The sequence below is a fragment of the Heptranchias perlo genome, chromosome 22 (assembly GCF_035084215.1).
Source record: "Heptranchias perlo isolate sHepPer1 chromosome 22, sHepPer1.hap1, whole genome shotgun sequence".
Classification (NCBI taxonomy): domain Eukaryota; kingdom Metazoa; phylum Chordata; class Chondrichthyes; order Hexanchiformes; family Hexanchidae; genus Heptranchias; species Heptranchias perlo.
Genome location: NC_090346.1, coordinates 32,299,471 through 32,371,559, shown reverse-complemented (window position 1 = coordinate 32,371,559; position 72,089 = coordinate 32,299,471). Strand labels below are relative to the sequence as shown.

General features: G+C 43.1%; 1 protein-coding gene across 1 annotated transcript; it reads right to left on the bottom strand.

Moving 5' to 3' along the window:
• Positions 1–23,329: 23,329 nt before the first annotated feature.
• clec19a (C-type lectin domain containing 19A) lies at positions 23,330–71,131 on the bottom strand. Its single transcript, XM_068003061.1, has 5 exons — positions 71,125–71,131; positions 61,939–62,116; positions 58,547–58,640; positions 40,447–40,579; positions 23,330–23,908 (listed from the first exon to the last, which is right to left on the bottom strand). Exons 1-5 carry the CDS (start codon positions 71,129–71,131, stop codon positions 23,829–23,831), a joined length of 492 nt encoding a protein of 163 aa, XP_067859162.1. The 3' UTR covers positions 23,330–23,828.
• Positions 71,132–72,089: the final 958 nt, after the last annotated feature.

Here is a 72,089-nt window from a genome sequence, read left to right as displayed (position 1 = left end):
TCCTTGAAGAGGTCACGGAGGCCGAATTTCAAAGGATGAATGCATCGTGACAACTTCCGATATATCTATCATTGACATATAGGATCCTCCTCATGTTATCACATGCAATGTATACAATCAGAAAGTGGAAGCCCTTCCCGTTGAAGGGGTTTTCTGTAAAAGATCACAAAGCAATGAGGGTGCATCGATTGCACCCTGGACCTTCCCTATAAAACTGGATGGCCCTATCTCTCTGCTGCCTTATTGTGGTGCCAAAGGTACTGGGGGTGAAATTGGGCCGATTGGCGCCCATTTTGTAGGTGCTGCGCAGACACCTAAGTCCTGCAAACGGTGCCCAAGATGCGCACGCACGCTTCTGACGGGAAGTGCGCAGGACGCCATCTAAAGGGGTTTGCGCGTGCACCTAACAACCGCCAGCAGCATGCAGAGTAGGGAGATAATGACGCGAATCAGTGTGCAATGCTGATGTGAAGCAACTGGTGAAATTTTGGAACTTCAAGCTCCAGCCAATGCCCTGTCTTAACCTCGCACAACTGAACAGGACTTAAACAGAATGAAGGACCCTCCACAGCGCATCATGCAGGTCAATGCCCGCTATCTTAGCAGCACTCATGATTCCTTCATCTGCGACAGTTCTCTGTTCCACCTGTATTTCAACCAGCACGGCAAGTCAAAGGCTGATTATTGGGTGACAAGGGTTATCCCCTTATGAAATGGCTCATGACTCCGGTTAGGAATACACACAGACGTGCACAGCAGGCCTACAATGAGAGCCATGCTGCCACATGGAACATCATCGAGTACACCATAGGTGTCCTCAAATAAAGCTTCCGCTGCCTGGACTGCTGTGGAGGAACCCTGCAGTATTCAGCTGAGCAGGTGTCAAGATTTGTCGTTGTACGCTGTATGCTGCACAACCTCGCCATTATAAGGGAACAGCCCTTGGCATCGCCCATCAGGCGAGAACCTGCGCAAGAGGAAGAGGCAGAGGAAGAGGTGGAGGAGGAGGAGGAGGAAGAGATGGAGGAGGAAGTGGAGAAGGAGGATGAGCAAGTGCAGCAGGAAGCGGAGGAAGAGGTAGGAAGGCTACAAGGTCGACAGGCCCTGTCTGCCAAGGCTCCATGTGATCAGATTATTAATGAGCGATACCAGTAACCTCACCGACACCTCCCCATTCGCCAATAGTCCCACACTCCTTACCTTTTTTCTCTCACATGACCATCAAATCATCCTTCTTGTGATTATGCATTGCTTCCTCCCGCAGCTCATCGCAGAAATAAAAACCATCACAAAATGCAAATTCAAATCCACATTAAATTATTACATGAAATTATGCAAACAAAATGAGACTATTCACCCTTGTGCATCTCATTAGTGGCTGTCTTTTGTGTGCCTTTCCCTTTCCTAGTGTTCCTACGAGGAGCATCACCAGTGGCTGGAGCATGGGTGGTGGAAGGCTGCTGACCTTCAATTGAGGAGCATGCAGATGGCTGTGGTGGACAACCTCGAGCAACTCTGGGCCAAGAGGGCCCGGCTTCAGACTGCACCATCTCGGCACGGGCTGCAGCAGTCTGACCTGGCCGGCTGACAGGCAACAGCAAGGGCACTGGCGGAGTGGCAGGGGTGGGAGCAGAAATGCTGCCATCCTGAGAGAGGACAGCAGGTTTGTCTTCCATGGTGCCACTGTCACTCTCCTGGGTGATCTGTTGGAGAACAGATTGCTGGACTGCTGTGACGCCCTGGAAGCCCCTTTCATTAGTGGTACCAGAGCTACCAGAGCCATGATAGCAGCAGTCTGAGCTTCCAAGGCAATAATCTGAGCTCCCAATGCAGCAGTCAGACCTTTGATGGAAGATGTTTGTGCTGCAATGGTATGTTGTATCATGGTGGGTTCCATAGGTGTGCTGATGGAGGTTCCATGTGGGGAAGAATGGGCTCCAAGCTCTGCGCAAAGCCCTGTGCCAAGTTGGAGCTGGACTCCTCCATGCCCCTTGACATTGTGCACAGGCTTTCTGGCTGGCTTTCCAGTGCACCAAACATTTGGTGGTGTATGCCCATCAGCCGTCTTCTGTAGCCTGGCCCATCGAAATCATCATCTGACTCCTTTGCAGCAGAACTAATGTGCGACCTCGCCCTCGGGTATCTTTTCCCCCGCCTTGGCTCCTGCGCACTTGTGCCAGGTGTCTCACCACGTGAAGATCCCCCCTCTATCCTAGCCTCTAAATTACGCGCAGTGTCATTCTCTGAGCTGGTGGCTGCGAGTGTAAGATTGAGTGACGGTGTGTCTTCATCATCACTGTCGTCTGCCTCTGCCTCCTCTGACTGGGCAGGTTCCAGTTCTTGGGTATCTGAAACGACAAAGGGATACGGGTTGAGTTGTGGTGAGGGGGGAGGAGAAAATAAGAAGTTTGTGCTTACACCATCTGCAGCACGTGAGTCAGAAAAGATTGTGGGATGAGGGGGAAGTGGGAAGTGAGAAGGATCCCTGTATGCAGAGACCCTCATCATTGATCCCTCCAACACTGCCAGTGGCCACGGCTTCAGCGATGGCCCTTCCAATGATGGCCAGCACTATCTCATCCATGGGAGTTAAGACGTGTAGGCGCTTGTCCTCCTCCAGTTCTTTCTTGCTGCCTCCTGTTATGCGACACTTTCTTCTGCAAGAAAGAGGCATGTATGTCAGTGAGAGTCCTGCAAGATGTTTGGGTGGTGTGGTTGTCATGGTTGAATAGCTGCCAGTGTGTGTGACCTGTGAGTCATGGGTGTGAGGCTTGCAACAGTGGATTGTGTGAGGGTGAGATGAAGCATCTAATTTGAACGGTTGAGTACTGATTGAAAAAGATTGTTAGTAGGTGGATGTAGTGCATTGAGCAGTGGATGCGGCTAGTGGTGCAGTTGGTAGGATATGCCACTTGAAACTTGAACTCACTCAGCTTGACAACTCGTGTTAAATCATTGAACTTCTTCCTGCACTGCATCCATGTTTTTTGAGCTATGCTCCTGGCATTTACCTCATCCGCTACTCCCTCCCACTGCCTCCTGAGCAGGTTTCTGGAGGGCCTCTTGCCCCCCTCCCCCCACCGTGGATACAGGATTCCCCTCCTTCTCTCCACCTCTTGCATCAAGACCTTTATTGCATCATCAGAGAGCCTTGATGCACGCTCTCTCGCAGGCGCAGCCATTCTTCCAAGTATCACAGCCCAGGAATCACTTCTCAAACGACTCCCACCACCTGTTGCAGCCACAGTGCACCTCCCCTTTAAGAGGTGCAGGCTGCCTTTAAGAATCATGAGCCACTTGCGATATCGGGGCCCTCTGCTGATGCGTGCAGCCAATCAAAATTGTAGGTAGCGCTGGCTGCATGCAGCAATCATTTAAAACAGCAGGCAGCCTGAATGTTACGTGCTGCCTGCATAGCAACCAACGGACATGGGTTCATTATGTACAGCGATCTTAGCGCCCGTTTTCAGGAGTTTTCCATTTTAACCCCCAATGAATTCCCTAGCTATCCTGTAATGTCTATCAGTCACCTGATGCCTGACTATAACTGTACCCTAGCTGATATTACAGTGATCCCTGTGGCTGCCTGAAATGACCCAGTGTCATTAAAGTTGAGTACTGTGGTCACCTTCATAGTCACAGATAGAGCAATGCAGGCCATTGGCTACAGGTTCGTATGCAGGAGGTGGCTGAGCTGCACTAATGTCTCTTTGGTGAAGTGCATTCTTTTATACACATGTCCCCACAAAGGTCCTCATATGACCTGCGTTATCATCAATGCTGGGATTACTTTGTTCAGTCGCTTTTTACACCATTGCAGCCTTTGTAGACCGGAGGTCACCAGTTACGGTTATTGGCTTAGTACAAAGAGGAGAAGAGTCAATTCTCTCTTAATTCTCAATTCGCTTTATTAACGTTGTTAGATCATGTACATATAGCTTATACGTCTGGTTAGATATAGGCATGCAGTTTACAGCAGGTTATACAGTTTTATACCCAAACTAGGATTTAAACGCACACCCACTAGGTTTCTCTGACACTCCTGAGTGGTCACAGAATAGAAAGGATATTATATTACCCGGAAAGGAGAGCTGACGCTGGCCAGGCGTTCCGTTCTCTCTCTCTTGACGTCGTCTCCACGTCCCTGACGTAGGGTCTTCCACTTCCGCGATGGTTAGTCTCCGGAGTTTCGCACACTGGCACCAAGCCTGCAATTCTTCATTCTTATTCCCAAGTCTTATCTCTTCGAGTGGTGTTGTCTTTCTCCTGTTGGCTTAGATTTGCTCGAGTGATCGGTGTCATCCCCTGATTGGCTCTGTTCCAAGGGGTTAGGTAGCATCACCTCATTACTCCTTTTCTAAATAAGGACTGGTCTCTCATCACAGCCCCTTTGTCTCTTAACACTGTTTGATATCTGCAGCATACAGCCCAGATCTAGGGACATTGTATTCCGGAACATCTGGCTTGTAAACCAGGATATTTGATGTAAGCAAATAATCATCACTTCAGGGTTCAGTGTGGTGGCAAAATGCAAATCTGTGATATTTTTAATGGAACCTTATGAAGAATCTTGAGCCACTCGTGATATTGGGACCCTCTGTTGATGCGTGCAGCCAATCAACATTGCAGGTTGCACAGCCTGTTGTGACATCAGTAATCTAACTGGTCTTACTGTGGGTTGGCTACACCAATATGTACAGGGATTGAAGTTAAGGAGGAGGAGTGTGAAATATTGGATGGGATAAACATAATGAGAGAGGAAGTATTAAGGGGATTAGCATCTTTGAAAGTGGATAAATCACCAGGGCTGGATGAAATGTATCCCAGGCTGTTAAAAGAAGCCAGGGAGGAAATAGCGGAGGCTTTAACAATCATTTTCCAAACTTCACTAGATATAGGCATAGTGCCGGAGGATTGGAGGACTGCTAACATTGTACTGTTGTTTAAAAAGGGAGCGAAGGATAGACTGAGTAATTACAGGCCAGTCAGCCTAACCTCGGTGGTGGGCAAATTATTGGAATTAATTCTGAGGGACAGGATAAACTATCATTTAGAAAGGCACGGACTAATCAAGGACAGTCAGCACAGATTTGTTAAAGGGAGGTCGTGTCTGACTAACTTGATTGAATTTTTCGAGGTGGTGACAAGGAGGATCGATGAGGGTAGCACAATTGATGTAGTCTACATGGATTTTAGCAAGACTTTTGACAAGGTCCCACATGGCAGATTGGTCAAAAAAAGCAAAGGCCCATGGGATCCAAGGGAATGTGGCAAATTGGATCCAAAATTGGCTCAGTGGCAGGAAGCAAAGGGTAATGGTCGACGGGTGTTTTTGCGACTGGAAGGCTGTTTCCAGTGGGGTGCCGCAGGGCTCGGTACTAGGTCCTTTGCTTTTTGTGGTATACATTAATGATTTGGACTTAAACGTAGGGGGCATGATTAAAAAATTTGCAGATGACACAAAGATAGGCCGTGTGGTTGATAGTGAGGAGGAAAGCTGTAGACTGCAGGAAGATATCAATGGTCTGGTCAGATGGGCAGAAAAGTGGCAAATGGAGTTCAATCCGGAGAAGTGTGAGGTAATGCATTTGGGGAGAGCAAACAAGGCAAGGGAATACATAATAAATGGGAGGATACTGAGAGGTGTAGAGGAAGTGAGGGACCTTGGAGTGCATGTCCACAGATCCCTGAAGGTAGCAGGACAGGTAAATAAGGTGGTTAAAAAGGCATATGGAATACTTTCCTTTATTAGCTGAGACATAGAATATAAGTGCAGGGATGTTATGCTGGAACTGTATAAAAAACTAGTTAGGCCACAGCTTGAGTACTGCGCACAGTTCTGGTCACCACATTACAGGAAGGATGTAATTGCACTAGAGAGAGTGCAGAGGAGGTTTACGAGGATGTTGCCATGACTGGAGAATTTTAGCTATGATGACAGATTGGATAGGCTGAGGTTGTTTTCCTTGGAACAGAAGAGGCTGAGGGGTGATTTGTTTGAGGTGTACAAAATTATGAGGGGCCTAGATAGAGTGGACAGGAAGGACCTATTTCCCTTAGCAGAGGGGTCGATCACCAGGGAGGATAGATTTAAAGTGATTGGTAGAAGGATTAGAGCGGAAATGAGGGGTTCTGGAACTCACTGCCTGAGAGGGTGGTAGAGGCAGAATCCATCAACTCATTTAAAAAATACCTGGATGTGCACCTGAAGAGCCGTGACCTGCAGGGCTACGGACCAAATGCGGGAAAGTGGGATTAGACTGGGTGGCTCGTTTCTCAGCCGGCGCAGACACGGTGGGCCTTCTGTGCCGTAAATTTACTATGATTCTATTAAAAATTTGGTTGCTCTTAATGTGGATTTGAGTTTTCCACTAACTTCAATCTTACTGTTGCTTTAATGCAAATATAAATATTAAAAGTGGCTTTTACTGTGAGCTACAAAAACGCACAGCCTGTTGTGACGTCAGTAATCTAACTGGTCTTATTGTGGGTTGGCTACACCACTATGTACAGTTCTATAAATTGGTTGCTACTAGGCAGCATTAAGTATTTCAAAGAACATAATGTTGACTTAAATCTCAATTTGTATTTTAGTGGAACTATCAATCCATGCTGAAAAGGGCTTAAAGTCTAAAGTCATGTTTTGTATCTATGGATACAAACAGATCCTATAATGAAATTGATGCATATTCATGTTACAATTAACTGGTCAGAATTGAATGACATTTTGTATTTCTTTAGACCTGTGTCGCCCTTTCTGAAATGTAGGTCTGTTGTGTGCTGTTTTGCCAGTTTGACCTGGGATGCCCTGCAGTCTACTGCTATGAAAACAAGCAACCCTTCAGATCACAATTTACTAGTTTCTGCATCAACAGAAATATAATCACCCTCAGCATGCTGCTTCTGAGCAATTCTGCTAGAAGTCATTGGCCCATAAATTGCTCCGAGTGGCGAACGAACGTCACTCGCCGCTCCATAGATTTATATGCACCCACTAACTTAACGCGGTCTTTACTGCGGGAACTTCCTCTAATAGGAAGCTGAGAGGAGCCCAGCGTTAGCTCCAGCGAAGCTAGGACCCATGGAAGATGCAAGAGGATCGATCCCTCCCCTCAGCCAATCTGAACACCGCATCTTTAAAAAGCTGCGAAGAGTCTTGATGTACAAACTGCAACATACAGACCAGGGCGTGAAAACAATAAAACCATTTGTAAAAACAGTTATAGATACCGAAAAAAAGAGAGGGTAAGAAATATCGAATTAAATAAAAGAGACAGAAAAGAAAAGTTTAAAAAAATCTTTTAAATTTTTTATTTTAAAAAAATGTTTTAATGACCAAATTAAGACTCAATGCGCTGTTAAAACTTATTTTAGACCTGGTACATTTAAGCAGACCTGTTTTGTGGTGATATCAGTTTTTTTTTATTCGTTCATGGGATGTGGGCATCACTGGCGAGGCTGGCATTTATTGCCCATCCCTGATTGCCCTTGAGAAGGTGGTGGTGAGCCGCCTTCTTTAACCGCTGCAGTCCGTGTGGAAAAGGTTCTCCCACAGAGCTGTTAGGAAGGGAGTTCCAGGATTTTGACCCAGCGACAATGAAGGAACGGCGATATATTTCCAAGTCAGGATGGTGTGTGACTTGGAAGGAAACGTGCAGGTGTTGTTGTTCCCATGTGCCTGCTGCTCTTGTCCTTCTAGGTGGTAGATGTCGTGGGTTTGGGAGGTGCTGTCGAAGAAGCCTTGGCGAGTTGCTGCAGTACATCCTGTGGATGGTACACACTGCAGCCACTGTGCGCCGGTGGTGAAGGGAGTGAATGTTTAAGGTGGTGGATGGGGTGCCAATCAAGAGGGCTGCTTTGTCCGGGTGGTGTCGAGCTTCATGAGTGTTGTTGGAGCTGCACTCATCCAGGCAAGTGGAGAGTATTCTATCACACTTCTGACTTGTGCCTTGTAGATGGTGGAAAGGCTTAAAAGTTAATTTCCAGCTGGGCAGATGAGCAAGTTGACGCTGGCACATTGATTCTGTTGGTTGCAGCCAGCGCTCACCTTTCAACATGAACCTGTCAGATCGCCAGTGAACCCGGAAGAGCAAGTTCCGGATTTCCGCGTTTGACTGCACATGTGCGGACGCTGGAACTTGCTCATTCATTTGGCCACTAACAACGGTGAATGCTGTTGAGCTCACCGTTCTTTTTAAAGCAATTTCCGGCCCATTATCTCTCTTTGTGAGACTCTGTTTTCTGAAGTATTTGTTGCTATATCGTTTCATTGTTTCCAAATTTCACATTCTAGTACTAAGCATGAATATACTCATGTGCTTCAGATGACTTAGTTCTAACAGTGTGGAACTGAGCCAAATAGAGAAGGAAGATTTCTGATCTGTGCGGAGTTAGCTGACTTAATCTGTAGGGCACTGCAATTGGTTTCAGCACCCCTGGGATGGAGCTCTGGTATTGGTAACTGTGAAAATCACTAAGAGACAGAAATACCATACTGGGATAAAGATCAAATCACCTTCTGATTTGATCTTTTTCCCATTACTGGTGGTACTACCATATTGAGGGTAAAACTAAAAGGTGCTATCACTGACTTGTCACTTTCTCGATTAGTTCCTCATCTTTCTCTAACACTGTTCTCACCTTTCTCACTTTTTCTTAACTCTGTATTAGCAATGCTACAGACAGACTGGAAATTGGATGTCTAGTGTTGATTTGTTTTCATTACAGCCACTTGCCACTGACAACAACACTGCTCCCCATTACTGCTAGCTAGAAAATCCAGAGCATGGAGTTGATAATGTTTAACAATTATCTTCATTTATGACATTTTAAAGCAACTAGATTCAATCTAAGACTTTTCTGTGGCTAATTTAATTGGGAACAGAGTGAGAAGATGAGATGGGGTTAGGGTTGCCAACCCTTCAGGGTTGCCCTGGAGTTTCCAGGAATTAAAGATTAATCACTGCTGTGAACAAGCCAGCAGAAAAATCATAGGGGAATTTTAAAAATTGTCTTTTTTTCATTTTCTTTGAACACCTTTGTTTATTATTTATTAAAAAATATTGGTGATGGGGAGAAAGAAGCTGTTTGACTGACAGTCAAGGATCATCCAATCAGGTAACGAAGAGTCTGTTCACTTTCCAATTGGCTGGGAAGGCGGTGCATCGCGACAATGGATGTGTCGGGCGACCAATAGTGGGAGCGTGAGGGTGGGGCAGTTGGAGGTGGGAGGTCATATGCTGAAACCTCCAGGAATACATCCAACCAGAGTTGGCAACCCTAGGTGGGGTCATGTGCCTTCTCTTGGTATGCAGCAGAAAGATATGCAAGGGGATGACTGTTGATATTATGTTCTTTCAACATTTTAAAGTGCATGCTTTTATAAATTGTTTAATACAACAAGACTGTAAAGGAGTATTGCTTCATATCAAACTGTCCAGTTATGTTTTGTTCTCCCTTAGAAAAGATGCTTATGGAAAACATTACTGGGAATACATTCTTTTTCTAATTACATTTCAGAAATGTATCTGTAACAAGTCAACTGTTCAGTATTGAGATGAAAACCAATTAAAAAAAACAGCATGTAAGTGAACTAGTTTGGTGTGTGCGACCAGGTCAGAACTGAAATTATTGTGCCTGACAGAATATAACCCGTGGGATAACAGGTCATTTAACATTGTCAACCTGATTGCTTCAGACTCTGTGACTGATGTGTTTAGTTTCAGGGGTGGGGTGAAACAGCTTCTGTGAAATTGCAGAAGATACTCAAGAAATGATTGAAATCAGAATCACTGAATTCCTTTCTGTTACATTGGAGATTGCATTTTTTGTTGACCACGTTGATCAATACTCATCTTTCTGTCCATTGTTTACACTCCAGCTTAGTTTGGTGTGAACCAAATCAGAGTATAGCTGAATTCTAATAGTGCATAACTCATTTGCTTGAGTAGAGCTTTCTGTAGCTTGATACAGTGGGAATAGCTTATTAGAATACTATGCTTGGATCAGTTAAGTAACCATTCAGACTCAATTGTTAGAACAAATTACAGTCTCCATGGGGAAATGCAAACATTAAAATAGCAGAGGGAGGGAATTTATACAAATGGATTAATCATTCATATGCCATTATTTCACATCATAATTTCAGGGTCCATTGCAATATATTTTATTTACAAAATGTCAGAATATTTTTAAATCTATTATATTTTCTCTGTCAAAATTTACAGCATGAACACAAACATTAAATATTACATCAATTCATGTTAGGTTGTTAATCACTGCCACTCAAATATTGCAAAAAAAATCATAACTGTTGTCGGGGCCTAAATTCATGGGATAACAAGGCTTGGAGGGGTAGATTAGCATTCAGATAGAATGTCTAAACTCACATGCAACAGTCAATGAAAGATAGTTTAACATTCTAATGATCGTTCACACTTATTGCTGCTGTGACCACTCTATTCTTTCAAAATCAGCAGACGTCTTTGCCAAGTTAGCCTGGTGGATTCTGGTCTTGGATGGAGGAGTAGTCAGTTTGACAGAATGTTGACACTGGAATCAAGCAGACTGGAGAAAACACAGAGACTGCATGGAGAGGAGGTTCTGCCCCGGGCTTAAAGCCAAAGTACAGGGGTTCGGTTTCAAATGGCCAGTAGTTGTACAAAAAAAGGATAATTCTGAAAATACGAATAATACAGTCCACCTATATGGAATAGCACAGCGAGTTCATTATTTTCTTTATGTATGGGAAGTGAAGTAAAACTGTGTGGAGTAAGTAAGCTACAATTAGAACTGGCACCCTGTATGTTTATGTGCTGTGAAACAAAACAGCTTAATGATTCATATCTGACCTCAACTCATCAAGTGTTCACTCGGACTGCCTTTGGAGAAATTGAAGATATACATATGCAAAAGACTAATATCCAGTTCAGATCACAAATGACAGGTCATACAATCTTGCAAGTGGATATAGGGCAGATATAGAGGATATAGAGTCAACTCCCACAATAGTAAGATATTCGGAATGCTTGCAGAACCGACTGTGCCATTGAACCTGAGAAGGTATCTACGGCAGACACAAGTTCATAACAGTGCAATTATAAACCAATTTTAAAAAAAAATTTATCTCCTTTCAGGATATCCATAACTGCTCACTTCCCAGTCAGAAAGATTGACAGGAACAGGCAATACCAATACTGATCTGTAACCAGCTGATGGGCATGGAAAAAAAATTGGACGGGATATATAATGGGCGGCCGATTCACTACAGCCCATTTTGTGCTCCCTTCAAAGTTGAATTTCACCCCCAATCAACTCTAGTGCCTAGTCTCCAATTGGCACTATCCTCTCACAGTCTGCCCAAGATCAGAAACTCGCTGTGCAGAGAATCACAAACTATTACTTTTAACGTAATTCCACACTACAGTGCATTGTGCCAATCCAAGTTTAGGCAAGAACACAAAAGGGGAAGATTTTCCCTGGCCACCATTTCCAGTAAAATCTTAAACGCATTCTTTTAGAATTACATTTGCATTTTTACTTTAATGAACATAGGAAATTTTTCTACTCCAGTTTCAATGTCCCATAGCAACCAGATGAAATCTTTCCCCCAGGTCTTTAGTGGGATCTGGCCATAAATCCTAAGCATGTGTAATATGTAAATAATTCTTAAAAATCAAAGGCCTAGAAATTATATATGCAATATTTGCATATGAACACTTATTGCATTAATATGACATTTTGCAGTTACAACTGAGACATTACCTCCATTTACAATATACTAGTTAACGACTTGGAAATATATCGCCGTTCCTTCATTGTCGCTGGGTCAAAATCCTGGAACTCCCATCCTAACAGCACTGTGGGAGAACCTTCACCACACAGACTGCAGCGGTTCAAGAAGGCGGCTCACCACCACCTTCTCAAGGGCAATTAGGGATGGGCAATAAATGTCGACCTCGCCAGCAACGCCCACATCCCATGAACGAATAAAAAAAAAATCACACACTATAATTTCTAGGCTCAAATGAAAATTTAACTCTAGCATTCATTCTTATTTCCCAAGTGTTTTAATTAAAACCAAATGTCATTGGGCGATTAACAGTAATAATATTTAGAATCATAGAATGGTTAATGCACAGAAGGAGGCTATTTGGCCCATCGAGCCCGTGACGGCTCTTTGTAAGAGCAATTCATTTAAATGATGTTCATCCTGTAAAGTGAGATAAAGGGTTATTGAATAGTTTTGCAGTTAAATTAATTGACTCATAAAAGTTTTAATATGCAGGGATAAGTGTTGTTACAGGCAACTGGAATAGAGATGTGTTAACAGGATTCCTGGTACATTTTGAAAACTGTTGTATATAATTTTAAGGGGAGTTTTTTCAGTGAAAAACACCAGCTTCAAACAATTTATATATACTCTTCTAATATTTAATTCTTAACACAAATTTGTTTTTCTTATTTCATTTAAGTAGATATTTTTACTTAGTGCAGCCAGTAACTTCTTTCTTGACTGGGCTGAATTTCTGACTTCCTGTATATTTCAGGCAGCAGTAGAAGCAATATGCTAATATTAGCTGTTGACAAGAGGCTGCTAATGATTTGTCCAAAACAGTTAATGGAAGGCCAACATATAAAACGCACAATGAAGTAAACTTAATGAAAGAAACTTGTTTAGATAGCTGACAGTGACCGATCATTAGGCTGCATTAAGACTAAGGAAAATCTTGTGTGAAAGCAGAGAGCCTGTTTTCAATAGGAAATTAGTAGATCAGAAACTATTCCAAAGTGCAATAACATCAACCCTTTCCTGTATTATTCTGTGCCATTCCAAAGAGTGTGAGCAAATGACGTCCTCCAATGATTCTGCTAATAACGCTTAGGTGATCATGGAAGCGGCCTGGTGTTTGGGGTTCCATTTTCTTTGATGGATTATGCATACCTCTACCCTGTACCTCCACCAATAACAGAGCTGAGGTAAAGAATGCATCCCACACGTGTAAATTCACATTCTAGCAATTTGGGGCACAGCGGATTGCGACTGTAATGTGCAGTGCCACCAAGGCACCTTGAAGGGCCAGCTACAACTATATATTTTAAAGTCAAAGGAAGCATTGAAAAGAGTGCAAAACTTTGCTGGCTTTAAGAAAAAAGTTTTAAAAGTACTTTTTAATTTTTTTGTGATTAAGCTTACATCTCTTTGCATTTCTCTTTATCTCCATGGTTATTTGTTCAAAAATGATTTCTTTTAAATTACAGCTCAAAAGCAATACAGCTATTCATTTTTGAAACTACTTTGGGCATTGGGTGGTGCGGTAACTTAGCACATTGCCGTTTCATTTTGAAGGCCTGAGTTTGAATCCAACCCATACTGATGGCATGAAATCTTTTCTCATTGCTAGCTACAAGGGCCTATTTGGATGACTTTGGGTAATCTCAATTCAGCTCCACAAGAAGAGCCCACAACATAAATCAATGCCTCTAATTCTATATCAATTGGCAATCTCACTCAGAGGCTGCAAAGTTAGCTGGTGTGAAAATTGTCATACTGTTGCGGTCCGAGGGATTGGTTTTGCTATTGGGACAGAAGCACATTGTTTAGAGCAGCTTTATTTAACTGACTGTACTATACTTGACCTGTGAACGTTCAATTCTGACAATGGTGCCTAAAATAGAGAAGTGTTCCATTCTCAATCACTAGCGCATCTTGTGTGATGAACTCAAAAATCCACGGAAAAGAGCCTGGAGGAAATGGCAGAGAAACAGAATCACAACCTGGAACAGAGATAGATCAGGTGAAAGAAAGAGTGAAGTGAGGAGGGTTACAGAGAACAAGAGAGAGCATGGCATCTGACACCAATAAATAAACACCTGTTGGAAAAAAAATACTTGGAAGAGGTATAAAGGTATATGTATCTTCAGCAGCATAAGGGGAAACTAAGAAAGCACGTTGCTTGTTCCACCACCCACCCCGATGCTCAGTGACTCAATTCTTACACTGAGTGCCAATGGCACCTCTCTACCATCAGTTTTGAACGCAGAAGAAAAATAGCAAGGCTTATGCCTCTGCTTAGCACTAATGCAAATTCCTGGAATCCTCTGGGGGGAAATTTGGGGCCATATTCCTAAAGAGGAACAGCTGCTTAGTAACTCTTGGACTGAGATTCTAAAGAGGTAGCCAGTTGTTGCAAAATGTTTTGATAGCGATTTTATGAGACCATAGCCCAGATTTTCGATATGCATGTAATTTATACCCAAATAGTTTGAAATGGGTCTGACCCTGATCTGAATGGAAATATGTTGTTTGCACCCAGTTTTCTGTGGTCAGCTCATTATCAATAGCTTCAGATGCAGATTTGAGTGTGTGCAGGAAGCATATGAGGAGAAGAAGTAGGAGCAGAAAATTGCAAGAAAGTGAAATTTAAAGAGGTGCAGTCAATTAAAGAGAAGTGTCAGAATAGGGATCCTTACCCCACTAACAAAGGCTCAAAGAGCATTTCAACCCATTGGTAGCCATTGCCAAGCCTTAAGAGAGAGAGAGAGAGAGAGAGCTAAGATGTGAGAGAATAAAATGAAGGAAAAGGTGCAAGTATGAACTTGCAAGCAAGTGACAGGGCAGTCAAGCATCTGACTTATGTTTGATGGTTGCAGAAGTGGAGGTGGTGCTGCATGAAGTAGTTGTGAGGAAGGTTGCCCTCTGTGCTACTCCACAACAACGTTCCCATAGATCAGCATTACAGCATGGTTGCAACAAGGTGGAGCCAAGTTTCAGGCTGCAGCTGATCGTTAATGTCACTGCATGTGCCGACGTATGTTGCATGGTAGCTGCAGGCATCCTTGCACCACATGGCACAGTTCCGTGTCTGGCTCTTTAATGATCCAGACCCTGTGAGTACATTTCCTTGCAGCCATTGTCGGGTAGGCTTGCAATGATGTGCCAAGAGGCAAGCAAACTAGACTAACAAATTTGAGGCAAAGAAACAAGAATACACAGTGCATACTTAATTAAACGGTTAATGCGTTTGTGTTAATTAAGGAATCTTGGGTATTTAGTGTATAGATTGCAAGAATTGAACTATCATAGATTTTGCCACAATCAACTCCAACAGTTTCTCCAGGGGGAAGTATGATGAGATATTAACATTCCTGTTCCATTTTTTAAATTTCATCAATAAGCACATGTAATTAACCCTCTGAATACAGAGTGCTCTCTACAGCTTTCAAAATACAGCACACTCGTGCTTTTTAATGTATGTTTGTGTTGAAACATTTTCCCGCAAAAATCTAATGATCACATTATCATATTGCCGTTTGTGGGACCTTGCTGTGCGCAAATTGGCCTCTGCATTTCCTACATTACAACAGTGACTATAATTCAAAAATTCTTCATTGGCTGTAAAGAGCTTTAGCACATCCTGAGGTCATGAAAGGCGCTATATAAATCCAAGTTCTTTCTTTCTTCAATTATGAATATTACAAAGTAGAATTTAGGCTGATGTAAGAAACCACAATATGTTTCAATTACACAGGTTTAATTTAGTGTCTTGCCAAAAACTCAGCAAAGACTCAGCATTTCCCCATTGGCATATAAATGGGCCAACCAAAATGATAGCAACGGCTGCTGGTGGGCACGCTCTATGTGGACATCCCATGCTTCCCTTTGGCTGATCATAGGAGTGGAACAGTCACGAAATGTGGATTTCCCAAACTACAGAAGTATTTTGTTTCCAAAAACTTGCCATTGCAGTCACCATTATTTAAAAAATAATTAAGAAATAATGAGTTTCCACTCATAGATACTAGTGCCCTTGGATGTGGCACGGCGTGATTCACAGAGCACGGGGGAGCTGGAGGAACGGGGAGTGAATAAGGATGTGTCATCTTCCCAGGAGAGGCCGAGCAGAAAGGCTGCCCATGGCTGTGAAGTTATGGAGCCCAGAACTTATGTGTACTTGCCCAAAAAAAAAGAGTAGTGCTGAACGGTTGTTTTTTGGACTGAAGGGAGGTGTACAGCGGTGTTCCCCAGGGGTCAGTGCTGGGACCACTGCTTTTCTTGATATATATTAATGACTTGGATTTGGGTGTACAAGGCACAATTTCAAAATTTGCAGATGACACAAAACTTGGAAGGGTAGTAAACAGTGAGGAGGATAGTGTTAGACTTCAAGAGGATATAGACAGGCTAGTGGCATGGGTGGACATGTGGCAGATGAAATTTAACACAGAAAAATGTGAAGTGATACATTTCGGTAGGAAGAATGAGGAGAGGCAATATAAACTAGAGGGCACAACTCTAAAAGGGGTACAGGAACAGAGATCAGAGGGTATATATACACAAATCGTTGAAGGTGGTAGGGCAGGTTGAGAAAGTGGTTAAAAAAGCATATGGGATCCTGGGCTTTATAAATAGAGGCATAAAGTACAAAAGTATGGAAGTCATGATGAACCTTTTTAAAACACTGGTTCGGTCTCAACTGTAGTATTGTGTCCGGTTCTGGTCACCGCACTTCAGGAAAGGTGTGAAGGCCTTAGAGAGGGTGCAGAGAGATTTACTAGAATGATTCCAGGGATGAGGGACTTTAGTTATTTGGATAGACTGGAGAAGCTAGGGTTGTTCTCCTTGGAACAGAGACAGTTGCGAGGAGATTTGATAGAGGTATTCAAAATCATGAAGGGTCTAGATAGAGTAGGTAGAGAGAAACTGTTCCCATTGGCGGAAGGGTCAAGGACCAGAGGACATAGATTTAAGGTTATTGGCAAAAGAACCAAAGGTGACATGAGGAAAAACCTTTTTACACAACGAGTGGTTAGGATCTGGAATGCACTGCCTGAGGGGATGGTGGAGGCAGATTCAATCATGGCCTTCAAAAGGGAACTGGATAAGTACTTGAAAGGAAAAAATTTGCAGGACTATGAGGAAAGGGCGGGTGAGTGGGACTAGCTGGATTGCTCTTGCATAGAGTCGGCGCAGATTCGATGGGCCAAATGGCCTCCTTCCGTGCTGTAACCTTTCCATGATTCTATGATTCTTGGTTCGAGGAACAGCATACCTACATGCAATCTCTGAGGTCAGTTTCCGAGGATGTTAGGCAACTGACAGGTGTGACTCCTGGGTCTACAGCCATTGTGACACCATTAATGGAGCTTGTGGCAGCTTCATTGGAATCTGCAGCAGACCCCCACCCAAGAAATGGTCAGGGACTGTTTGATGCCACCACCTTCATGGGGACAGAATAGACAGTTTCCTGTGTACTGGCTTCCAGATTCTGGCAGGTGGATGCATGCTGCTGTCTCTCAGGGCTTTCAGGATCTGATAGGAGCCATTAGATCAGTTATCCCACTGATCAGTGGGGCCATAGGTCCAGGGTCCAGTGGGATGGCAACAGCCTGAGTCTCCTATCTCTCAGGACTGCAGCGTATGCCAGAGAACCACACCAGTGGCACATAGGAGGTAACACCAAGCTGCCCAAGAACAAAGTCCAGAAATGAAGCCAGTAGCAGTCCCTGCCAGGGGCCAGCTGCCTTGAGAGGAGGGCCACCTCACACCCATGATCCTTTGCTAGCACAGGAGCCACCAACCACCTCTCGTGTTACTGGCCCTGAAATCGTACCTGGAAGAAACACTAGGAGAAAGAAAGGCATATTTAGCCACCCAGGGGAGCACGGTGTTACGAAAGAATAGGTTGGCATGTGTTCATTTTGGACTTTGTTGTATTGAAAATAGAATATGCACTTATGTCCTGCTTTGAAAACAATTGAAGTTAGAGTCATAAAGGAAAGGATGCACTTATTTAATTTTGACTATTCAATCAGATGATTATTATTAACATGATCATGAAGGAGCAAAGAGATCTGCTGTGTTGTGATGTTCTAGGATGGGTACTGAATTGAAGGATTTAGTTGGGGGAGAAAATGTTATGGCAGAGGTGAGAAAGGTAGACTGTGTTAAACAGAAGACAAGACTTCAATGATCAGTTGTGCTCTGATGGCCTTTGCAACAGTCACTGAGACTCCTCTGAGTGATGATTATCCTAATGCTTTCCTCCATGTACTACAACCTTCAAAGCAGCAAGGGCCAGCTCCCTAGGAATGTCCACATCCAGGTCTTTTTGGATGGCAAAGTTATGTCGGGCACAGTAGATAATGACTATATGGGGCACATGGGTTGAGTATATTGTAGAGCCACTCCTGACCTGTCAAGGCAGTGAAAACATCCCATTAAGTGGCTAGATAACCACACTGGTGGAGGCATGTACACCTCTGCTGCTGTTCGCACAACTCTTAGTGGGATCATTACCCATGGGAGCAGGTGGTACGCTCTGTCACCTACAAGCCATCCATTGACATAATTTTCTTCCTTGAAAAACTCAGGGAGGACCAAATTCTGGAGGACAAATGCATCATGACACGTTCCAGCAAATCTCACCTGATGAATGCGTACCCGTAATGTGCTCGGGCTGATGTTTTGCCAACGTCCGAGAGGATTTCAACTCATTGCAGGTCAGCCTGGAGCAAGTGGCAACCTCTGGAGCATCTGCAAATGTCCCCCACTTCATGAGAGATCCAGGAAAGTCAGTCAACTTAATGTTAAGGCATTGAATGAAGGACTGCAAGTCTTGGCGGACGGTCTAGAGAGGTCAATTTCAACCTGTTTGCAAAGTATAAAAGGCAGCACCTTGGAGCAACTAAAAGATATTTGATTGACTCTTTCTTAGAGATTTAAGGATCTTTCTGAATCAATGAGGTCTGTCCTCCCACTGATCACTGATAACCTGAATCCTGTTCCCAGTAGCAATTCAGATGCTGGTGCATGTGCCTCAGAGGCTGTCTCCTCTCACAGCAGCAGCATAGAGGAGCATTCTATCAGCTCCCCACAGAAACCTTCATCTTTGCAGGATCAGGCTGCCAAGGAGCCCATGATAAACAATCAGCCTGTCCTGTATCCATCTCAAGATTGGGGGTTCTGAAAAAAGGGCCACCTCCATTTCAAGAGACTCATAATATTTTGCAGCACTATCTACATCTCAGATCCCAGGCCCTCATGCGGCACATAGAAACAATGTAAGAATAGGGCAAAGTAAAGCTTGTGTGGTCACAAGGGGTGTGCACAGTGACAGAACCAAATGATATTTTTGTAAATAGTTGTAACAAATCACTAGAATGTTTGATATAAGGACTGCTTGGTGCTTGTGTTTCTGCTATGACAATGAGGCTCAAGATTAGGATGTGATGGTTAGCTGCGAGGAGCAAGGTTTTTACTTAAGACCATAGAGAGTTTTGTGAGAGAAGGCAGATGTTTGATGGGTTGAGACTTCCAAATAGTGCTCTATTCATCTGTGAAGGTGTGCCAAGTGAGCTTGTCTCTCAGCTGTCTAGCAGCTGTTGCCCTTGCACCTGCTTCCTGTTCTTCATGGGCTGGGTCTTTAATATCAGCACTGTTATCATCAGGCTGTCTGGAATCCTCTGGGACATCTACAATCAGTCCTTTCCTAATTGCAAAGTTATGAATCATATGCCATGCTACCACCACTACAACTTGCATTTATATAGCATCTTTAACGTGGTAAAATGTTCCAAGGCATTTCATAGGAGCGTAATCAAACAAAAATGACAAAAGCCATTGTAGGTCAGCGAGCATATGGGCGATGAGTGAATGGGACTTGGTGCAAGTTAGGAAAGGGGCAACAGAGGTTTGGATGAACTTAAGTTTATGGAGGGTGGAAGATGGGAAGCAGCCAAGATACCACAGTTTGCAAGATGGTGCTGGGCACATACTGCAAGGAACCCCAGACCTATCCAGACACCAGAACCTTTCTTATCCTGGTCTTCATGTGTGCTTCCCTGTAGCATTCCTCTGCAGCACTCATGGTCCTACAAAGAGGTGTTATGACCCATGAGAGTAGCAGGTATCCATTGTCACGCAACGGCCATCCCGGCCCTTGCCTCTGCTGTTGAAATAAAGCTGAGACATTAGAACAATGAAGAATGAAAACATCATGGCAGCTCCAAGCATGTTATAAATTTATGTGTAAGAAACTGTGTCTATCACCGCAAACAAGCTACACATTTAGGGAATGGAAGCCTTTGCAGTTCATATAAATACGGAGGATTACATTTGGGGCAAGCACAAGGGTGCAATCAATAGGCTCGACAACACTGGGAAATTTAGCAATTCAGAAAAGTGTGATGCTCCTCTCAGCTATTTGATTGGGTGCATTGTCAAATTGTATAAATTGTGTTGCCCTGGCAAATAAGGCATTGGTGACTTGCATTATAGAGGGGTGCACAGTAAATTGGTTGGTCTGGAAAAAGTCCTCTGTGTCATAAAAGTTGAGAGCTGGGATCACTTTCTTTGCCACGTTTAGAGCTGTACATGCCATGAACTTTGGTTGCAGATCTGGCTGCGACAATGAACAAAGCTCCTCCAAAGCTTTATGACTGAAGCTCAGCCTTCTGAGACAGAGCTCTTGAGCAAGGTCTTGGAAAAACTGCCTGGATATATAGATCCTGCTGGGATGGTCTTGCTCTCCCCTGGTGCTGCCTGATTAATCTGGCTTCCCTTACAGACTCTTGCTGCTCGTTTTACTCCGTATAGATTATGTAAAGTGGGATTCCCATTGGGAAGCCCATTGTGCAGCTCTCAGATCCTAGCACAGTAATTGCCTTGAAATAGAATGTTTCCAAGTATAATGCAGAATGCAGGGCAAGGCACCCTGAGTACAAAAGTGGAAAAAAATGCACTACCTGCAGTGACTCCCAAGATAAGGCCAAAAGTCACCACATGTAATCTCAGTTGAACAGTGCCCCTTTAATGAAAATGTCCTCCCAACTGTGCCTTTTAAGGGCGGATTCTCAAGGGCAGATGGGAAGGCGAAAGTTATGGAACTTATGATGACTGACGACATCCTGTCCTAATCATTCAGCGCGCCCTAAAACATAGCAATTTATGCCCAGGCACTTTTCCAGCAGAACACCGGCATACATTGGCCCCATCAGAAATTCCTAACCCCCGCAAAGACATAATTGCTAATTTAATCCATCCCCACAACCCAGTTATTTCAGGGCCTCCAGCTGAATACTAATCTGCATCTCCAAGCTCTGCTGTCCTGAAAACTTAACCCCTTGAGGGCTCAGTTTAACTCAGTAGTAGCATTTTAAACATATATTACACCAAGGTCTCACTATGGCAGCATAGTCTGAAATCCCAAAATGATACAAAGGCTATCGCATTTGTGTATATGGGGTTAAGGGGGTGTCTTATATTTTTGTGTATGGAGGGGTCTTTCACTGGTTTTGATTCAAAAAAAGTTGGACATCCTTGCATTAGAACTGTAGCAAACCTGTGGAATTGATTGATTTATAAGGACAACTTCAATCTATGTTAAAAAGTGAAGCTCCAGCTACAAAAATACTTGTAATTAGGCAGCACAAAACTGAGACCATGGAAATGTAAGGATTTTATTGTCTCTTGCTCTGTCAATGAATTGAAACATGGCCAAAGAAAAAGCTTTTTATTTTATATTAACTATACAGAAATGAAGACCTTTACAAGTCATTTTAACAATATACTGTATGTGTGCATCTGATTTTCTGTAAAATAATGGCTACAAGCTACAGCTCATTGTGTGACTATTAGTCACTGAATAAATTGAAAGTAAAGAGTTATAGAAAAATATCAAACGTGTACAGAACTAATTCCTTGGTAAGAAAATAAATAAGGTTAACACAAATTGCTCAGTTTGCATATTCAGCGGTCACAGTTTTCATAACACTGCCTGGCGACAGTGGAATTATTATTTTTAACTGCACTGACTAACAAGACTTAACACCTTCGAGATGGAAATGTAGTTGGACCTGTGCAGTTTATTTAGGTTGAAAGTTTAGGTCTTAGGCAATAAAAAAAGGAATGAGTGTATCTGAAATTAGTCAGCTGCTGTATGGAAGGTTTCTCTTTTCTGTTGTGTTCATATACACAGCAGAAATGGTTCTCTGAACAGTAACAGGTGGTAATAGTTTGCACTATGGGACAAGTACCCCATAAAACTAAGGAATAAGTGGTTGCGATTTATGTGGAACAAAATCTTCTGTTCTAAATGGACTTCTTTTGGACTGCTGTGTCTAACAGTAGCGCAATTGCATGTTAGGTCAAATGAAAGAGAGACCAAAATAGGCTGCAGTAGATATTTTGTTCTACCTTTACTATCTGACAAAGAGTCAAATAAGAAAACGATTTTCAATTTTTTTTTGCTTACATTTTTGTCACAATCAATTTTAATTGTGCTCCAGAAATAATGACAGCCTTTCAAAATAGTTGGTGTGTTTTGATAGCGGGCCTTTCTCTATTTCCACACAGTAAAACTGTTGAATGAATAAAACTGGTTGATACAAAAAGCAGCAAATGAGTTGTCTGAAAGCTGCCTTTATCAGTGGCTCCATGGTTTAAAGAGTGCAGGGCCATTTGTGCACTGAAATGAAACATACAATGGAACAAGATTGCAGCTTTTCAATTATACAAAAATGCCAATAATTAAATGGTCTACTTTTCAATTGAAGACTATTAATTTAAAGGCAATTAATTTTGCAAGTGTACGTTATAAAAGTTGATTTTGAAAGCTCCATGGGACGTTCAGCACACAGTTGTTTAACTATTGGTATTCCTCCACAATCCTAAACTTTGTAAATAAATTTATTGGTGCCTCTCAGTACTTCCTGGTTTCTGTTGTTTATGCTTTACAATTGCTTGTCAAATGCATAGAAGTTTCCTTTACAGTTATGTCACTAAATAATTCTTCAGTGATATCATGAATGAAAATGGAATTTATATCATTCAGAACACATTGAGATGTTTCCACTTGGACTTATCAGTAGAAGGAGACTACATAATGGTATTTGTTTATACTGGAAACAAGCCAGTTCACAAATATGTCTGGAAATGATATGACTGATGAACTTGACATTACATTCAGCAACGCTGTCAATATATTCATATTTTATGATATTCAAACACAAAACTTTTTTGTGTAATTTGACACTTTTCAATATCTGGACAGCATCACCAACAAACATTTTGGTTATTATTACATTTTAATTAGAACCCAAGGGCTACGTCCACATAGCTTTCCTTCCCATTGAATTGTTTCAACCCCTATTACAAAGGTAGGTAAGCAGGTGAAATTAGTTGCTGCACTTTTGCACTTGAACTAATATTTTTCAAACTTTGCTAGTATATCTGAAAGATTAGACAGATCATAGTACTCCAGATATATGACACAGCAATGTCTATGTGATACCACAATACAGGTTTCTGAACATGACATCAAGGTTATAAGATTGAAAACACAACTATATTGAAATTTGAAATGCAATTTTACATTCTAATAGTTTGCTGGAATTTAGTTAACAATATGATTTATTTTTGTTAAATTTCAACAAGTACATATTTGGTGGGGTTGTGACTAAATGATCCAACATAAGACAAACCTCTAACTAATACATTCTTGGAAACCAATCAAAAATCAAGACCATATGTTGGGACATAGAGTCGATTTGAGAATATTGAAATGTGTTGCTATGCTATGCACAATGCAATCATACTACATATCAAAAGGACTATGATTAATTGAACTTGAAAGTAATAATGCCAGAACAGGGGCCAAGCTCTGTTTTCATGCCCAGAGCAGATAATATTATTATATGGTGTGGCACTTTGATTAGAACTTCTAAAATTGGTTTTCCCAGTTGGCTAGAATGCCTTTACGTCAATGCTGCTAGTTCCAGAGAAATAACTTTCAAAATGAATTCCAAACAGCCCAAGCTACTTATGGTGGTTAGTTGTTCTCCAGGGAAGGAATTTTACAAACAAATGGAAATTCACGACTGCAACGATTGTCATTCCAGGATCTAAGAGCTGGGAATAGAAAAGGAGAAATGAATGTTGAGTATTTGACCTTAAATAATGTGATTTTTAATTAAAATGGGATTTGACTTTTTAATTCAAGAAAAGAGCAGAGTAGTATAGTGAAAGATTTATTGTCACTTCTTGCACACAGTATCAGCATCAAATCATATGCAGATTAGGTGTAGTGTGGTTTACAAGAAGTGGAAAGCTTCTTATATGTTAAACCTAGTCTCAGAGAGAACCTTTTCTACACCAGTGTGATATTTCCAGTTCCAGTACCATTCATTTTATAACTTCTTCGAGAGAGATATTGTCAATTATTGTCAGATTATGAGGATTTTGGGTTGTGGATTTGTTCCACTAGGAACTGGGTTGAAACTGCTTAACCAAGGCAGCACATCAGACTGTTAAAAAGAGAAGATTTTCATTTCTTTAGTCAGGGTTGGCTTTGAACCCAGATGTTAGAGATGAAGGAGCAGTGTGCTAACCCAGTGCAGTTCTGGTATATCCATCTAATAACCAATAATGTGAAGAAAGGAACAGCACAGATCAATGTTTACAGGTAATGAACACAGTGTCAAAACTTTTAAATACCACTGTGGGTCTGTATCTCCCTTTATTTGCTGATTTTAGCTGTGAACAATACAGATTTACAGCTAGCAGAAAATGCCAACATACTATTTGTCCATGTTTAGTGTTGATCTGAAGATTGCTCTTATTCAAAATGGGTTCAGGAAAATATGCAAATAGCTTTCTTGTTTGTAAAGTCATAAGAAATTTGTGCACAATTGCACAGTGGGGAATATAAACAAAAAATGAATCAGCTAAATAAAGGGCAAGATTTATGAGGATGTTGCCAGGGCTGGAGAATTTTAGCTATGAGAAAAGATAGGCTGGGGTTGTTTTCTTTGGAAAAAAGGAGGCTGAGAGGAGATTTAATTGAGGTATATTAAATTATGATGGGACTAGATAGAGCGGATAGGGAGGACCTATTTCCCTTAGCAGAGGAGTCAGTGACCAGGGGGCACAGATTTAAAGTAATTGGTAGAAGGATTAGAGGGGAGCTGAGGAGAAATTTTTTCACCCAGAGGGTGGTGGGGGTCTGGAACTCACTGCCTGAAAGGGCGGTAGAGGCAGAAACCCTCAAGTCATTTAAAAAGTACTTGGATGTGCACTTGAAGTGCCACAACCTACAGGGCTACAGACCAAGTGCTGGAAAGTGGGATTAAGCCGAATAGCTCTTTCTTGGCCGGCACGGACACGATGGACCGAATGGCCTCCTTCTGTGCTGTAATTTTCTATGATTCTATGAAGATTTTGAAGTATCCCCAAAGGACTGACTGAGGTGAATAGAACAGAAATGTTCTTGTGCACTGCCCAGGTGGCCCCTATACTTGCAGGGGATCTTCTAGTGCAGCTGGAGAAGGAGGAGACGGCAGACTGGAAGCAAGGAGGGCATAGGCTGCATATGACTCACATAACAAGCTACCTCATGATGTACCACTACAGAGCTGACTACCTGACATGAAATGCCCTCGATCTTTACACCATAAGATCACTTCAAGTTCACTATTAGGCACAGACACAATGGGCTGAATGGCCTCCTTCTGTGCCATAAATTTCTATGATTCTATGATTCAAAGCATCCAAAGGAGACATCATATGTGTTTTAACAAGCTCTACTTGTAAGCTAGCCTACTCGGGTCTGAATGCCCAGAGACTCAACCCAGTCTCTTGCTGGCCTATGGACAATCCACACCAGTAGTGTCCTGTTATCACCTGTACCCTGTAACTTTATCAGCCGCAACACCAAGTAACTGTTATGAAGCGCCTTTATCTGAGATAGTGCTTAATGACCAGATGCGATTATGAGTAAATGAACACAGAGGGGTAGAAATTTGTCTGAGCCCGTTTTCGAAATTGGGCCTCAGGCCTCCTTAACACTTCATGCACAGGTTGCCAGCGCCTCCACAAGCAGCTCGCACATCGAAGATGCTGAATGTCGGGCCGCTGCCAATTTCTATCCTACACATGTTTTGTAGTAAGGTATAGTCACTACATGCACAATTATGCATATATTGTGCAGATTATGGGATAAATAATGTACATACCAGTTGGTCTGTGCATCCTTTCAAATTCCTCAGGGCTAATGGGTTTGAGAGTATTGCTCTTGAATCAATCAACTAGTCTGCCTTCATATCCTGTCTAGGAACAAAGGAACAGGAGTAGGCCATTCAGCCTCTTGAGCCCGCTCCACTATTTGATAAGATCATGGTTGATCTGTGATCTAACTCCATATACCTGCCTTTGGCCCATATCCCTTAATACCTTTAGTTGGCAAAAAGCTATCTATCTCAGATTTAAAATTAGCAATTGAGCTAGTATCACTTGCCGTTTGCAGAAGAGAGTTCCAAACTTCTACCACCCTTTGTGTGTAGAAGTGTTTTCTAATCTCACTCCTGAAAGGTCTCGCTCTAATTTTTAGACTATGCCCCCTAGTCCTAGAATCCCCAACCAACGGAAATAGTTTCTCTCTATCCACCCTATCTGTTCCCCTTAATATCTTATAAACTTTGATCAGATCACCCCTTAACCTTTTAAATTCTAGAGAATACAACCCCAATTTATGTAATCTCTCCTCGTAACTTAAACCTTGAAGTCCGGGTATCATTCTAGTAAACCTACGCTGCACTCCCTCCAAGGCCAATATATCCTTCTGAAGGTGCGGTGCCCAGAACTGCTCACAGTATTCCAGGTGCAGTCTAACGAGGGTTTTGTATAGCTAAGGCTTCTGTTAATTGGCTCCATCACTTGTTACACTCTGTGCCCCCCTATTAAGTACAAGTTTTCCTTTAAACATAATACATCTTTGTTGACATTATTTTTGTGACTGCAGCACTTTTGCATAACTCTTTAACAACTATGACTTTCCTTGAAGTTCATATATGTCCTAGAGCTCAAACAGAAAACGTTGCACCTAACTTTCCAAGGCCCTGCCCCACCAGTGGGATTTTGCACACAGCAAGTGATTTATCGGAAAATCACGGATGCATTGCCTTGGATTTTCCAACCATTGACGTTAATGGGTAGAAAGTCAACAGCAATGTACTCTCGATTTTCTGATAAGCCACAAGCTGCAGGTAAGGCCCCAATAGTTGGCCTGGGGCCTTGAAAAATTCCTCCCCTTGTACTTTGGCTTACTGGATAGATCACGTGATGATCACCTTGACTTTGGAAAGCAATAGAATAGGCAGTCTATCATACTGTAGCTCAGGCTATAAACTACAAACACATTTATTAACAGTGAACAGATAGGTAAACAGCAATAAAGACATACAGTAGATTTATCGTAATATAAAGAATTTAATAGACTTAATTATAGAGAAAACAACAGTCACATCCCCTGCACTAAAACATTCTCTCTCTCTCTTACACACACACACAGTGGGTGAAGACTGCTGTACATAAACCCCAATCAGGCAGCTTCTGGCTATAGTGCTGTATGTTAAATATTACTACAAAGAATCGTGGCACCCCGCTCCCCCCTACCCCCTCACAGACCTGACTCAAGTCTTTCCTTGATTCCCAGGACAACAGGAAACCAAAGTCCTGTTCACCTACACATATCCAGCCACTACTCACAGTAGGGTTCAAAGACATCCGACTGATGCACCAGCTTGTCTGTTGCTATCAAACCAGGGTGTCAAACCAACAATTTGCCAGATCAAATAGACCAAAGCCTAAGCATAAAGTAATCAGGAAATACTTTGCTGGACAGAACATAGTATCATAGGATTTGACAGCAGAGAAGGATATCATTCGGCCCATCGAGCCTGTGCCTGTGCCAGCTCAGTGAGGGCAGACCACTTTTTCATGTTCCCTTGCTCTTTCCCTACACTCTTATTTTTTTGCTTTTTCAAATATTTACCCACTTCCCTTTAAAAATCTGTTATGGATTCTACTTCCACCACCGTTTCCGGTAAAGCATTCAAATTCCTAACAGTCCTCTGCATAAAAAAAATTCTCCTAACCTCTCCCATTATTCTTTTGGTAATGATCTTAAATTTATGCTTATAATTACTGATTCACTGACCAGTGGAAATAATTTTTCTCTGTTCACCTTCATCAAAACCATGTCATAATTTTGAACACCTCCATCAGATATTCTATTAACCTAATGAAAAGTGTCCCAGTTTCTCTAGTCTCTTCTCATAACTAAAGCCACTCATCCCTGGCACCAGCTTAGTGAATCACTTCTGCACCCTCTCCATGGCCTTCAAATCCTTCCTAAATTAGGGCACCAAAACTGGACACAATATTCTAACTGCAGCCAAACCAATGATTTGTATAGGTTTAGCATTACCTCAGCATGTTAATACCATTCTTAGTTACATTGCAGCAACCTGGAGACATACCAGTCTAGATTTTCTGCTTTAGCATAATAAGAGCACATCTCCATGAAAAAGCACCCCTGACCCCGATGGTCGTTAACATATTTTTGGTGGTTTCCCCGGCCTCCGCCTGGGAGGCTGCCTGGAGTGGGAGTGGAACTTTGCTGCAATGTAGTGTTGCTGGTGGCCTCTGAGCTGTCGGTAAAACCCAATAGTATTTCTCTAATTTTCAAAGTTACAGCCTAGGACTGTGCAATCAATTGTGCTCCGATCAATTGCTCAGGCTTTCTGGGTTTTTCAAATTTAAATGCCACCATAGCAACCTTGGACGCCAGGAACGAATCTTGGACATCAGTTGCCGTTGTTGCTATGGCAACATAATGGCAAAAACACTGGATGATATATTTCCATCCTCTGCATATGCTGTGGCATATTGTAGCATATTATACAGCATCTGTCCCTCTCGGTGGGTATTGTCTTCCCTACACAAGGCTAGAGGACACTCCTGCCTGGAGTATTTGTAATACTTTTGGCATGTTGTTGGCAACATTATGCCACGCTCTGCAGTGTCTGGAGACAGTTGCTTAGTTAAATGAGCAAAATTCAATACAACCTGCTGGGACCGCAATACAAATAAAATGTGACACGTTCCAGTATTTGATCAGGGAAGTGCCAGTACCTGTGGCTGGGTTTCAACTTACTCTTACTGAAAACACCGGATCAATTAATGCAACAGACAACAAAAGCGTACAGATTTTTTCAGGATAGCTTAGTTCACTAACTGTCCATTATATCAGCTCTTTTGTGACACAGTCCATGCTGCCATGGAATGCTTTACCATCTGAATGTCGTATGACTAATGAGTTTCTAGAAAAATAAAAAAACATTCAAGATACCACTAAACAAGCACCACAGAATGCAATATCTGTGGGATCTCCTAAACTTATTTCCTGTTAACTAGACCCTATCCTTTCCCCCTTTGTTCAATCCCTACCTACCTATATCCATGACTCCTCCAATGCCCTCCAACTTCAGATTCTCCGGTTTCTACCATCTACTTTTCACCATGGTTGTCCAGTCCTTCTACTCCTCCATACTTCACCAGGATAGTCTACAGGTTCTCCGTTTCTTCCATGAACAGCGGCCCAAACAGCCCCTGTCCACACCAGGGCCAGTACTTGGTCTCACTTGGAGTATCTGGGTCCTGATCTTATTTGCGGCTATTCAGCTACTGGATTTGTCACAGGAAAACACCAGAAGGACCACAAATTTTCAGCATGAGTACCAGGATATGCCTGCCTGTGACCGCCAGCCTTGCCAAAGTTTGTGGAGTCAGGGGGAGGTCACATACTCTAAAATATGAAGAGCAGGCCCCCGTGCCACTAAAGGCGCATCTTAGTGCCTGCCTGTCCTAAGGCAAACTGTAGTGCAGATAGTGGCACACCAATCAGTAAGGTTAGCTGCAATCTAAAGTTGGAAAGATTGAAGAACTTTAATTATAGTGTTCCTTTACGTAAGATTTTGCCTGAAATACTATGTTTATTTAATATGAAATATTTAATTGCGTCAACATTAATGTAAAACATTTTAATAAGTTTTTCTGTAAATATATTTCATGTACAGTATTGCTAATATTGCTGGGACATCCTTTAAATGGCCCATCGACCCCCTTTGCAAGGAGGCCAAAATAAATGCACTTTGCAAAATTCCGTGGTGGTCCAGGCTGCGTCTCCAGACTGCCAAGATGGGCCTCACATCCACCATTAGACAGGCCCACACACTTGGTCCCACTCTTCCACCAGGCCGGGGACTCAGGTACTCCTGGACTGGGGGGGTCCCTGTCCCCAACCACCCCTCCCTCTACGCTGCTGACCTTGTTTGGGACAAATGGAGGCTCTGCTCCTTACAAGGCCCCATGGAGACTTCCGGGGAAGAACGAGACCTGGCGTATCAGTGTCTCAGCCTAATTTGATGTCCTGCAACCACACTCCTGCCGGAGTTACAGCAGCAGTGCATGAGGTGGGCCCCTATGTCTGGCTCCATGTTTTCGTATTTGTATTTTCTGGCACATGGCTGAGGTCTGATGTATTAATATTGTTTACTACCAAGTTTTGCTATTCAGATTTGTACTTTTTGCTGCAGTGCTCAGTTGCAATGTACGGGCTCCTCATTTTTTACTATCAGCAAATTTTATTAACAGATCACAAAGGTAAGATGGACATTGTAGGTTCATTAGGCAAAGCTGAATCTCCTCTTGGTGTAAAACATTACCAAAATGAAGTAAACTGGTGTAAAGACTGACGATTTTCATAAATTTACTGTGAAATGTTTTATTTTTGTTTGGGTGTAATTTCCTCCTGTGTGTAAAGTGCTGAGAGCAAATAATGAAAACAGAGAGAGAAAAAAAACTTGTCAAAGGCTTGCTAACAGCTTGGTAATGTGTGAAATGTGCTTGTTGAATTCAGTTGAAGAGAAACAGTTGGTGCTTTCCTCGTGGATGAATCAATTTGAAATGGGAGACAGTGGGAGTAATTTTGACTTTGGGCGATAGTGTAAGACGGGCGATATCAGATCAGTTATCCATTATACATCTCTCCCGATTTTCATTTCCATTGAAATCAATGGGAGAAATGTACGACGGTTGGCTGATCCGATATCACTAGTTTTACACTATCGCCCAAGTTCAAAATCACCCCCAATCTCATCTATTCAGGACTAAAGAGGGATATGGGCCAAGTGCAGGCAATTGGGACTAGCTTAGTGGTATAAACTGGGCGACATGGACATGTTGGGCCGAAGGGCCTGTTTCCATGTTGTAACTTCTATGATTCTATGATTCTAAAGTTCAAACAGAGACCAAGCTGTCCAAGGCTCAGCAGCACATAATCACAAGCAGTGTGACTCCTTTTGCTGAGATGCCAGTGATGATCTCACTGTCATTTCCGACCTGTTCTCTGCTCCCCTACATGATTGTGTTGGCAGCATAGTCCCTAAGGTAAAACCTGACCCATGCTGTCAGACCCAACCAGGCTCAATTGAGCTGCAGCTGAATATCAAGTCCAGGAGATATATTACCTCACTCTGTGGTATTACTGGAGGATATGTTAGCATATTTGTATGAAATTCCTCTATCTGCTCTTTTAATGAATTTCTTTTTTATGGTTGTCCAGATATTTCTCTCATGATCAACATCAAGGACCATTTCTATAAACGAGCTGTCACCCTCCACGAACTGAAGTGCAACCTTTGCACACACAGGGGTAGATCTAGACTTGTGCGATAGTGTAAAACGGTCAATGGAAATAAAAATTAGGAGAGAAGTAAAACAGGCTGCCGACTCACTATCACCCGTTTTACACCATCGCACAAAGTCAAGATCTACCCCACAATATCTGGTAACGTAACATTGCACAAGTTTGAATAGAAACCCTTGTTACCGTGAATTGCTTGTTGGAAATGACACAAGTCCTCTCAAAACATTGCAACCAAGAGCGGCCTCACAATGGAGGTGCGCAAGGACAGCAATAAAAGCGGGAGGAGCAGGAGGAGCAGGAGGAAGGAGCTGAAAAGCCACTGGTAGAGGATCAGGAACTGCAGATTCAGGGGATGTATCATAATCTGCATCTTTTCAAGGGACCTGCAAATGACTGAAATAACTGTTTTGTTTAACCATTTACATCAGAAAACATTTTTTATTTATTCTTCGTCCTAAGAGCTGCATATTTTTCCCTTTAAAAGTAGTGGAGTTAAACTCAATTTTCTATTCCATGAAATGGCTAAAAGCATCTCATAATGAAAGTGATGTGTATTGATCTTTTCTGTGCATGGTAATGTTTAATTGCATTTTCTGTGTATGAAGTGTCTGAGTGCTTTTGGTCTTTTACTGCACTAAACCTCTATTCAACTGGTTTTCCTAGTCTGCTTGCCAGCAACTGTGAATCACGTTCTTATACACAGATATACACCCCAACATCTTGGTACTGCACAGATCAGAGAATCTGGCAGAGAGATCAGCGTGCCTGATTCATGATGCTCCCGATTTGCTGGCCACTGATTTGGACATTCGGGTGTGTTACTGACCTTCGCATCAGATTCTCTGATCTGTACTCCCACTGAGCGAGACTCCATGCCAGGAGTGGAGTATCTCAATTTCAGGGCTCTGGTGTCTGTGGACATGATCTAGATGAAGTGCCAGAAGTTGGTGTCCACTATTCTTCTTGAGATTCAGTATGCCTTATGGCTGGAGGTGATTATTCCTGTGTACCTTCGTCAGTGCCTGGAATGTCCTATGGCTTTTGTTGCTGGGGTACTACTGCTTTCAGAGCTGCCCCAAGAAAACACTCGTATAAGACTTGGTACGGACACAAAACTGACACTAATACCTCTGTCACTCAGCTGTTACTGTGCCTGTAGACACATGCCACTCCTGAAGGGCATCTCCTCAGGATGCCCACTCATTGCTGGAGGTTAGAAGAGTATGCTTTTATAAGGTTCCAACATCCCTCTCACAGATGCCAGTAACCCTTCTTCAATGGACTCTCTGCCCTGAGTTACTATGACTGCCATTGCAATTGCAACTGGTACTAATCCCCAACAATAGCGTGTTGTACAGTAGAGAACCTTTTCAAGTATGAAAGGAATGGAGTCAAGAGACTTCTCTATATGGTTTGTATGTTCAATAAGCCTTTGTTGGAATGCAGAAGGACCAAACATCCCAACTCAGGAACTCTGATCAGGATCAACCGGTATGTCAGATCTCCACCTCTGCACTTTCTGGCCCTCTTCAGTCCCCATTTCCCCTGCTCTTCCTGACCATGGTGCGGCACAACACCTAAGGGCCTATTTTAATTCTATTCCACTCTCGCAAGTAGGGTTAAAATCACCCTGTCAGTGTTTCCTTCTGCTGCTCATACTGCAAATCCCAAAATGCTGTATTATGTTCTGACTCTTAATGAAAGTGTGAGTGATAATGTTGAGTGTTCTACTGTATAATGTTGCTCTGGTTCCTGCTGTGAACCACTGGTTCCTGCATGATTATCTGTGAAATGGGCAGAGAAACATTTATAAGTACATGAAAACACTTCTTCAATTCGTTGTTGCCTTTGAATGTAATGATCTGTAAAATTGTTGTACTCAGTCTGATAGCACAGAGTCTGCAAAACAGGAGAAGATAGTATAAATGTTGTACATTTCAGCTGATCTGCACCTCCCTCTTGACTCCTTAAGAGGAGTGCTTTTTGCCATTTCCACGTTGATGAAAAATAACTTCCTTTATTCAAAGGGTGACAGCGCCTTGAACGTATTGGCTCCCCAATATCCCACTCTAGGCAGTTACAATAAACATTACCTTTTAGTGGAAAAGTGACATGAGCTAACATTAGGGGAGGGTGAATTCAGCAAGACTCATGTAATTTTGCATTCATTTTCAGGTACTGTCATTTTATGCACAATACACGTGGTGGGAATGTTTTTTTTTAAAAAGTTCCATCTTCATTGGGACATCTTTGCTCCATTATATCTGTGTGAGTACATAACTATGGTTTTCAATGTGTAACTCTGGAGATCCTTAAGCTGTTGGCAGGGTTTTCTACTTTTCCTCTCACCAGCCTGTGATCTTCCATTCATTCATTCGTTTTAATGGGTAGAAATTTGCAAGTTAGAGAGTGCAGAAGCAGAAAACCCCAGCTGCTTTTTACAGCCACAGGAACACAAGATCACAATAATGCTTTGAACTCTGAAGGCTCTTTAGCCCATTTGATTTTAGCTGTCCAGAATACCAAACCTACAGACTCCTGATTTCTACCCCCAACTAATCCTTAAATCAATTCAGCATCCTAACCTCATCTGCCTTTCCTGGCAAATCATTCATCAGTTCAAAGAACTATTCAGTAATATCTGTCCTAATTTCACTCTTCACAACCATGGCCCTGTGTCCCTTTGTCCTGTTGCACTGAAAGTATTATTTTAGGTTTACTTTCTCCATCCCATTATGTATTGTCTTTATCTCCATAAAGTCAGCTCTGAGATGTCTCTTTTTGAGAATGTAAATCTCCAACTTACCTAGTCATCGCTCATAGTTCAATCCTCTAACACGCATTGTTTCCTCTGCCATGTTACTAAGATCTGAATGGCCAACTTATGTGGCAGTGGCCAGAATTGTATGCAGTATTCCTGGTGCAGCCTGACCAGAGCACTGTAGTGGTACAGTGTGATTTCTGGACATTTGAACCCAACTTGAACCTAACCTTACACTGGTTGCACATGGTAAGCAATAAGTCAGTCAATAACCTTACATCTCTTTTAACTTCTCTCATAGCAAGTTCTATTCCACCGATGAGCATGTGTGCCTCATATTTTTACCTCCAATATGCAGTACTTTGCAATTGTCTAAATTGAACTGTATTCGCCATTGATCATGCCAGGCTGACAAGCTCCCTTTGTAAGATCTTAGCTGCATCCTCTCAATTCATAGTTCCCCTTAACTTGGTGTCATCTGTGAATTTAATTACCTCAAACTGAGACTACAAATCCAGGTCATTTATGTATAATAGGAACCAAAGGGATCCCTCTCCTACTTCCTCTCATATCAAGCTAAATCTCTTTATGGCTAACTTCTGCTTCTTTCCCTTTCATACCATATTGAAATCTTAGAACTAAAACCCACTGACCTTGCTTTGCAGAATTTTGTCAAAGACCTTTTGAGGCATGAATCCAATGGGAGAAACCCAGATGCACCTACCACTTACTACTTTGATAGATAGGTGTAACTCATAGCTACAAATGGGCAAACTTTAATACTCATTTCTAAGTGAGGAAATTATATCTCATAATGTGCTGGCAGTGTGTTACATAGAGAATACTGAATGGCTATCCAAGTTCTGCGGTTGTTATTTCTATTAGTGAGGCTGACTTTACACGCACAATGTCCAGAGATCCCATGTCAGCTGTGCGGCCTCACATGCAGTGGCAATGCATTGGAAAATCATGGATGCACTGCCCATGACTTTCCATCAATTGTGGAAAATATCTTAAAACAGGATGGCATCCAAAAATTACATGTAGGAACATTAATTTCAAAGACTGTTTACATAGCATAGAAAAGATACATTGTATTATCGACGAGCAAGAAAGGTGAGAGAAACTAAATTAACATTAAAGCTGTATGCGGGTAACAGAATCCCACAACAAAAAATGTATGAAGGGAATAATTAATGTAACCTTGTTTCCCTTCATATATAATGATTAAATTACTTTTCTTAAATTTGGAGACTAGAGAAATTATCTGGTAATGTCATTATAATTTTTTCCACAGTTAAGGGCAGCTCCTAAATGATCCATAATTAATTTCCCAGCAAAAACATTTTTTATTTTGACATTATTTTGGCACTCGGAGCGGAGCTACAGGCGGGAGCGGACCTAGGAGAGAGCGCGGGACTCGGAGACTACTAAAGGCCCAGGCTCGAGGGCCTACCCGCACTCGGAGCGGAGCTACAGGCGGGAGCGGACCTAGGAGAGAGCGCGGGACTCGGAGACTACTAAAGGCCCAGGCTCGAGGGCCTACCCGCAGAGAGGCAATCGGTGAAAAAAACAAGGATTGACGTCACAGGACAGCGGGTAGGTGATTGGCGAGTCGATAAAGGGAGCAGCGGAGGCCTGAGGTGAGTAATTAAACTCACCTACGTGAGTCTTTTTCCCCAGCGGGGAAGGAGCTTCGCGGGCTTTTTCAAAGGCAGGGGGCGGGGCCAATTCATTGGTACCCGTATATAGGTGGAGCGGTTGCTAAACCCGAGACACTACACTAGTAGTGACTTCCACCCTCCCACCTCCTCTAACCTTTTGGGGGGTAGAGGGAATTTAAAGGGTAGGTTCGTTTTTATATTTTGTTTTCAGGGACTTAACTCCTGGACCTAAGATAAATAAGAAGCAAAAAGTAATCCAAAGTGGGACGTCACCAAGGAAGAGGTAAGTGATTGGTTGGTGAGTATTTTCCTGCTGAATTTGTCTAAGGTTAGGGTTTGTGGATTCTTGGGTCTCTGTTGTGTAGTGGGGGACTGCTGTTCAGCAAGGGCCCTTGAGTATACCTTTTAATTGAAGTGAAATTGGTGGGATTCATTTAATTTGAATTAATTAGTTAAAGGGTAAGTCATGTCAGGACAGCCCAGCCTCGTGTTATGCTCTTCCTGCTCTATGTGGGAAATCAGGGACCCTTCCGGTGTCCCTGACGACCATGTGTGCGGGAAATGTATCCAGCTGCAGCTACTGACAAACCGCATTGCGGCACTGGAGCTGCGGATGGATTCATTATGGAGCATTCGCGATGCTGAAAATGTCGTGGATAGCACGTTTAGTGAGATGGTCACACCGCAGGTAAAGGTTGTACAGGCAGGAAGTAAGTGGGTGACCTCCAGGCAGAGTAAGAGGAGCAGGCAGGCAGTGCAGGGGTCCTCTGTGGCCGTCCCCCTCTCAAACAAATATACCGCTTTGGATATTGTTGAGGGGGATGACTTATCAGGGGAAGGCAGCAGCAGCCAACTTCCTGGCACCAGGGGTAGCTCTGCTGCACAGGCTGGGAGGAAAAAGAGTGGAAGAGCTATAGTGGTAGGGGATTCTATCGTAAGGGGAACAGACAGGCGTTTCTGTGGCCGTAAACGTGACTCCAGGATGGTTTGTTGCCTCCCTGGTGCCAGGGTCATGGATGTCACTGAGCGGCTTCAGGGCATTCTCAAAGGGGAGGGTGAGCAGGCAGAGGTCGTGGTCCACATTGGGACCAACGACATAGGTAGGAAGGGAGATGAGGTCCTGCATCAAGAATTTAGGGAGCTAGGTAGCAGATTAAAGAGCAGGACCTCAAAGGTTGTAATCTCTGGATTACTCCCAGTGCCACGGGCTAGTGAGTATAGAAATAGGAGGATAGAACAGATGAATGCGTGTCTAAAGAGTTGGTGCAGGAGGGAGGGTTTCAGTTTCCTGGATCACTGGGCCTACTTCTGGGGAAGGTGGGACTTGTACAAGTCGGACGGGTTGCATCTGAACCAGAGTGGGACAAATATCCTTGCGGGGAGGTTTGCTAGCACTGTTGGGGGGGGTTTAAACTAACTTGGCAGGGGGATGGGATACAGAGTGGAGCTACAATAGGGGGTGATGTGCAGCCAAATATTGAGAAAAAAACAAGTCAGCTTGGAAGACAGGGCAAATATGTAAGAGCAAGGCTGGATGGCATCTATTTTAATGCAAGGAGTCTTGCAAATAAGGTGGATGAACTGAAGGTGTTGATAAACACATGGGAGTATGATATTGTTGCTGTCACAGAGACATGGTTGAGGGAGGGGCAAGACTGGCAGCTCAATATTCCGGGGTACAGAATCTTCAGGCGAGACAGAGGGGGAGGTATAAGAGGAGGGGGGGTTGCAATATTAATTAAAGAATCAATTACTGCCATAAGGAGGGATGATATATTAGCAGGTTCCTCAAATGAGGCCATATGGGTGGAGCTTAAAAACAAAAAGGGGGCAAGCACTTTGATGGGAGTGTACTATAGACCCCCAAACAGTCAGGGGGAGATAGAGGAACAGATATGTAGGCAAATCTCAGAAAATTGTGCAAATAATAGGGTAATAATAGTGGGGGATTTCAACTTCCCCAATATTAACTGGGATACTCAGAGTGTAAAAGGCTTAGAGGGTACAAAATTCTTAACGTGCATCCAGGAGAGCTTTTTGAGCCAGCATGTAGAAAGTCCTACAAGAGAGGGGGCGGTACTGGACCTAATTCTAGGGAATGTGGCCGGCCAAGTGGAAGAAGTGCTAGTAGGTGAGCACTTTGGTGACAGTGACCATAATTCAGTGAGATTTAAGGTGGTCATGGAAAAGGACAGGGAGGGGCTGGAAATAAAGGTTCTAAATTGGGGGAAGGCCGATTTTAATAGGATAAGGCAGGATCTGGCCAAAATGGACTGGGATCAGCTGCTTGTAGGAAAATCCGCATCGGAGCAATGGGAGTCTTTCAGAAGGGAGATTGAGACCATACAATGGCAACATGTTCCCGTAAAGGTCAAGGGTGGTTCCAAGAACTCCAGGGAACCTTGGATGTCAGGGGATATACGAGAATGGATTAGGAAAAAAAGGAGGGCTTTTGGCAGATACAAAAGGCTAAGGACGGAGGAAGCCCTAGAGGAGTACAAAAAGTGCAGGGGGATACTTAAAAAGGAAATTAGGAGATCAAGGAGGGGCCATGAAAAAACACTGGCGAGCAAAATAAAGGAAAATCCTAAGATGTTTTATAAGTATATTAAGGGTAAGAGGATAACTAGGGAAAAAATAGGGCCCATTAGGGACAAAAATGGCAATCTGTGTGTGGAGCCGGAAGATGTAGGAGGGGTTCTAAATGAATTTTTTGCATCTGTTTTCACTATGGAGAAGGACGACGTAGACAGAGAAATACGACAGGGGGACTGTGATATACTCGAACATATTAACATCGAGCGGGAGGAGGTATTGGCGGTTTTAGCAGGACTAAAAATGGATAAATCCCCAGGCCCGGACGAAATGTATCCCAGGCTACTGTGTGAGGCAAAGGAGGAGATTGCGGGGGCTCTAACACATATATTCAGAACCTCTCTGGCCACAGGGGATGTGCCAGAGGACTGGAGAACCGCTAATGTAGTACCATTATTCAAGAAAGGGAGTAGGGAAAAACCGGGGAACTACAGGCCAGTGAGCCTAACATCAGTGGTAGGAAAATTATTGGAAAAAATTCTGAAGGACAAAATTAGTCTCCACTTGGAGAAGCAAGGATTAATCAGGGATAGTCAACATGGCTTTGTCAAGGGAAGATCATGTCTGACTAATTTGATTGAATTTTTTGAGGGGGTGACTAGGCGTGTGGATGAGGGTAACGCAGTGGATGTGGTATACATGGATTTCAGTAAGGCCTTCGATAAAGTCCCGCACAGGAGACTGGTCAAGAAGGTACGAGCCCATGGAGTCCAGGGTGCCTTGGCACTTTGGATACAAAACTGGCTTAGTGGCAGAAGGCAGAGGGTGATGGTCGAAGGTTGTTTTTGTGACTGGAAGCCTGTGGCCAGTGGGGTACCACAGGGATCTGTGCTGGGGCCCTTGCTGTTTGTGGTCTACATTAACGACTTGGATATGAATGTAAAAGGTATGATCAGTAAGTTCGCTGATGATACAAAAATTGGTAGGGTGGTAAATAGCGAGGAGGATAGCCTCAGTCTGCAGGACGATATAGATGGGTTGGTCAGATGGGCGGAACAGTGGCAAATGGAATTTAACCCGGAAAAGTGCGAGGTGATGCACTTTGGAGGGACTAACAAGGCAAGGGAATACACAATGAATGGGAAAACCCTAGGCAAGACAGAGGGTCAGAGGGATCTTGGTGTGCAAGTTCACAGATCCCTGAAGGCGGCGGAACAGGTAGATAAGGTGGTAAAGAATGCATATGGGATACTTGCCTTTATTAGCCGAGGCATAGAATATAAGAGCAAGGAGGTTATGATGGAGCTGTATAAAACACTGGTTAGGCCACAGCTGGAGTACTGTGTGCAGTTCTGGTCGCCGCACTACAGGAAGGATGTGATCGCTTTGGAGAGGGTGCAGAGGAGATTCACCAGGATGTTACCAGGGCTGGAGCGCTTCAGCTATGAAGAGAGACTGGGAAGATTGGGTTTGTTTTCCTTGGAGCAGAGGAGGCTGAGGGGGGACATGATTGAGGTGTACAAAATTATGAGGGGCATAGATAGGATGGATACTAAGGAGCTTTTTCCCTTCGTTGAGGGTTCTATAACAAGGGGGCATAGATTCAAGGTAAAAGGCGGGAGGTTTAGAGGGGATTTGAGAAAGAACTTTTTCACCCAGAGGGTGATTGGAGTCTGGAACTCACTGCCTGAAAGGGTTGTGGAGGCAGGAACCCTCACAACATTCAAGAAGCATTTGGATGAGCACTTGAAATGCCATAGCATACAAGGCTACGGACCAAATGCTGGAATATGGGATTAGATTAGACTGGGCTTGATGGCCGGCGCGGACACGATGGGCCGAAGGGCCTCTATCCGTGCTGTATAACTCTATGACTCTATGACTATGATTATATTACAGAAATGCATATCCTAGATACTTTAGATATTTTAAAACTTCATACCACTGTTTTGCCGGAACCATATCTGTACACAGTCCTCCTCCTCCTGTATTAACTGGGTCCCATCATCAGGTTGGTTGCCATCCCAATAGTTATAGTCATATGTTGTCCCATCGGTCCATTCAAACTCCCCTTCCTGCCAAGAATGATCATTTTAAAAAAGTATTTTGAAGAACTTCATTCATTAATTCATCTACATAATTAATTAGTCTAAAAAATAACGGGGCAGAAAATCCACAGTCCTTCTGGCGCGCTTGCAAGGTAGACCAGTTACACCGGGTCCTAGCCTTACACTGAGGATTCTATGGGATCTTTTAAGGTACAGAGCCTCCGCATGCCCCTTACAAGACCAGCAGTGTAGGATGCAGTGGAGTCATGAACATTTGGGGTTCTTGCGTCCCCAGCCTCACAGGGCCCTGGTGTATCCTTGGCAGCCAGTATGTTCATTGAAAGCAGGCATAGAGGCCATTTCACTGGAGGAAATGGGGCTAACCTACGATCCAGCCTGGGGCCCCAAGAAATGTATGGTAAACAATATTTTAATGCTGGGGCCCCATACTAAGGGAGCTGAGGGGGCCTGAAAATCTTCTTTCTGGGGGGCTCCAGCAAGCATACGCATAGAGGGAACCCTCCTGATCCCACAAACTTTGACCATATCCCAGCACTTACATCAGGAGGTGCTTCCCCCACCCAACAGATTTTGTTCCCGATTTCTTTTGCCTTTTATTTTAAGTAGCTGTTTTAATGCAGAGTTAGTACTCCTAAACTACAATACCGAGTAACACATTCTCAGTAGGTTTCCCTATTTTGATGAGCATTATCTTTAGTGTTTTAGCAGCAATATGGAGAAACAGCAAGATGGTTTGCTAATCAACTGCACTTCAATCCAAAGAAGTAATTTGAATTTAGGTATTGTTAAAGCTAACATAAACCAGTGCAAATAACACAATAAAACTCTCACAATAAAAATTAAATTATGAATGGATCATGACAAATTGGAAATCCATTCTGTTTAATGTTATAGGAATCTTTATCTTAGTCAGTCTTGCATGGTGTTGCAGAAGGTAAATTCAGAGAATATGGTCTTTTTTACCTGTCTCCCTTTTTCCTTTGCTCTGCTGTCATTCAGCTCATCCTTAACCTTTCATCTACAAACCCCCATCCCACTCTTCCCCCCCCAAAGGTGGGTAGAGAGAGGCCAGAGGCACCCTACCCTCAGCTGGTTTCCCTGCTCCCCTCTCCATCCTATTCTCCCTTCCGAACTGATTCCCTCAAAAAGGCTTTATTTGCTTTCAAAATTAAACTTTTTTAAAAGTCAAATAAGATTGAGGGAAAAAAACTGTCTGATTCTCTATCTGTGTGTGTGTCTCTCTCTCTCTTTCTTTGTGTCATAAGAACATAAGAAATAGAAGCAGGAGTAGGCTATATGGCCCCTTGAGCCTGCTCCACCATTCGATAAGATTATGGCTGATCTTTGGCCTCAATTCCATTTTCCCGCCAGTCATAGGTGCTAGCAGGTGAGATAATTAGTTGCCTCCAGATTCAACTCCTGTTTTTTGAAGGTTGGGCCTGGATTTTCACTCAGAGCCATGGAGAACATTGGGGAGGGGGGCAGGGGAGCATTTCCGGACCGGGAAATTCAGAAGTACAGGTTTCCCGGATGTCCTTACAATTTTGACCTTTTAAATTTTTTCAGTAGGTTTCTCGCTGGCTGCCTGTTGGACGGAAAAGCAGCCAGGGAGCAGTGAAAACCAGCAGTGGGCCGGTTGGAGGCGAGTTGGGGTCGGGTTTTACATTTTTACAATTTTTACCTTCCCGCCCGCCCCCAACCCACCCGTCCCTGGGAGTTAAAATTATCCCCTTGATCTCTCTCTCTCCCTCTTTCTGATCTCAATCTATCTATATCTCTGATCCCTGTCGCTCTTTCTCTGACCCAGGTTCATAGATGTTATTAAGTGAAGTAATTAATTGACTTCAAAATTCAACCAGTTTTTTGAGGGTGAAAATAGATTTATTAGCATGAAGAAAGTCTGTCTGTCTGTCTTTCTCTCTCTCTGAGTCTATTTCTTCTCTCTCTCTTTCCCATTCTGCTCCCACTGACCCTAGTCGCTCTGGGGGGGAAAGAAAAATTGAATAGAGCCTATTATTGGGCGGGGGTAGTGCGATCCGCTGTTACCCTGCGCCCAATGGCCCCTGCGCAGGCAGAACATGACTTTCGTGAGGCCTGAGGACTTAGCAGCATTCTGAATCAGCGTTGACACGAGGATTCAATGCAATTCACACTTTCCACCAGCAGGGGGAGCCCCAATCTCTTAAAGACAGGCTGTCACTTAAAAATCTCTTAAAGGTAGCTGGTATCTGTTATTTGCTGAAAATAACAGTCTGCTGTCTGCACGGAGTCTGAACGGAGATCAGACATCGCACATGCAAAACATAGATGTAGCTCCCATCCTCCTGTTTATAAACTGATGAATTATGTTAAAACATTGAATAAAGGTTGTGCACTACTAAATCCCACATCCTCCTATCTTCACGCCAAACCTCATCAATCTGCCGATCTGAGTTTGTACCAGGCCTGCGCGAGTGCATGCACCAAGGTTCTCTGCTGATGCACTAGAAGCCTTGGTGCAAGAGGTGGACAGAAAGAGGACCATCCTATATCCGCAGGGGGCGGGGTGGGGGGGAGTAAGAGGCCCTCCAGACATATGCTCAAAAGGCAGTGGGAGGACGAAGTCAATGCCAGGCCCACAGCATCATGAACATGGATGCAGTGCAGGAAGAAGATCAATGCTTTGACATGAGTGGTCAAGGTAAGTGAGGCCAACTGTCAAGTGGCTTCTCCTACCAGCTACACCATTAGCCGTATCCACTGCTCCATGCACTACACCCCCATCACCCACATACCAACAAACTCTTTCCATCAGTACTCAACTCTTCCAGATGCTTTCTCTCACCCTTATACATTACCATTGTTGCAAGCCGCCCACCCACAACTCACAGGCCACACGCACTGGCAGATATTCAACCATGACAGACACATCACCCAGACACACGTTCCACTTTCTTGCAGGAGAAGAAGGCGCATTTCAGGAGGCAGCAAGTAGCAGTAGCATTTAGCCCCTCGAGCCTGTTCCGCTATTCAATGAGATGATGGTGGACCTAACTCCATGTACCCATCTTAGTCTCATATCCCTTAGAACCGTTGGTTCACAGAAATCTATCAATCTCAGATCTAGAATTCACAATTGAACTAGTATCAATTGCCGTTTAGAGAAGAGCGTTCCAAACATCTCCCACCCTTTGCATGTAGAAGCATTTCCTAACTTCACTCCTGCATGTCCTGGCTCTAAATGCTAGGCTATGTCCCCTGGTCTTAGTATTCAAGTATAGGAGAGTTCCAAAAACAGTTATAAATGTCTCAACAGCCAGAAGCGATAATCCAACCACTAACCTGTAAATCCTGCATGGTCCCTTTAAATATCACTGGTGGGGGGGGTCCTCCAGGCACTTTAATACACGTTCAGATGGTCGGGTTAAGATTGTGCATTGAGTTGAGCGTTAGACACCATTTTGGAACTTATCACTTTAAATCAGCATTGCACACTGATTGTATCCATTTTCTCCTTACTTTACATGCTTCCGGTTTTTGGTATTTGCACATGCGCTAACTCCTATACCAAGATGGCGCCCGGCGCACATCACACTGGAAACGTGCGTGCGCAGCCAAGATGCCATCTTGGATGTTGGCGAGGCCATGTAGCGCCGAACAACGGGCGCTACACAGCCCAATTTAGCACCCTCTCTCTCACCTACTCTCTCAGTTTAATATACTTTCCCAAGTTTATAGGACACAAAACAGAAGCTACAACAGGAGTGTAATGGGAACACTGTCACTTTTTCTCATTCTCTCTCATACATAAATACAGTCTGGCTAAAATTTAAAGTCAGTGCCATGGATGTCAGTCACCTCTGCGAAAGCCATTTGGTCAACTATAAAGCAAAAGGCTCTGAAAGATTAGGTGTTAAAATGGGCAAGTATCACCAGGCGATATCAATCATCTTTTTATGCTCACTCAGGCCTGGAAGTTGTAGTTATTTGTTTATAGGGGCTGTGAAAAGAGGCAAAGCTAATTATTGACCCACGGATGTGAATAGGGGCAGATTTTGTGTAACAGGCATATCAGCCAGGCTGTTTTGATGCTGGTGATTGATCAGGCTAGCAAATATATTCATCAGCTTTTGGCCACCTCTGTTTCTTGTTCAATGGTACAGCAGCCGGCATAGAGCTGAGTACACAAAAGGCCTAGAAATTGGGCCACATAGCGCCCATTTTTCAGGTGCTACGAGGCCTACTAAGGCTCCAAAATGGCCAGCAGGAGGCATGCGCGCACTTCTAGTTGGAAGTGTGCAAACCGCCATGTTGGATAAGGACAAACAAGAGATATCTTTTACCCATGCCTTAAGCAGGCATTAGGCCCTTTGAATATGCAAATAAGGCATTTAATGCCTGCTTGAGGTCCCCACTCCAACACTGGTTTTCCCTGAGGTAGCCCGTGCCATCGCGGGCTGCGCTCTGGGAAACCAGTCCAGTGGGACGCCTGCCAACCAAGAAGGTAAATAACCTACCTGAATGTGGAGCCTGGAGGAGCAGGAGTGCTACTCCCGACCCCACATTAAAGGACCCGATTGCCGCCCCCATTGCCTGTCATTCCCGACCCCCGATCCTGCCCCCCGACACCCGATTGCCCTCCTCCTGGCCTCAACTCCCGATCCTCCTCCCCGACCCCCGATGCCCTCCCGACACCCGATCGCCCTCTCCCTGGCCCCGACCCCCGATTGCAAAATCCAGGCCCCCCCACCGTCCCCCGTCCCCCGACCTGTTGCCACAACCCGATCTGCGGCCCCAATCCGCCCCCTGGACCCACTTACCTGAGGGTCGCTGTGATGCTAACAGCGGTCCTATTTTTCTTCATTCTTCGTCCAGACTTTGCTGGTGGCCATTGCACCGTGCCAGCTCTATGACAATGAGATCCGAAACCCAATATCTTGGGAGCCTCAGACCTCACCATTCTGGGGCAGGGTACTTACCCTTCGCTCCCCGAGCGCTCCTGCATTTCTAGGCCAAAGACTCTGTAGGCTAGACTCAAATCTCAGGGTTATGTTTTGTGTTATAGATGCTGATCCAAGCTCAATGTTATTAGGACGATTAGTAAAGTGTTGAGCCTTTTATTATTTTCTGAACTGAGGAATTGTAAGTTAAATGTTGTAATCTAGTGTTTTGCCCAACATATATCCCTCAACCAAAACCACCAGAAACAGATTAGCTGGTCATTCATCTCATTGCTGTTAGTGGGACCTTGCTGTGCACAAATTAGCTGCTGCATTTGTCTATAAAACAACAGTGACTACATGTCAACAATTGTAAACAATTTTACAACACCAAGTTATAGTCCAGCAATTTTATTTTAAATTCACAAGCTTTCGGAGACTTCCTCCTTCCTCAGGTAAATGTTTACCTAAGGAGGAAGTCTCCGAAAGCTTGTGAATTTAAAATAAAATTGCTGGACTATAACTTGGTGTTGTAAAATTGTTTACAATTGTCAACCCCAGTCCATCACCGGCATCTCCACTACATGTCAACAGTAATTAATTGGCTGTAAAGTGCTTTGGGACATGCTGAGGATGTGAAAGGCGCTATATTAATGCAAGTTCTTTCTTTAGTGGAATCTACTGGGTTAATGTATTGCTATTGTTTAATTATTACTTTTAATGAACTTGATTTATGGATTATAGCCTAATCTACACAGTCTCACGGAATGGTTATTCTTCCATTATCCAAAGACCAGAAAGATATATTTGTCATTTCCAAGCTTATTCTACTTGACCCTGGACAACACTACATTATCAGATATTAGTCCTAATTTTAACTCGGGGCACAGTTAGGGCAGGAGGGAACCCCCCCATGGACTTCATGGCATGAGGACTGGGCTATTTTAACTATTTAAATTGTTCAGCTCTGTCTCCCGTCTGAAATCAGTGTGAGTATCGCCTTGGCCAGCAGGCGGGAGCGTGAATTGGGGCAGAAGCCAGACAGCGCCAGGGATCAAAGAAAACAGTTCCCGGCAAGGTAAGTAAGTAGCAGCAGCAGGGGTCTGGGCTGATTGCAGCTGGAGGAAGTTGGTGGGAAAGGCCAGGGCAGAGGAGACCCAAGCTTTCCTTGCTGGGCCAGGAGGAGCATTCCTGCTTCACACTCCAGTTCACAGGGAGAGAGAGCTTATTTATGAGAGGGGTGCTGAGCAAGAGATAAATATTTAACAGGAGCCCGAAGCCAGAACATGGACATTAGTGACACTGCTCTTCCAGAATTTAAAATAAAATTGCTGGACTATAACTTGGTGTTGTAAAATTGTTTACAATTCCTTAATGTGGTTTAATTACTTCTCTGATTATACCTAAGCAACTCCGGAATGATTCAGTAAGTTACAGTTTGCTGTTTAAACAGAATCTAATATTCTACATGTAAGGTAAATGCTGGTGGCTCAGATCATAGGAGAATAATACTTTTAAATTGCATTTAGGAATGAATAATATGTTTAGGTTTGCTTTTATCTGACTTCAATATTACAATTTGATTGGGTAAATGCTATACTAGCTTGAAGACAGTTAAATTGAACTTTAACCAATTAAAGGGTATACAGGACAGCTCTTTAGTCTTTCGCTGTTATGTAGGTATAACCCAGTCCACCCACTCACAAACCCACACACACATCAAGTGCTTGAATAAATAAAGGCATGACAGTGAAGCACACAAAAATATTAAAAGTGTTGGAGGAGATAGATTTCAACATAAAATATACAATTAGGTGACCTAACGGTTGTATTATCTACCTATGGGTGAACATCACCAAACAAGACTTAATAAAGTCACCAGAGCATTCTGATATGAATATCATATCTAATGGGTTCCATCATGATTAAAGTGATGTAGAGGATATAGTGATGCCAGGACATCATAGAAGATGTGATAATGACACAAAAGGATATTTTACCTATCGCTTTAAACATCACATTTTCAAAATGGAAGCTGCGCCTTTTTCAAAATGGCAGCTGGTGTCATCTTGGCTGCAGAAAAAAGGCGACTGGCCTTTGATCAGAGTTGAAGGTGCTTTGAAACAGATGTAGATTGATTGGGCCTAACATCTAATGAGGGCTGAATTGAACCTGATAATGTATATCTATATTTCTCATCAACACCCCCATGAGGTAATTTTCACATCTTTGTGGTTAAAGATTGTAAGTATCGATAGTTTTATTCAGGCAATCAGTTTTGTTTGATAGACTGAATTTCAAAATAAGTATCTATTCTTTAAAGAAATTGATAGTACATAAAAAATAATTTTTTTCTGGGCAGTTTGGCCACCTTGCTGTGGTGTACGAGGATGTAGAATCATAGAATGGTTACAGCACAGAAGGAGGTCATTCGGCCCATCAAGCCCGTGCTGGCTCTTTGCAAGAGCAATCCAGTTAGTCCCATTCCCTGCTCTTTCCCCGTAGCCCTGCAAATTTTTTCCCTTCAAGTATCTGTCCAATTCCTTTTTGAAAGTCATGTTTGAATCTACTTTCACCACCCTTTCAGGCAGTGCATTCCAGATCATAACTACTCGCTGCGTAAAAACATTTTTCCTCATATCATCTTTGATTCTTTTGCCAATCACCTCAAATCTGTGTCCTGTGGTTCTCGACCCTTCTGCCAATGGGAGCAGTTTCTCTATATATAAAATTTTGTAAGCTAGCACTTACATAATCCCTCCAAAGATTGTATTCTCTTTTTGCTAACTAACAAGATCATGTACTTCTTTCTATAAAGCATGCCATTGGCAGGAAGAACTGCAAATACACTTATTGGACTGATTTATTTGGTTAGCCCTTTATGAATTGTCTCCAGTTCTTAAATACTGTATTGTGCTGTTTAATACCCCACCTTGCTCCTACAAGTATTTCCATTTGTAAATAAACCTGATTAGTAGAGAAGCCTGTTGCCATAAGTGTCTTGCATGGCTAATATTATCTAAATTAATGTGTAATGTTGTGAAATCCTATGTTGTATCCAGTAGCAGTTTTTCTGTTAAAGTTACATTGCTAACCCTAAGACATGCTACTCCAGATCATCCATGCTTTACAATTGTAGCTTTTGGCTCATAGGGAACACAGGCTTATATAGGAACTGCAACTTGCTGAAAACACAAATAATATGACTTGGGAGGGAGCCCGAATTGTAACTAAGCAACAAAACATTGATTCTGCAGTTGTTTTTTAAGATTTGAATGCAGGAACCAATTTAGTTTAGATCTCCTTGGTAGCTGTGTAGTTGCTCAAGAAATGTACGTTGTGTATTTTGTGATTCAATATATAGAGATGGGCATGATCTTAACTCAGAGGTGGGAACCCAGCGCATCTGTAGATATTTGCGTGGGGAACTCAGAAGCCAAATGAGTGCAACGCAATCTGCGATCGCAACTCAACTGAAGGTAAGTATTTGTGCTTCCAGGTTTCCTGCACCCCAGGCAGCCAGATTGTCAGGTTGGTTGCCTGTCGGAAGGGAAAGGGGCCGCGAATGGGAGAGGGAGGCGAGGCGAGAGAAATCGTGGGCCGTGGAGAAGAGCGGGGTTCTACCATCGCGGGGGGGGGGGGGGGGGTAGGTGTCCAGCATCGTGGTGGGGGAGGGATGTCCACCAGGGGGAAGGGGGGGAATCCAGCATCAGGGGAGCACCATCGGGGGCGGGGGTCATCCAGTGTTGGGTTGGGGGGGTTCCAGTGGCGGGGAGCTCCAGTATCAGTGGGGGGGTTCCAGTAGCGGGGAGCTCCAGCTTCCGGCGGGGGGGGGGGGGGGGCCACCATCAGAGGGGGGTTGGCGGGTCGGCCGATCGCGGGGGTCCGATTACGCCAAGTGAGCTTGTTGGGGCTGAAGCACTCTTACTCCTCCTGGCCCACAAACAGTGCAATAAAGGCACTCACCACATGGATCCGGCCCTTCCCACCTGCTTTCACCTGATGTGAATCAGAAGCGATGGGAAACCAGAACAGGTAAGGTTATAAATGTTTTACATTTCTAATACACAAAATATTAAATGCCTCAACTATCGTAATGAGGTACATTGCCCCTTTAAGTATCGGCTCGCTGGCTTTAAATGGGGATGGGACTTCTGGGTTTCTGTTGTGCAGACGCATCCTAATACGTCTGGGTTAAACCCGGAAGTGGGCGCGTTGGAGCCGGGATGCAGTCCCGCTCCGAAAATTCACTATTTTTACTGTCCACCCATCCCCAACCCACCTGTTCTTGGGGCTAAAATGACTCCCATTATCTCCCGGACTAAATCCAGTCTCAATATAAAATGTTCAACGTGATCATAACTGGCAATCCATGTTATTTTGGATTGCAACTTTACACATCAAGGACACAGCCCCCGTCATCTTGAAAATGCTGCTAATGATTATCAAAACATTTTAAAAATACCTCATTGACGTTTTGGTTTTATTAATCAATCCCTCGTGGTGTTGCACAAAATTAATCAAGACAAAGTGCTGTCTTCAGATCATGCAGGGTGGGGATCATTGAACCACGGCAGAGGAAGGGGTGAAAGGGGGGAGGAGGGAAGGAGGGGATAAGCGGGCTGTGGGGGAAGGAAGAAGAGGGAGGAAGAAGGAAAGTGGAGAGAGGAGGAAAGAGGGGCCAGCTGGGAGAAGTGGGGGCAGAGGGGAGAAAGGGTGGGGGCAGAGGAGGGGAGGGGTAGATAGTGGGGGGAACTACCTCAGTCGGAGCATGAAGTAGGAAAAGTATGTCAGCGGGGTAAGGTTGGAAAGTACTATAACATGGGTGGGGAAAACTACCTCAATGGGTGGGAACGTACTAAGAGTATCCAATTTTTCAACAAATGAGGAGGCCCTGATTTTACTAACATTGAAGAGGTTCCATTATTTTAAACATTAGACAGGTCATGATTTTAGTAATCTTGATAGGCCCTAATATTTTAAAAAAATAATTAGGTCCCAATTCTTCAAACAGTGAAAAGGATCCAATATTTTAAGTTTGAAGAGGCCCTCATTATTCAACCCCCCCCCCAGCAGGATGCCTACCTGTACTGGCAAGATTTCTTCATTTCCAAACAGACCCCAATTTCTCAGGGCTTGTTCCTGAGATAAGGGGGTAGATTTTCAACTTGTCGCCCGGGCATAAAACTCCATTCATGGATCGGCTCCCCGTTATAAAAAACGCCCAATTTTTATTTTCACTGATCTCAATGGAAAGGAAAATCGGATGGTTTCTCTAACTTCTGTTTGGAAATGAAGAAATCTTGCCAGCACAGGTACTTTAACGGTCGGCCGATCTGCAATACCAGTTTTACATCCAAGCGGCAAGTTGAAAATCTACCCCAAAGCTTTATGGAACAAGGCATTATGGTATCACTATCATTAGCAAAGCTTAACATTGAAAATCCCTATCACAGTGTCACCTACATGAAATATTCCATTGGCCCATGGAAGTTTTCGATGCATTTTGAAATGGAATATTTTGACCCAGCTACCTTTCTTAATATAGATTACTTCATAGTGGATGAAACCACAGGCAGCGGGAAAAGGCTGTCTAAGAGTCACTCAGAGATAAGAAAGTTAAGAAATACTAAAACAATATCAAATTTAAAATGTTAAAATCCATTTAATTTGGTTCAATAACAACAATGGGCAATATATAAACTGAAGGTATGACAATCTCATCTTATTTCTTTAAAAGGCTCAGCTTGAATCAATTAATAATACTTTTGCCTCTAAGTTAGAAGGTTGTGGGTACAAGTCCCACTCCAGTGCAGTAAGAGGGAGTGCTGCATTGTTAGAGGCGCTACCCTTCAAATGAGATGTTAATCTGAGGGTCTGTCTGCCTATTCAGGTGAATGCTAAAGATCTTGTGGCATTATTTGAAGAAAAGCCGAGAGCTGTCCTGGGCTGCATTCCTCCCAAAACAGATCGACTGGTCATCTATCCAATTGTTGTTTGTGGAATTTTACTGTGCGCACATTAGCTCCTGTGTTTGCCTACGTAACAACAGTCACTGTAATTTATTGTATTCAACGTACTTTGGGGTGTTTCTCAGAGTTGTGATAAGGTGCTATATAATTGTGTCCATTCTTATCTTCAAACACAAGTAACAACTACAAACATTTTTTATCAGTCCATTAAGTCCATTATTTAAAAGAAAAATATCCAGCACTCGTAGAGGTTTTTTTTTACATTCAGAAATTATTGCATTCCATTTAATACCAGCTTATACAAATGCAATGAAATTGGAAATCCAGCGGACTGGGAGAGTGATAAAAAAAAAAGAGGGATACAAAGAAAGTAATAAGAGGTGCAAAAGGCAATATGAAAAAGCTTACAAGAGATAGCAAAGCTAACAGTAAAAGTTTTTATAAATATATTAAGAGAAAAGAGAAGTAAGGGGGAATGTGGACTCATTAAAGGCAGAAGCAGGTGATACTATTATGCAAAATAAGGAAATGGCAAACCTGTTAAATGGATACTTTGTATCTGTTTTCACAGTAGAGGAAGAGGACAAAATATCAGCGGTACAAAGAAACATTAAAATAAGCCAAGGGGAAGAACATATTGGATTTAATATAACTAAAAAAATGGTAATGGAGAAAATACTGGGCTATAAATTGGGCCATGTAATGCCCATTTCTCAGATGCTACGCGGCCTCCTAAGGTCCCAAAATGGCGTCCGGAATGCGCACACACGCTTCTAGCATGACGCACGCTGGACGCCATCTTGGTAAAGACATTTGTGCAAGCACAGATAGCGAACGCCGGCATCGTGTAAAGTAAGGAGAATATGTGTTCGATCAGTGTGCAATGCTGATCTAAAGGGATAGATACCATTTTGGAACTCAATGCTCTAGCCAACACATTGTCTTAACCACAAACAGCTGAACATGTCTTAGATGGCCTGGAGGACCCCCCCCACCAGCGCTATTTAAAGGAATCATGTAGGTGTTGCAGGTTAGATGCTGGATTATTGCTTCTGGCTGCTGGTACGATTGTACGTTTGTTGAAGCTTCCCATACTTGGAGAGAGTTTCTATAGTGTATAGAGAGTGGTTTGGCAGGTACAGCATTACTGTTGGTATCATTTACAACAGTTTGCTGAACAAGATTCCTGGGATCCATGGGTGGCCTGCTAGGACTCCCACTGGGCATAGAACACAACTGGGAGCATGCAGAGAGGCCACACAGAGCAGGTCAAGCTGCGAGCAGAGGGAGGTGGAGGAGGAGGCGCAAGGCACCGAGCAGGCAGTCATATCCCATGAGTACCTTCAGGGACCAATTCTCTTACTTCAACATGAGCGAAGGTCAGTCCATTCGACGGCTGCGGTTCACGAAAGAAGTCGTGATGGAGATATGTCAATTGCTGCAGCCATGACTGCAGCCTTAGAGTGGGGCAAGGACAGCATGGCCTGTAGCTGTCTAAGTAACCGTGGCGCTGAACTTTCACAGCTTTGGATCCTTTCAGGTCTCTGCTGGCGATATGAGCAACATCTCGCAGTTTGCAGTGCACTGCTGCATATGGGAGGTCACTGAGGCACTGTCCGAGCTGCGCAGCAGATTCATCATGTTTCTTCTTGACAGAGAGAAGCAGAACGAGCGAGCACGAGAGTTTGTTTGCATTGCAGGCATCCCCGTGGTGCAGGATGCCATTGACTGCACGCATATTGCCATGCGTGCTCCACATCTCAACTCAGCCATCTTCATGAACAGAAAGGGATTCCACTCCCTCAATGTGCAGCTGGTGTGCGACCACATGCACTGCATCATGCAGGTCAATGCCCGCTACCCTGGCAGTAGTCATGATGCCTTCATTATGCGGCAGTCCAACGTCCCAACTATCTTTGCTCTGGCTCGGCAAGTCAAAGGCTGGCTACTGGGTGACAAGGGTTATCCTCTCACGAGGTGGCCCATTACTCCGGTCAGGAACGCATGCACACGTGCAGAGCAGGCATACAGTGAGAGCCATGCGGCCACACAGAATGTCATCAATCTCACCGTAGGTGTCCTAAAGCAGCGCTTCCGCTGCCTGGACTGTTCTGGTGGAGCCCTGCAGTACTCCGCTGAGCAGGTGTCAAGATTCGTCATTATGCTGCATGCTGCACAACCTCGCCCTTATGAGGGAACAGCCCTAGCCACCGCCTATCCGGCAAGACCCTGAGCCAGAGGCAGAGGAGGAGGAAGAGGCGGCGGAGGAGGAGGAGGAGGGGGAAGTGGAGGAAGATGCAAGGAGGCAACAAGGTGCACAGGCCCCGTCTGCCAGGGTTCTGTGTGCTCACCTTATTCATGAGCGATATCAGTTACCTCAACGACACCTCACAAGTCACCAACTGTCCTACACTCCCCGCCCGTCCTCTCCCACTTGAACATCAAATCGCCCTCTGTATAATTACACATTGCTTCCTCCCGCAGCTCATCACATATATAAAAACCACCACCAACTGCGACTTCAAATACAAATTTATAACGTAACATAGTAACTCAAGTATCAAACATTACACTATTCATCCTTGAGCATTCCCTCAGTGCCTGTCGTTCGTATGCCTTTGCCTTTCCTAGTGCTCCTACAAGGTGCATCTCCAGTGCCTGGAGCATGGGTGATGGAAGGCTGCTGACCTTCAATTGAGCAGCGTGCAGATGGCCTTGGCAGACGACCTCGAGCAGCTCTGGGCCTGGAGGGCCCGGCTTCAGACTGCACCATCTCGGCCTGGGCTGCAGCAGTCTGGCCTGGCAGGCTGACAGCCAAAAGCAAGGGCACTGGCGGAGTGGCAGGGATGGGAGCAGGAGTGCTATCGTCCGGAGACAGGACAGCAGGTTCGACTGCCATGGCGCCACTGCCACTTGCACGGGGCAGCGCCTCAGCACTCCTGGTGATCAGCTGGAGAATGGATTGCTGGAGTGCAGTGATGCCCTGGAAGCCCCGTTCCACAGTGGTGCCCAGAGCTACGATAGCAGCAGTCTGCGCTTCCAAAGCAGAAGTCTAAGCTTCAACTGAAGCATGCAGACCTTTGATGACATTGGTCTGTATTGCAATGGCAACTGTTTGTGCTGCAATGGAAGCCGCGACATCAGCCATCAGACGCTGCATCATGGTGGGTTCCACAGGTGTGCTGATGGGGGTGACCACCCGTTCGATGTGGGTAAGGATGAGCTCCAAGCTCTGCGCAAAGCCCTGTGCCAAGTTCGAGGTGGATTCCTCCTTGCCCCTTGACATTGTGTGCCGGCTTTCTGGCAGGTTTTCCAGTGCACCAAGCATTTGCTGGTGTACACCCATCAGCTGTCTTCTGTAGCCTGGCCCATCGAAGTCATCATCTGACTCCTTGGCAGCAGAACCATTGTGCGACCTCGCCCTCCGGAGAGCTGGCACCTGTGGTATTCATTCCCCCCGCCCTGGCTCCTGCGCACTTGTGCCCGGTGTCTCACCACGTGCAGATCCCTCCTCTATCCTAGCCCCTACACTACGCACAGTGTCAGAATCTGAGCTGGTGGATGCGAGTGTCAGATCAAGTGACAGTGAGGCTTCATTGTCTGTGTCTTTCTCCTCCGCCACCTCGGACGATGCCGGCTCCATTTCGTGGGTATCTGCAATGACAAAGGGAGACGGGTTGAATTGTGGAGCGGGGAGAGGAGAAAGTAAGACGTGCGTGCTGACAGCATCTGCAGCACCTGAGTCAGAAACGATTGTGGTGAGGGAGATGTGAGAAACAAGAAGGAGGGTTAGGTATACAGAGACCCCCATCATCAGGACCTCCAGCACCGCCATTGGTTACGGCCGCAGTGATGGCCTGGCCAATGATCTGCAGCATAGTCTCCTCCATGGGGGTTGAGGATATGTAGGTATGTCTGTCCTCCCTCAGGTCTTTCATGCTGCTGGCTGTTATGGGCCACCTTTTCCTGCAAGACAGAGGGAAGTGTCAGTGAGTGTCAGTCCTGCAAGATGTTTGGGTGATGTGACTGTCATGGTCAAATAGCTGCCAGTGAGTGTGACCTGTGAGTGGTGGGTGTTTGGATTGCAAGTGTGGTACTATGTAAGGGTGAGATGCAGCATGCTGAGTGCAGCATTGTGTACAGATGGGCAGCATTTGTTGGTGGGTGGATGAATGGGGGATGTCGTGTGTGGAGCAATGGTGTGGTTGGTAGGATGTGCCACTTGACACTTGCATGCACTCACCTTGACCACTCATGTCAAATCATTGAACTCTTTCCTGCACTGCATCCACGTGTGTGGTGCAATGCTCCCGGCATTCACCTCCAGGGCCACTTCCTCCCATTGCCTCTGCAGCTGGTGTCTGGGGGGGGGTCTCCTGCCACTGGGTACAGGATGGCTCTCCATTCCTCCACTCCCTCCACCAAGGCCTCCAGTGCGTTGTCGGAGAACCTTGATGCACAGTCTCTTGCCTGTCCAGCCATTCTACCTGTCATCCTCCAATGTTTGCATTGACTGTGCACCTCCCCTTTAAGAGGTGCAGGCTGCCTTTGACTAGTGCTGGCCACGCCCCATATCGGTCCTTCTGCTGGTGCATGCAGCCACTCAATGGCACGGGTAGCGCTGGCTGCACGTACACATCATGGTAATGAACCAGCAGCACGAATCTCACGCGCTGCCTGCATCGGGCGCAGATTAATTGCGCGCCATGACCCCGTGCCTCGATTCGGGGGTTATCGAATTTAACCCCCAGTGGGACTTAAGATAGACAAATCTTCAGGATTTCACTTTGGATCCAAGAAAGACATATCAGAATATTTTCTTAATGTGACAGACTAGAAGCTGTGGAGGAACAAAGGAATGTTGGTGTCCATGTGAACAAATCACTAAAACCCAGTGCAAAGATACAAAGAGTAATTAAAAAGGCTATTGGAATGTTGGCCTTTACCTCAAGGGGGCTTGGAAGACGTACAACCAGATTCACCAGAATGATACCAGGGCTAAAAGGGTTAAATTATGAGGACAAATTGCATAAACTTGGCTTGTATTCCCTTGAGTTTAGAAGGCTGAGGGATGATCTAATTGCGGTGTTTAAAATGATAAAAGAATTTGATATAGTAGGTACAGAGGAGCTATTTACTCTGGTAGGGGAATCCAGAACAAGGAGACACAGTTTTAAAATTAGAGTTAGGCCATTCAGGAGTGAAATCAGGAATCACTTTTTCACACAAAGGGTGATGAAAATCTGGAATTCTCTCCCCCCAAAAGGCTGTAGGTGCTGGTTCAATTGAAATTTTCAAGACTGAGATTGACTGATTTTTATTAGGTATCAAGGGATATGGATCAAAGGCAGGTAAATGGAGTCGAGGTACAGATCGGCCATAATCTAATTGAATGGGGCTGAAAAGCCTACTCCTATTCCTGCTATATTGTTCTCTTCTGAAGTCCTTGTCATTTTAAATAGATCCGCATTTATGTTTTATTCAAGTTGCATTTTGTTCTCATTCTCTGTTCTCAGAGAGTAGGGATAAACGGGTCATTTTCAGGCTGGCAGGCTGTAACTAGCGGGGTGCTGCAAGGATCAGTGCTGGGGCCTCAGCTATTTACAATCTACATTAATGACTTAGATGAAGGGACCGAGTGAAATGTATCCAAGTTTGCTGACGATACAAAGCTAGGTGGGAAAGTAAGCTGTGAGGAGGACACAAAGAGTTTGCAAAGGGATATAGACAGATTAAGTGAGTGGGCAAGAAGGTGTATAATGTGAGGAAATGTGAGGTTATTCACTTTGGTAGGAAGAATAGAAAAACAGAATAGTTTTTAAATGGTGAGAAACTATCAAATGATCATGTTCAGAGGGATTTGGGTGTCCTTGTACACGAAACACAGAAAGTTAACATGCAGGCACAGCAAGCAATTAGGAAGGCAAATGGTGTGTTGGCCTTTATTGCAAGGTTGGAGTACAAGAGCAAGGAAATCTTGCTGCAATTGTACAGGGCTTTAGTGAGACCATGCCTGGAGTACTGTGTACAGTTTTGGTCTCCTTACCTAAGGAAGGATATACTAGCCTTAGAGGCGGTGCAACAAAGGTTCACTAGATTAATTCCTTGGATGAGAGGGTTGTCCTATGAGGAGAGATTGAGTAGAATGGGCCTATGCTGTCTGGAATTTAGAAATGTAAGGAATCTTACAACACCAGGTTATAGTCCAACTGTTTTATTTGAAAATAAACAGTTTTCAAATAAAACAGTTGGACTATAACCTGGTGTTGTAAGATTCCTTACATTTGTCAACCCCAGTCCATCACTGGCATCTCCACATCATGGAATTTAGAAGAATGAGAGGTGACCTCATTGAAACATATAAGATTCTAAGAGGGCTTAACAGAGTAGATGCTGAGAGGCTGTTTCTCCTGGCTGGAGAATCTAGAACTAGGGGGCATAGTCTCAGGATAAGGGGTCAGCCATTTAAGACTGAGATGAGGAGAAATTTCTTCACTCAGAGGGTTGTGAATCTTTGGAATTCTCTACTCCAGAGGGCTGTGGCTGTTCAGTCATTGAGTATATTCAAGGCCGAGATCGATAGATTTTTGGACTCTAAGGGAATCAAGGGATATGGGGATCGGACGGGAAAGTGGAGTTGAGGTCGAAGATCAGCCATAATCTTATTGAATGGCGGGGCGAGCTCGAGGGGCCATATGGCCTACTCCTGCTCCTATTTCTTATGTTCTTATTCTAGTTTGTTGTACTTTTTTCACACAAAGCATTCCTACTTATCCACATTTTTTCTTTAAAATGTTTGAGATTTGCTCTAAATGTGCAAAATAACTCAAATCAAGTAAACTGCAGTATCGATCACTGCCAAAAGTGACCGGACTGATTGTGCAATGGTATTTAATGAGGAAACAAACCCTGTTACTTTGACTTTATATCCATTGTCACTTTTTGGCCAAGAAAGTAACAGAGATCAACAGAATCTACAGCATTAATTGCATTGAAATGTACATACTGTAGCAGTACTCTGGTAAATCATTAAAACAACTTTACCAACAAATGACCACTAGTTATTTGTAATATGGACTCACCACTCTTCGATCATGGAGTCCTATCCAAATATCAGTAGGTATTCCAGGAACTCGACTGTTAACTAAGTCATAAACAAACACATTCTCTTCCCAGCTAGTAAAGAATAAGACAGACAGGTTAAGTTATAAGTAATGTAAGCATACAGCATAAAAAACATCATTCCGCCTTCACAATCAATTAAGGTTATTTTGGAAGCCGCAGTTCATTGTCTAAAGCCCCAGTAATCTCTGGGTGGAAAAATACATGAAGTTACTTAATCATGACTTAGAAAATAATAGCTACTTAAACGTTAGGTGGAAATAAGGAATTATAAATGAATCAATTATACCAAGCAACTGTGGTAATGTGAACAATATCTAGGAGTGTCTTAAGATGGAATTGATAGCAGTAACTGAGGTTAAGGATGATAAATTATAAGAAAAAGACATATTGCAGTGATGACAATACATAGTGCTGTACATCAATGTAAGTGTTACAATACTGTTTACTGTTCATTACATTTTTCACTAAAGCCTATTTTAGGTGAGTTGCAAGCAAAAAAATGACCTCATCACCACCTTTAGAATAAAGAATATACTAATAGGAAAACTGAGCAGGCTGACAGCAGAAGGAGGGTTGTTACTAGGAAGCAATATGGCACCAATTACTTAGAGACTCTTGGCCAGCAGAAGTCCATCTCATGCCAATGTGCTCTCTAATGAGTCCACCACTGCCAGGCTGTCTGAATATGACAGAATCATGAATTCTTTGAAGGAGGCTTCTTCAGTTCCCAACACCATGATGGTGATCAGCATGGCAAACTTCTAGGTGACAAGTGATTGCTATCGAGGCCACCCCGGACCCATTTCATGCTTGCAACCCAGTGGCACCTCCACGGAGGGCTTAGGGTGAATCCTGGAAGAGCAGCAACAACTGGTTCAGCAGTTGGCAAAGCAATAGAGGTTAGGGGCTACTGAAGCAGCTCAAATGTTTGAGCATCATACCAACAGCAGCAACAACATGTTCAGTTTGTGCAGCATATGGAGCTGACAAATGAAGCACATCATTGCTTATGCTACCCTTATGTGGGGGATGAAAAGAGAAACTACAGAAGAGGGAGAAGAGTCTATTGAGGTGGGAGGAGACAGAATTCTTGAAGCAGCAGTGGGACGAGAAGCACCCTGCTGAGTAATGAGGGGGAGGGGAAGTTAGAGAGAGAGAAACCCTGTTTTTGGGCAGCTGGAATCTCCGGCTCTTCTGGGAGAAAGAAAGAATGAGCTTGCATTTATATGGCGTCTTTCACAACCTCAGGACGTCCCAAAGCGCTTTACAGCCAATGAAGTACATTTTGAAGTATACTCACTGTTGTAATGTAGGAAACACGGCAGCCAATTTACACAGCAAGCTCCCACAAACAATTTAGTCATGCTGGTTGAGGGATAAGTATTGGCTAGGTCACAGGGGGATAACTCCAACACTCTTCTTCGAAATGGTGCCATGTGACATCTGTAACGTCCAGTTGAGAGGGCAGATGGGGGCCTCGGTTTAACATCTCATTCGAAAGACTGCACTTCCATCTGTGAAGCACTGCCTCAGTACAGCACTGAAGTGTCAACCTGGATTTTATGCTCAAGTCTCTGGAGTGTGACTTGAACCCACGACCTTCCGACTATAGAGGCAAGAGTTCCACCACTGAGTCACAGCTGACAACTGTAGTGTCAGAGAGAATGGAGAGCAATGGTTGTTGTCGGGTTTAGTAGGCTCACTTTATAATATAGCATATATTCTGACTAACTGTTACATCCACCAATATAATAATCTTGGGCTAAAAATCTACAGGGGGAGCACATCACAGGAATCTCCGCCACTGATCTGGGTGGACTTTCCAGGGGATGGAACCCTTCCTTGAATCTCAATGGCAGGCTCCTACGGCACTAAGGGCATCTCTTGGGCACCTTCCTGCCCCCGGAGGCTACAAACTGCAGCATACTGTGCCAGGTCCAGGGGGTGGGGGGGGGGGGGGGTGGTGGAAGTGGGGTCCTATCCTGTCAGGAGCACGGGAACTCCTGGCAGTGGGAGGTCCCACTCCCATCCTTAAGCTACTGGTCTAGTTTGAGGCAGGCAGAGGCTCCTCCCCCAAAAAACCAAGCCAGAGCTCCTGTGTAAGGCTGGAACCTGGCATATCTGGAATAATAGCAGGATTGTGCTGGAAGGGTTGTGGATTTTTGGCTCCCATATATTGAGGACTGAAAGCATTCTCAGCATTTGAGTACCTGTATAAACCAATCAAATTTCTCTCATGGGTTTTAACATCCATCAAAAGCCCTCAGGTGCATGATTACTTTGTAAGGCATACCCAACCATCTACTTTTCTCTGTAGAAGATCCTAATAATATCAAGTAGTAAATCTCACAGTCAAAGAAACACATGTGACTTCAAATGTATACAGTGACACTGATGTGCGCAAATTGGCCTGCTGCTCTTGGACAGAACTGATGACAGATTCTCTATTTAATACTTGTTGGAGGAACCCCTCTGTATAAAGCCCATACATTACATTGGTTCACCACCAGCACTTTTTGTTTTGGTTTCAGATTTCCAGCATCTGCAGTACTTTATTTTTCAATGTCGATAGTGCTTATCTGATACAGTACAAAAGTTACAAACTGAAATAATAGTTGTGATCTTTGCTGTGATCTTTTTCATTATCTACATCATTAAATAAATTTAAAACAGAAATAGACAGTTTCCTAGAAGTAAAGGGAATTAGGGGTCACAGGGAGCGGGCAGGAAATTGGACATGAATTTAGATTTGAGGTTAGGATCAGATCAGCCATGATCTTATTGAATGGCGGAGCAGGCTCGAGGGGCCGATTGGCCTACTCCTGCTCCCATTTCTTATGTTCTTATCTTTACTTAGAAACTTACACACATTAGATCTTTCTATATAGAGAATTGCATTTCCAATGAGAAATGTAGCTAGCAACTTTATGGAAACTATTCAACTCAAATTAGAAAATATCTGGTGCCAAAAATTTGCAGTTTGAATTCAGTGCCTAGAATAGAAACACTGCAAACTGAAGCACTTTATTAAGTAACTCTAGGCTTATTTGAATTTCATCATTTTCCACAATCTTATGTCAAATGTTCTAGCGCAAATTAACCAATGTGATGATACTATCTTTGTTTACTTTTGCCTGTGCATTCTATGCATTAAATGAAATCGCCTGACAACATGGTAAACTCACATTAAAAAGCAGAGTTCAATTTGATAGCATAAAGATTTGTAAACTTGGTTATAGTGTAAATCTTTGATGAATAATTTTGTATTCAACTCCTAATTTTTACATATTTGTTGAAACATTGGTCACTATGTGACTGCCTAAACTCGTTAAACAGATGGGTGTATTACCTATGAATAGATGCTAATTTTGCTGATCTGAGTCCATTTGAAAATTCAGCACAGTACAGATCAGCTTCAGCCCACGTCTTGGTCACAGGAAAGAAGCGGAAACAGTATCCATTGAATTCTGTCCAGAAGAGGGGGCAGGAATAGGCAAGAATGGCTCCAGTCAGACGAAGAGGCAGTTCTGCAATAACATGAATAATGAATGGAAGTCATAATCAACAATTTAATGTACACAAAAGAACTTTTTATTTGCTACTATTGTACTCTTTACTTGACTAGGCATCAGTCACTCATAGAAAGAAAGAAAGAAGAATCATAGAACGGTTACAGCGTGGAAGGAGGCCATTCGGCCCATCGAGTCCGTGCCAGCTCTATGCAAGAGCAATCCAGCTAGTCCCACTCCCCCGCCACTCCTGTAAGAAGAATGGCATAACAAACTAATAGTCCCTAGAACGTGATTGACAGGATATGAACGATGCTTGCCATGGTGATTCCATTAATAATTTGCAATAAAAGGATGGATTTTCTGGCTGGGGTGGGAACAGTACGCAGTGGGTCATCCTCCTCACTGCTTCTGAACAACCATTTTAAGCAAAACTTTGAGGATGAGTGCTCATTAATTATTCCAAGTGACCTTCTGACTGCACATTGGGTTGCGCCTGGCAGTCAGCAAAGCTCTTTTATAAGGTTTCCCCTGAAAATAAAATACATTGAATAAAGAAATGAAAGAAAAGGATTGAAATTAAAATCAATGATTCCTCTCTATTCAACTGCCATTTCATCTAAGATGAAGGGAAGGGATGTAAAGATTCACACTGTTATGTCACATGGAAATGGTGGGTTCCTGAAAGCACGCCAGCATATTAGCAAATGTTGACGTACCTAGTGCGGCACAGAAGAGCTGCCCTTATTGGCACTTAAGGGTGCCCTTCCTGGAGAAGAATCACCTAAAATGCTAGTCAAGAATATCTGGCAGGAGATAGCTGGCAGGGTTTGATCTCTGCAACAACCAGTGTATCTTGCTGCAAATGTGAAAGAAGACAGCAGACCTGAGGAAAAGTGCCAAGTTACGTTTACCTGTTACTCTTGGACAAAACTTTCATGTAACTTTAGCCTCTTCGATGCTGAGCATGCATACCCACACAGCACTAGGATACCAGTTACATTTGGAACAATTGTTGCACTGAAATCTTAACAATCCCTCTATCATAAGGGAGGGGGTGGAGGGGGTGGGGGGGGGGGGAGGAAATTTAGGCATGTTGACTTTCCAGTATAAACTTGGCTAGTGCTAGTGGATATTCTGTAATATGTCACAGCATTTGTTATTTGGTCTCTTTCTACCTCAGTTATACATTGGGTCAGATAAGTATGACTAAAAACAACTTTTATTTACCACTGAAGCGATTTTATTGAGTTGATTTTTAAAATTTGTTTTTGGGATGTGGCAACACAATATTTATTGCTAATCCTATTTGCCCTGAGGGCTTTAAGAATCAACCATGTAATGTGGGATAACCACAACAAAAATAACAACAACTTGCATTTATATAACCCCTTTAACATAGAAAAACGTCCCAAGATGCTTCACAGAGGTGTAATCAGATGAAAATGGACACCAAACAAGAGGGCGATATTAGACTAGATGACCAAAAGCTTGGGTTTTAAGGAGGGCCTTAACAGAGAAGAGGGAGGTGGTGAGGTGAAGGTAGTTAGAGAGTAAATTCCAGATTGCGGGCCTAGACGGCTGCCAATGATGAGGTGAAGGAAGGTAAGAGATACACAAAAGGCCACTCAGAGTAACGGATAGGGTTGTGGGGCTGGAGTAGGTTACAGGCATAGGAAAGGGCAAAGCCACGAAGGGATTTAAACATGAGAACGAGAATTTTAAATTTGAGGCATTGAGGGACCGGGAGCCAATGTAGATCAGCAAGGATAGATGTGATGGGTAAGCGAGACTTGGTGTGGGATAGGATACGGGTAGCAGAGTTTTGGATGAGCTGAAGTTTACAGAGGGTGGAGAATGGGAGGCTGTCCAGGAAAGCATTGGAATAGTTGAGTCAGGAGGTAACAAAGGCATGGATGAGTGTTTCCTGTAGCAAACAGGCTGAGGCAGGGACAGAGGCAGGTGATGTTACGGAGGAGGAAGTAGGTAACCTTTGTGATGGAGAGGACATGGGGCCAGAGATACATGCAAGTCAGATCAAGTAGAGATGAGAGGCACCCTTCCCTGAAGGACATTAGTGAACCAGTAGTTGGATTTTTACAACAAGCTGGCAGCTTTCATGGTCATTTTCTGGTGCTAGCCCAGAAATTACCAGGTTTATTGAAATCAGGTTCACAACTTGCCATGTTAGGATTTGAACTCAGAATCTCTAGGTTGCTGGTCCGGTAACATAACCACTAAGTTACTGTACCCACATGATCCACTGTTAAAAAGCCTTAGTGGATGCGGCCTGCCCCATCTGATTGCAGGATACGACAAGGTCCTGCCAGCAACTGCCTGCCACCTCTTGACAAGGCTTCGAGGAATTCCTGACATTTACCTGAGGAAGGAGGAAGCCTCCGAAAGCTTGTAGATTTCAAATAAAATCGTTGGACTATAACTTGGTGTTGTAAAATTGTTTACAATTGTCAACCCCAGTCAATCTCCACATCAAAAAAAAATCAAACAGACTCATAGGTATTTTCAAAGCAAACCAAAAGTTGTAGATAATAAATTCTCGGATTTAACATTAATTATATACTCTTACATGTTCAGAGATACAAAATATAATGTTCTGAACAAAATCGATACAAATTGTAACACACTTCAGAATAGTGAACAAACTGGGCCTTACCGATAAATATTGAGCAAATAAACTGATCCATCAGGTTAGAGGGTGGGTTTTTATAATGAAAAAATTGATAACTCAAAACTTAGGAAAATGCTGAACTTCACCTTTTCTGCAACAGGCACATTCAGACAAGTCAATAAAAGGCTAGGATGATAGTTAAGATGCTAATGAGCTATAGCTAATGTCTCCCAGTACACTGTAAATAATAAGCAATTCATTATTCAATCTTGGCAATTGAAAAACACTTCACATCCATTGCATTGGAAATTCTTTGATCCTTTTTTTGGTGAATGGAGGGAGATGAGAGAGGCTGGGACACAGGTTGGCAAATGGTGCTTTTTGAAACAGGATGTTGCACAGGCAGTCAGGTTTGTTAAAGAAAAAATTGTGAGGGCTTTCGCTGAGGTGAAAAGGTTAGAAATGCTGGAGGATGGTTAGAAGCTGTCTTGTTTAAGTCAGGTAAGATGACCCACTGGAGTAGGGTAGCATAGCCTATTGTTTATTTTGCATTATTGCACATAAGTTTCACGGATTGAATTAATTGAGTCTGATTGTAACTGCTGTTCTGTATCTGCACCTTAATGTGAAATATGGCAGCCTAACGATTTGTATCAAGCTTTGTCTAGGCAAGTATTGGCTTTATCCATCTTCAGAGAGATTGAAGAAGTGCACATGCGAAAGACATAAATATCAGGTCACAAGGGAGTACTATTGTTACACCCCTGGTTTATGCAATCATGCAAGAAGATATAGAGTAGTGTGAATTAACTCCCAATGGAGCAAAGGGCTTCCAAGACTGCTTAAAGGAGCGACTGATGCATCTAAACCTGAGAAGGCATCTACAGCAGACCTGAATTTGTAATAATATGTATATATGAAATGAGAAAGTTAAATATATACATTTAAAGAGTTTTAAATAAAATTCTCAGGGACATAATGATGCTTCAAGTTGGTTGTAATTAGCCTCAAATGGGGTTAATGAGGGCACATTGTCTTTGTGATGTAAGCAAATGCAAGAAACTGCTTGTGTTTCTGGTAAAAGGTTATTACAAGTTTATTTCATGCAATGTTACAATATAAACATTTTACTCAGAACTGTTTTACATAAAAAGTGAATTTTATGAAAATAGTTAATATTTTTCTAAAGTTTCCAGTTTTCCTTTCCAAAACACTTTCTGTTTAACTGGAACATAATTGTTGTTTGGGCAAGAAAACAAGTGCTGACTGCTGCGGAGAGGGTATCACACCAGGACAGCTAAGCAGCTGTTGTAAGGGTGTGATCTGCTGAAGTTGATTGTCCACAAATGGAAATTTCTCTTTAGTGGTGGTTACAGAGCGTTACCATATTTGTTCATGTAATTAACCCTGGAATGTAAGAAGGCATTCACTTGTTTTGATAAAGGGCTTCCCATTGCCATTGTTGACGTGTAATCTGTCTTTTCTCAGATAGCATCGTTTTTTGGGGAAAAATGTATCATATAGTGATGGTCGCTACCTTACAGGGGTATTTCTGATCTATACGTAGGAGAACTAATGATGGACAATTCAGATTAAAGCTGAGCCCAATGATTTTCAGTTTGCACGAAAAAATGGACGGAATCCCAGAATTTAATCCCCCAAACGCTAGGAAAAATCCTGAAATCCTATGTAGTAAAAACAGAATTTGACTTACTCATTATAAAAATGGGCATAATTGTGGAATATGATCCCCAAAACATTGCTAAAAATTCCCAGAATCCCATGTAAGAAAAATGGAATTTGCTGCATTAGGGTTTAAGGGTCAGCCCTGGTGACTTGTGAGGCTCCACGCTGGCAGCATGGACTTGTAAAATTACCCCCATTCAGTCACCATAAATCAGTTGCCCTGATTATAGTCATTCCTTAGCATTTACCCACTCTAAAATTGACTAGCATTACAGATAAGTAACACAAAGATGCTCAAGTTTTTAAAAATATATAATAGTGGGAATATTGTAATAGTGTGAAAAAGAGACACACTAAAAGGTCACCAGGCTCCCTTCACCTGTTAGTGAACAGTTATTATCTCATCAATGTTAGTTTTCTGCTCATGGTAACAATCTATCTTTTTCAGCATATGTGCAAGAGAGAAAAGATTTGCTTTATGCCCATTTCATCATAATTCTCCTAAGGCTACATTCTGGAGCTGGGTAGTAATATTTGGGCTTGGTTATAATCTACCACATTTAATACCCTAGAAAAGTATCATTTTGAGCTAATATAGTAAACTAAAACAAATAATCTCGTCTGATCTAGTCTTCTGAAGCGCTCTATTATCTTATCTCATTAAGTTACACAACACTATATGTATGCAAATCTTATTTGCTAACATATATTAGGGCTTTAGAGTCTTGATATATATTAACTCTCTCCCCCAAAAAGCTGTTAAAGCTACGTCAATTGAAAATTTCAAAACTGAGATTGATAGATTTTTGTTAGGCAAGGGTATTAAGGGTTACGGAACCAAAGTGGGTATATGGAGTTGATACAGATCAGCCATAATCTAATTGAATGGCGGAACAGGCTCGAGGGGCTGAATGGCCTACTCCTGTTCCTATATTCCTATAGTCCTATGTTCCTATTCCTTTGTTTAAACATATGCATTATTCCATGTAACAATCTCTACAATTGGATATGTCCCTGCAATTGCAAAACAAGATAATGAAATATTTTTCCAAAATAAACAACAATACATTTTCATGAATCATTATATTGCCTCAATGGTGAGCAGGAAAAACAAATGGTCTAAAGATATCTCGCATCATGGTGTATTAGTGTACTGATACATTATGCTGTGGAGTGGTAGGACCTCAGTTTCCCCCAACATTTCCCCACATAGTGAGCTCCTGACCTCCTAGATAATGAACAGAGATGAAGATAAGGAAGAAGGGAAGACTAGAGTTCAAATCAATCTGTGCCTATTTTCATGCACCTCCCTGTAATCGGTTCAAATACGGCATAAGTTCCTCTGTTGGGAAACAATATGTATTGCAGGAGATGGTAGAAAAATATCTTACAAAAAAACTCTACACTAAACCAGAATTATGCCTTAAAGACTACTTGTTTGGGTTATATTAAGAAAGAATTGGATTAATACAGCACCTTTCACAACCTCAGGGCATCGCAAAGTGCTTCAGTCAATGAATTACTTTTGAAGTGCAGTCACTGTTGTAATGTAGGGAAACCTGCAGCCAATTTGTTAATAGTAATTTGTTAACTGCAAGGTCCCACAAACGGCAGTATGATAACTGAACAGATAATCCATTTTTTTAGCTATGTTGGTGGAGGGATAAATATTGGCCAGGACACCAGGAGAACTCTCTGCTCTTTTTTGAATAGTGCCATGAGATCTTTTACCTCCACCTGACAGGACAGACAGGATATCAGTTTAACGTCTCATCTGAAAGATGGCACTTCCGACAGAGCTGCACTCTCCCAGCAATGCATTATATGCCCAAATCCTGGGATGGGGATTAAACTCATGACCGTTTGACTCAAAGGTGAGAGTGCTACCACTGAACCAAGGCTGACACCCTTGCTATCAGGAATGTTATGACTGAAACTGGAATTCTACTTGTCATTAAACCCAGTTTACTGCAGAATATTGATTTCCTGTGAACTGGTAAATGTACATCATTATATACATTTGTTTCATGATCCCACAAAAAACAAGGTATGTGTTACTTTCTACAATGTGGCGATTGTGCTAAGGTTTTTTTTCCACCTCTGAAAGCCTTCTATCCCTTAGATTTATTTTGCTGCTGTTTGCCCATTAGAATTGGTATTCTTCCTCAGCATTTGTTCTATATTTTCTTTTAACGAATTACAAACTCCTTAAAAAAAAGTCTTCTGGAATTATTTGTCTCCATAACTCTCTTGTGTATTTTTTTCCTGGTGTCTATGGTTAATGTGCAAAAGCACCTCTATTTGTACATGCACATGCCCATCAGATAGCTTCGCAAAATGGACAGTCGATACCTAGGAGGGAGGGGAAAAGAGGGACTCCTTTGACTGCTTTTCCCTTCCATTCTTCTCTGTTCAGCGATCTGCATTGTCTTTTTGAATAAAATGTATCCTGGTTTAGTTCAAATGGACTGTGTGTTCTTCCTGAGTGTGATTCTGATGTATTTTCTGTTTTAAGTCATTATCAAGTTATTATTAAATGATTGTCCATGACTTCTGCAGCTACATCATTCCATCTCCGATAAACTATTCGCCAGTGGAAAGCCAGGAAAAAGAAACACATGCCTTTATAGAGTGCCTTTCACAACCTCAGGACATCCCAAAGCACTTTACAACCAATGAAGTACTTTTTTGAAGTGTAGTCACTGATTCCAATGGATGAAGAAGTCTAATTTATTCAAAAATATTTTGAGGGGCCAAGTCAGTGAAATGGATTTAAAGAAGACTAAGGTCATGTCAGTTTCTACCCAGATATTATCCGTGTTTTCACAGTATTTATAAAAGTAAAGGAAAGACGGGTCACCACTAAACTTCACTATAAATGTTAAATATGAATTGAATCGATTAACACCTTTTCCTCTGTTAGTCAATTCATGACAATCTATATCGACAAACATCAAAGCATGGAGAAAACACCATTGGGTCATTTACACTTGACATTGTCACGACTAAAGTGACCCCTGGGGATACATAGCATGAGGAACATAAGTAGGTCATTCGCTCTTGAGCTTGTTTCCGGCATTCAGTTAGATCATGGATGATCTGCACCTTAACTCTATTTACCTACCTTTGCTCCATATCCCTTGATACCCTTACTTAACAAAAATCTATTGATCTCAGTCTTGAAAATTTCAATCGACTCAGCCTTCACAGCCTTTTGGTGAGACAGTTCTAGATTTCCACTACCCTTTGTGTGAAAAAGTGCTTCCTGATTTCACTCATACATAGTCTAGCTTTAATTTTAAGATTATGCTCCCTTGTCCTGGATTCCCCCACCAGAGGAAATTGTTTCTCTGTATCTACCCTATTGCATCCTTTTATAATTTTAAACACCTCTCAACCTTCTATACTCAAGGGAATGCAAACCATGTTTATGGAACCTGTCCTCATAATTTAACCCTTTAAATCCTGGTATAGTTCTGGTAAATCTACACTATACCCCCTCCAAGGTCAATATATCCTTCCTAAGGTTCAGTGCCCAAAACTGCACGCAGTACTCCAGATGAGCTCTGACCATGGCTCTGTGCAACTGAAGGATCACTTTCTCACTTTTGTATTCCAATCCCCTTGAGATAAAGGCCAACATTCCATTAACTTTTCTAATTACTTTTTGTACTTATGCACTAGCTTTTAGTGATCTGTGCACATATACAGCTAAATCGCTTTGCTCCTCCATAACTCCTAATCTCTCACCATTAAGAAAATATTCCGATTTGTCTTTCTTGAATCCAAAGTAGATGATCTCACACTCCTCACATTGAACCTACATAACTTACTGTGCCTCTTAATTTAGTGTCATCTGCAAACTTGGACATATAACTCTCTATTTCTTCATCCAAGTCATTTATATATATGGTGAAAAGCAGATGCCCCAGTACCGACCGCTGGGAACACCACTTATCAAATCCCGCAAAGAATGTTCCCTTTATCCCTACTCTCTGTCTCCTACCTCTCAACTAATTACCAACCCATGTCAAAAGACTACCTTGAATTCTGTGCGCTTTCAATTGTGCTAATAATCTCTTGTGCAGAACTTTATCAAATGCCTTCTGAAAGTCCATATAGACATTCATAGACACTCCCCTGGTGACCTTCTCAAAAAATTCAACTAGATTAGTCAGACATGACCTACCTTTCATTAATCCATGCTAACTCTCTTTGATCACTTGATACTTAGCCAAGTGCTCAGTCACTCTGTCTCTGATGATAGATTCCAATAATTTCCCCATTACTGATGTTAAACTGATGGGTCTGTAGTTACCTGGGGGTCATTTTAATCCCTAAGGACGGTGAGTTGGGGACAGGTGGGAAGGTAAAAATTGTAAAAATGTCAAACCCAACACCAACCCGCCCACTTCCGGTTTTAACGGAGGCAGGTTGGGAGCGGGCGACCAACCCAGACCAACAGATAAGTGCCTTTATTGCACTGCTTGTGCGCCAGGAGGAGCAGGAGTGTTTCCTCCAAGCCCAACAAACTTACCTGCCTCAATCTGACACATGCGATTGGCTTCCCCCTCCCATGTCTGACCCCCCCGATCTACCCATCCCCCCCACCGATGTCTCCGACCCCCCCCCCCCCCCGATGTCCAACCCCTCCGATATCTGACCCCCCCCCCCCGATGACAGGCCCCAACCCCCACGATGTCAGACTTACCTGTCATCCGCTCCCTGGATCCTTTCCCGTCCGACAGACAGTTAGCCTGTCAATCTGGCTGCCTGTTGGGCGGGAAACCTGCTGAAAAAATTTAAAAGATGTCCTGACGTTAAAATCATCAGGACGTCTCGGAAACCCGTACTCCCGGGTTTCTGGTCTGGAAATGATCCCCCTACCCATTCTCCATAGCTCTGAGTGAAAATCCAACCATGGTTTCTCCCTCAGTGACATTTGCAGTTCTCCAATCCAAAGGTACAATTCCTGAATCTAGAGAGCTTTGGAAAATTATGACTAAAACATCTGCAATTTCCTCACTTTTTTTAATACTTTGGGGTGGAAACCATTAGGTCCTGGAGATTTGTCTATCTTAAGTCCCATTATTTTCTCCATTAGTATTTTTAAAATTTATATTAATTCCACTAAGTTCCTCCCCATGACTTATATTTATGTTCTCATAGGCCTTTTATGAGTATGTACTGGTTTTGTATCATACTAAATAGTTCTATGAATACTTCCCAGTATTTATCTTTAGGTTTACTCATTAATAGTTTAGCCCAATTTACTGTGGTCAATTTATTTCTCATCCCTTTGAACTTTGCTGGGTTTTTATCCTCTGCAAAATAGGAAGGATTTTTCTCTCCCATTAGCAATTCCATGTATAATAACAGAAATTAAGCGATAAATGTTTTTACAAATGAAAACTAACTTTGTTGTGCCCAGACACTGTTAGATCACTTCTTGCTATACATTAATTCAGGGAGGTAATGGTTACATCAGCAGTCAGTGGACCAGTGTCTCCATAACTTTTGATTATGTTATACTGAAGCCTATGTCTTGAGATGATGTAGTCCAATTCAGAAGAGTGCTTTCACAGTTTAAAGTTTTTTAAAAAATAATGAATATGGCCCATCTCCTAGTGCTGTTATTCCACTATGCAGCCTACAGCTCCCTTCCCGGGCATTAAT

Excerpts from the sequence above, each read along its gene's own strand:
- clec19a (XM_068003061.1), bottom strand. Across the intron at positions 58,641-61,938 it reads AAATTAGCATCTATTCATAG|CTGGGAAGAGAATGTGTTTG; the intron begins GTAATACACCCA and ends ATTCTTTACTAG. Across the intron at positions 40,580-58,546 it reads GACTCCATGATCGAAGAGTG|GAAGGGGAGTTTGAATGGAC; the intron begins GTGAGTCCATAT and ends CATTCTTGGCAG.